This window comes from Macrosteles quadrilineatus, unplaced genomic scaffold (assembly GCF_028750875.1).
Source record: "Macrosteles quadrilineatus isolate MER2022 unplaced genomic scaffold, UCM_ALF_1.0 Scaffold_8__2_contigs__length_117827958, whole genome shotgun sequence".
Taxonomy (NCBI): domain Eukaryota; kingdom Metazoa; phylum Arthropoda; class Insecta; order Hemiptera; family Cicadellidae; genus Macrosteles; species Macrosteles quadrilineatus.
Genome location: NW_026542601.1, coordinates 61,157,553 through 61,211,264, shown reverse-complemented (window position 1 = coordinate 61,211,264; position 53,712 = coordinate 61,157,553). Strand labels below are relative to the sequence as shown.

The 53,712-nt window shown below is 33.0% G+C and overlaps 3 protein-coding genes and 1 long non-coding RNA gene across 4 annotated transcripts; all 4 read right to left on the bottom strand.

Annotated features, from left to right (window-relative positions):
• Positions 1-5,377: 5,377 nt before the first annotated feature.
• On the bottom strand, positions 5,378-15,289 carry LOC129000427 (uncharacterized). The gene is made up of 5 exons (XM_054427390.1): positions 15,239-15,289; positions 14,849-14,996; positions 13,895-14,156; positions 8,583-11,895; positions 5,378-7,009 (listed from the first exon to the last, which is right to left on the bottom strand). Exons 1-5 carry the CDS (start codon positions 15,287-15,289, stop codon positions 5,378-5,380), a joined length of 5,406 nt encoding a protein of 1,801 aa, XP_054283365.1.
• A 1,558-nt stretch (positions 15,290-16,847) lies between these two features.
• LOC129001422 (uncharacterized) lies at positions 16,848-34,652 on the bottom strand. Its single transcript, XM_054428684.1, has 9 exons — positions 34,554-34,652; positions 34,382-34,423; positions 33,335-33,412; positions 32,205-32,315; positions 29,520-29,657; positions 19,273-19,368; positions 18,915-19,034; positions 18,314-18,558; positions 16,848-17,155 (listed from the first exon to the last, which is right to left on the bottom strand). The coding sequence occupies exons 1-8, from the start codon at positions 34,632-34,634 to the stop codon at positions 18,343-18,345; spliced, it is 882 nt and encodes a 293-aa protein (XP_054284659.1). The 5' UTR covers positions 34,635-34,652; the 3' UTR covers positions 16,848-17,155; positions 18,314-18,342.
• Positions 34,653-37,564: 2,912 nt separating this feature from the next.
• LOC129000426 (uncharacterized) lies at positions 37,565-50,472 on the bottom strand. The gene is made up of 8 exons (XM_054427389.1): positions 50,443-50,472; positions 48,127-48,177; positions 47,140-47,187; positions 44,645-44,698; positions 40,208-40,279; positions 38,533-38,571; positions 38,029-38,078; positions 37,565-37,583 (listed from the first exon to the last, which is right to left on the bottom strand). Exons 1-8 carry the CDS (start codon positions 50,470-50,472, stop codon positions 37,565-37,567), a joined length of 363 nt encoding a protein of 120 aa, XP_054283364.1.
• A 1,394-nt stretch (positions 50,473-51,866) lies between these two features.
• On the bottom strand, positions 51,867-53,214 carry LOC129001425 (uncharacterized). The gene is made up of 3 exons (XR_008491455.1): positions 53,164-53,214; positions 52,294-52,344; positions 51,867-51,901 (listed from the first exon to the last, which is right to left on the bottom strand). It is a non-coding gene; the product is annotated as an uncharacterized LOC129001425 (long non-coding RNA).
• Between the last annotated feature and the right edge of the window lie 498 nt (positions 53,215-53,712).

The window sequence follows — 53,712 nt, the reverse complement described above, 5'->3', positions numbered from 1 at the left end:
AACCCTTTCATCAATATTTTTCATCATTTAAATATGTGTACACCCTTATAATATTATTTCCTGATGATGTTGTTAAATTAAATTCACGGAAATAGCCACAAACCTCTGTTCCTCTACAGTCCAGCCTTGCCTCAATTCTTGACTGATGCAAAAGGAACGTAGCGTGAAGCTCAATGTCCAAATGTTCAATAACGACCTTTCACAAACTGGAAACCCATGCCCCCCCCCCATCTTATTGTAGACCCACAACTGACCTTCAGCCTTGAGAGGGTTACAACAAAGGTGGATCCTGGATGTGACTTTCTCTACACCAACATTTCCATTGACGATCACACTGATAAGCTGTTGAAGAGCCATTACAATGCTGGGATTTATAACAAGCACAACTCGAGGATTCAGTAACTCTACAACTCTGATAACACTAATTGTTATAGTGAAATTTGTTTTAGAAATTTTTCTTCAGCTCTTTGGGGGTATGCCCTAGAGCCACCCTCAGCCCCTGGAACTCCGTGCTCGTGCAACAAGTTGTCTTGCTGATGCCATCCTGATCTGTATAGACTCCTCAATGGACTCGTAGACTATCTGATCTCCTGGGTTAAGTGGGTATCCCAATATCATTAATAATTCACTCTCAGGATATTATACACCATACAAGACTCTATTCTTTTACAATCCGCTGGCACATATTCCTTCGGCTTATGGGGGATAATGTTTGCAAACAAATAGATTTCTTTCACAGCAGTCTTCAGCTTATTAGGAAAAGCTCTGAAACACGTGTTCTTTGTTCTCTTGAAAATAAGTTGTTTCTCCATCCAGCTTAATTTTTTGTTATAAAATATTTATTGTATTAATTAAAATTGGAAGAGTACGGTAGACCTACCCATAGGTTTGCTGCTGCAGAGGGAAGGCAATAGTGTACCTATGTTTTTTCAAACATTAGGTTATAATGAAATAAATAAATTTGCCAAATTTGATCAATATATAAATCATAAACAAGCAAACTACAATTTATTTTCTCTCCATATAAGAATAAAATGGGAATTTAAAATTTACAGTTTTTTTCAGTAATTATAGACGTAGAAAAATGCATAAGCATACTAAATCTTAGTTATTTAAGCTAATCAAAATGGATTATAGAAGAATTGGAAAATTTTATTTTTTAAAGGTAAAAAATTAGAAAAAACATATTCTTGCCCCTTGAACTCCCATTCTATTAGTCCGATCATGCTACTTCGCAAGCGATGGAATAAATATAGGTTTACACGTTCGTACCAAATTTCATCAAATGAGTGGCATTTGCAGAGGAGAGAAGATGAGAGTTATCCAAACACTTTATAGGAAAGTGGTCCAAACCATCAAACCCATATGTTTTGTGGATGTGCCAGGGATCGATGAATCCATCCCAACCTCCACCAAAGTTTGAGACGCTATTCTACTGTATAATGGTTACCAAACCTGGGGAAAATAAACTAAGAACTATTAAAAATTCATGTATTGAAAAAATTCTTTCACATATTATGTTTTATGAGTACAGTAAACCCTCACTAATCAGGACCTAATCTAATATCTAGGCAGACACTTAATCCAGGCACCCTTTTTGACAGAGCTTAGTTTAAAAACACAACTGACGTTAATGATTACCAGTACTGTACGCCATTTGTGAACTATACAGTTATGGTTACTGTCAACATTACCAAAATGTGCATTTAAATGTCAAATTGTAATTGAGTTTATTGTCCTGCGTACATAACAAGTAGTCCAGGTTTTCATTATTTTCCACAACTAGTGTACAACTCAGATGACTCCAGATTATATAGGGCTTACTTAGTATTTACAATCAATGTTATGATCTCATAGAGAGATCCTTTCCTTCCATGGAATCATTGGCATGTTCTTCAATCTTTTTCCGTAGAAAGTGATAAGCCTTTGCCACATAGCTCAGTACCCACAACGCTGCATCTTCCATGGCTTTCTGGTTTACATGTTCCTTAAAATTGTGAACAAGCTGTTTCTTTTTTAGGATAACACAATCTTTGATCCTGTACAAATATCGCATTAAGGCAGCTGGCTTTTTGTGAACTAGAGAACTGTTTGGTTTTTTAATTACTTCACTAGTTTCATTAGATCTTGGGCTAGCCTCAGTGCTGGTTTGTTGAATATTTTGTTTCCTTGTGAATTTATTTTCTTTTTCTAGATTACTTTGTTCAGTTTCAACAAAATCATCATCACTTCTCTTTACATCTCGTTTACCTCTTTCCACAAGTTGTTCCTAAAAAATAATATTCAATAAAACAGGGACAATGCATATAATTCCAAATTAACATTGTGTGTACCAAGTCAATTATACAGCTTTTGATCTTTAGAAGTGTATACCAGGTTTATTTACTCCTACTTGTTATATTGAACAAAAGATTATTTATTAGCTACCTGGCTCAGCTTCTAGTGTGATTGTTAAGGTATAAGTTCATATTGTGGTGAAAAAATATACTGATACAAAAGGTAATGGATGAGGTACCGGTACGCCATTTTAGAGACAGTCTACCCCATTTTACTTAAGCACTACTTAAGCATTTTACTGACGACTGACTGGTAAACAAATAATATTAATGAAACACTAATGGCAGTGGTTTATAAAATTTCTTCATGTTTCATACCTTTTTCCAGCCTATATCCAGAACAACATAATAAATGTCCTGATGGGTTAGCCCCTGGATCAAGATGTTGCATGATTTTGCATCAATTGATCCTTATGTTATAAATAAAATAAAAGTTGTTTCAAGCTGTTATCCTCTATTGTTTTAATCCCAAATTAATTTTCTTATGAACTGTAGTTAGTAATGATGAATTTTTGAGTGGTGGTAATTTTTTAAATAAGTCAATATTAAAAGTATTTAAGTATTTAAGTTTTATAAAATAATGCAAATAATTATTCCTAAGAATCTTTGTGTATTTTTTTTTATTTTAGGTGCTTTTTATGATATATTATGATTATGTTGACAATGTAACCTGTTTTTTTTTGCTCTTGCTATCGCTATGTAATCTGTAAAACGTTTATGTGAGGATAAAAGATATACAGCGTGTTTTTAAAAGAATGCTGGTATTTTAAACGGTCAATGCTCGGGCACTATTCAAGATAATTAAACGATTTACGTCAAATTGAAGGGAAAAGAACAAAGTTTTTTCCTCATTCTTTCATACGATTCAGAATGATTTAATAGAATTCAGATTTTCATCAATCTTATATGAGCGCAAAACTGGCAATGTCTGTACGCTTAAGGCAATTGGCGGGTTTATCTGATGTCTTAACTGAATCTTTTTAAGCACAAAAGACTCTTTCTTTTACAGATAACATCATAAAGTGACCAATTTAGGTTTGTTCAGCTGAAGACTTTGTTGGGCGATCAAATTTTTCGGGCTTCTGATGCAGAATTGTCGGATTTCTTCGACTAACTGATCGCTTGTTTTTAGCCGGCCAGGTGAATGTCTCTTCAAAACACTATGGTGCCACAAAACTCATTGAACCAGCTTCAAGTTTCTTTATCATCAAGTAGATTTATTAAATTTAGTTTAATTTAGCAATGGAGATAAACTCTGTGAACCACAGATTACAATCTGTGACTTCTGTGTTGTGCCGTAAACGTCGTACTGGCGACTGGCGTCAAAGCGTGTGAGTCACAATAGCGACCTAGCACCGCGCACCTGTTTTGCGCATGCCAAAGTCAAAGTTTCCTCCCTTGCTACTCGGGAAACAAAACTTAGTTATTTAAGCTTCAATTTGTTGTATAAAACGTTTAGTTACCTTTAATAGTACCCAAGCAATTATCATTTAAAATCCCGGCATTCTTTTAAAAACACCCTGTATTTATTTAGTTTGTAATTTTTGCTCTGTTAAACTACGACAGTTGGAGTGGATTGCTAGTTATAAACATATGTTATAATTCTTTGGTTTATATTTGCACTAGCAGAGCACCCGTCATTCGTACGGGGTTGGCATATAAGTATTATATGCTTATTGCAGTTATACTGTACTCAAGCTTTGCGTTTTCAATGGGGGGAGGACACAGTTTGATAAAATTTGGTTCATAAATTTACGGTATGATATAGTATAACACATCTACTATTGCCATAATGTTCTACCACTGCACCTAAACAATAGAAAAAATAAATTATCAAATATTCGCACAATATCACAAATTATTCATTAAATTAAAAACTCAAACCTAACTGTAAACAATCCTACTTTGACAGTTCTAATTGTGTATCACAGCTTTTTGTTGCTATTTCATTCAAATTAGCTGTTATGAAAACACAAAATAATAATAGTGCTGCACCCTGTTGGGAAACCTTATAACTTTTTATAATGCTATTGCATATTATAGAATCAACTTGTAAAGTTGAAACAGCTGACTAAATTCTTTAATTCCCTTTAAATATGAATACTCATAAGGTTAACATGGGGAACTGGGCGGAGCCCAAAAGGATTTTTGAGATAAGAATATGCCTTAATGTTAATCGGGAATGTGAGCTATCATCATGCCAAAATTCAGCCCAATGCGTCCAGTAGTTTATGCCTGATTGAGCAACACACACACAAACTTTCGGATTTATAATATTAGTAAGATTATTATGACACAAAACCTTAAAGTGACCAATCAACCCATAAGAACCCTGAAGTCCGATTTGTACCATTTTAGATTTTATATAACTACAGAGCCACTGGGGCGGAGCCCAAAAGGATTTTTGAGATAAGAATATGCCTTAATGTTAATCGGGAATGTGAGCTATCATCATGCCAAAATTCAGCCCAATGCGTCCAGTAGTTTATGCCTGATTGAGCAACACACACACAAACTTTCGGATTTATAATATTAGTAAGATTATTATGACACAAAACCTTAAAGTGACCAATCAACCCATAAGAACCCTGAAGTCCGATTTGTACCATTTTAGATTTTATATCTTCCCATAGTTAGTGATAAATATACTTGCGGATTGCTTCAGCCATTCAGGAGTTTTGTAAATCAAAAATAAGAATATAGAATCTGAGCTTCGCTCGCTCCACTCAATTAATGAATATACAAAAATGACATTGCAAGAAAAAATTTACTATAGGTTAATTTTTTTACATCTGATAAATATTAGGTCATTAGGATTGTAAAGGATAAGCAGAAGGAACCAGTTTCAAAAGTAAAAAAAACTTTATTTCAATCTTTATCATATGGGAAGTTTTTAACTTATTAAGTAGGTATGCTTTAAATCTAATTGGCCAATATTCAATATTTTTAGATAGTGTATATGATTTTTTAATACATTTGACTGACATACACTAAAGTCGTTCTTTCATGACAAAAATCTGTACATTTATTGTTGGTAAATTTTAATCATTTTCATCTTTTTCGTTTGACTCTTGCTTGCCAAATAAGCTCCTCAGAAATCCAAATCCTCTTTTCTTTACAGCTTGGAAGAATGAGGCTTTGGTAGTAGGGACTTTGGTAGCTACGGTTGGGAACCTTCTTCTCCACCGGTATGTAGTAAATAAACTAGTTCCTGGAACTGGTGTTGACTTGAAAGGAAATCCAGAAGAGAAAACCTCAATGATCCGCTTCTTTTTCCTATTTTCCCTGTACTCTTCTTCATCTGGACTCCTAGTTCGATTGGATTCCTCTAAATTCGCTTCAGTCGCAACCTGCATCCATCTGAACAAGTCAAACTCTCCAACACTTATATTTGCATGGACTTCATTCATCTCATCCTTAAAGTAGTTGAATTCTTTTCCACGTTTATATCTATTCCGTATATAAAACATATCAGGCCGAAATTTCGGTACAAATGTTTTGTTATACCATCGATTTACCACATTGCTCATCCTTCCGTAGCCCAAATCTCTTGTTTTGTTCCCACACCGAAACTTATGGAAAACAAAGTATGAAAAGGCGATGTCTATTGTTTTGTTGTAGAACCTCTTTCGAGATCTTATGTATATCTTATAAGTCTCAATGTCTGTGTTGTTATCCCACGGAACACGCTTTGATCGAGTCATTACATATGTTTCATTTTGATTTCCCGTTGTATTTTTTTCATGTATTGAACTGGTAGTTTGGTCTTCCAAAACATCTAACCGTTCTATTTCAGGAGTACAATTTTGTAAATCAATTGTGTTTGGAGTAGATTGGTTCAAAAACAAATCTATTCGTTGAAGCCATTCAAATTTCGGTTTAGTCCTTGTCTTTCCTGGTACAGGAACGAACTGGGTGAAAACATAGTTCGGGTCAAAAGTGCGATTGTTCCAGGTAGATTTCCGATGGGTACTTATTCGGAAGTCTGGGTCGTACGTTTTATTAACAAGTCGAACAAGATCACTCTCTTCAAAAATCTTCTCTCTCGAATCCTCCAATTGATAATGTTTCTTCCCGTGATACAATCTTCCAAATGCAGTATGTCCATCCTTTTCCATCTTTCCAAATGGTGGATACACCATGTTTACTTTCTCTTCTGCATTTTCACTTGAAATATAATGCTTGTCAAAACTTTTTGTCCTGCCTTTTTTCATTGCAGATCTATACATGCTGTCCAACAGATTACTTGGTTTCTCTGAGCTATCCAAGAATATCGGAGTTGTTGCCTGAGTCAAAGGAGTTGCAATCCGCTCATTCTTCTTCAATAGTTTTCCAAATATAGTTGGTCTCATACTGGGTTTATGTTGTTGCAAAGCTGCAATCTGATGCATTTTTCTTTGCATCTGTTCCCAATCAATATCAAAATTGTTGACAGGCACTCCTCTTCTTCTGATTCCAAACCACTTCCGATGTTCTTGTTGGTATGTTTCAAAGCTATCTGTCCTGTTCTCACTATATCTTCTCCTATCCTTTGGCTGTTTCACTCCATATGACCAATTATGCAACTGAATTCTGTCCTCAAGTGACTTTCCAGAAATGTTTTTCTTAGATCCTCTAAACTTCTCTTTGCTTATCACCAGTGGAGGGATAGTTACATCATTGAAATCTTCTGTCTATAACAAAAATAATTGCATTACAATTAGACATTGAATGTTTATAATTTGAATGATATAAATAAGCCTAATATAAAATATTTCGCATCATCGATTTTCTGAATCATATTTTTTAACAACCTCATTCCAGTGGCAGAAAAAGCCAGGTTTGGCAGGTTTTAAGCTTTTTATTTTCATATTATTGTTTTTCATTGAAACTGTACTTTTTGTTTTTGGACAAAGGCCTTAGCCACTGTGATAAGTCAAGAAAAAAACAAGAACCTAAAACAAATAGTGCATAGAAGGTTAAACAAATTATACACTGCAATGGACAACATTTACTAAAAAAAAAAATAAAATAAAAAAAATTGCAAAATTAAACAATACTTTGTGTTTTGCACTATTTCAAGAAAGTAAAAACTAAAAAGTAGTCTGTACACATTACTTACTTTAAATAGTACAATCATAATAGTAAGAAAATACATTATTTATTAAAAAGAAAAATAATAGAAAACCAAATAATAACAAAAATAAAAATAGTAAGTAGTAACAGAGAAAACTTGCCTCTTATAAGCTGAACGATGAACTTGACTTCATCTTCATATCTTCTCAAGAAAAAATTGTAAACTCAAAAACTTCACCATCCTAAACAGATCAAATTAATTTGATGTATTCAATACAGCATACAAGAGGCAAGTTTTTTCTACTTAAAATTATCAAGAAATTCGACGGAACACAGGTATGAAAGTTTTAACCCGAGACTCATTCATCCTGCTATAAATGTTTGTGAGAATTTAAATGGTGAATACCCAAGGCTGTTTTTCCTGTATCATTTAGTTTATATAATGTAAGATAATATAAAAAAGAATTTCATTGCAATTTAAGATTATGAAGTGTTGTGAAATTTCTAATGTGCTAAATAAGTTTGTTAAATATAGGGTGTCCCACGAAGGGGTTTAAACGTTTGATTTTATATTACGCGCCCATTCATGCACCGAACTTTTTGAAACTTTACACAGTTTACAAGGTAGGTTTTAAAAATATTCTGGAAAAATTTCAACTCCCTAACCTTAGAAGAAACAAAATGGCGGCATATTGAAAAAGTTACTTTAAAACATTAAAAAAGGTATTTTTGGTTTTATAAAATATTTTTATTGTTACTTTCCAGGGCAATATGACTTTAAAAAAAGAAAAAATTAGAACATAGCCAAATGGAAAACTAAAAATTAATCAAATAACTAATAAATAATAATAATAAATAAATAACTAATAATAAATCATGAAAGTAGTTTTTATAGAAAGCACATTGGTAAATTTGTCAATAAGCCGCCATTTTGTTTCTACTAAGGTTAGGGAGTTGAAATTTTTCCAGAATATTTTTTGAACCTACTTTGTAAACTGTGTAAAGTTTAAAAAGGTTTGGTGCATGAATGGGCACGTAATATAAAATCAAACGTTTAAACCCCTTCGTGGGACACCCGGTATAAATTGTTAAAAATGATATAAAAACGCGACCTATACAACCTCATTACTGTCAAATACAGATAGGTCTTGGCTTATTTAAATACAGATGGAAATACAATTTAAAACAAACCTTTAGAGTAGTGAAAGGTTGTGTGAAAGTCAAATCTCTTTTTCTGCGCAGTGGGTTTGTACTGTCACTTTTGTTTCCGATGCCATTAGTCAGATTGGTTCCTGCTACTGAATAAGCTTGTGTAGGTGCTCTCAATCGTGTTCTGTTTTGATGCAAAGCTGTTTTCCTCCTTGGTGTTTTTTTCATCACAACCCTTGATGACATTGGTGTAAGAGGTTCAGTTGAAGAAGCTGTTTTTTCAAACGAGGGTTTATCCAGAGTATTTGTTGGGTCAGATGTACTAAGTACAGAAGGGAAGGTTACTTCCTCCGCTCCAAACGAGAACTCTTCTTCCTCAGAGTCTGAGAGATTCCTCGTATCAGGTAATTTTTCGCCATCATCTTTTGATGGTCTATTAAACATATCTTCTACCTTTTGTTTCTTGAATTTATTTCTTCTTTTCAGAAATTCTTGAATAGAGATAACGGGTTGTTGAGTTTTTTGGATGAATTTCATTGTTTTAAATGTTCTTAACGTAGGAAGTGTTTGGGCTGGTTTCAAAGTCCTCCTAACAAACTTATCAGTAGATCTCGGTATTTTGTTGCTAGTGGGAGAAGTAGTGAAGTCAAACCAAAATCGATCTTTTGATTCAGTAGATTTTTTAGTAGGGAAATGGAGTGACTTGGTTGGTGCAACTACTTTTTTGGGAGGAGGTTTCTTTGTTCTTGATCTTCTAGAAGGAGTTTTTGTTACCACCATAATAAGCGTTTGTTCTTCGGTTGTTGTTAAAGGAACAAACGGTCTTCCTCTATTCAATCGAATTTTCATCGGATAGGTTATGACTTTGGTGGTAGGCTTCTTTGTTCTAACATTCCACCTTATTCGTTGTTTGAATCTTTGAGGGCTTGGAGTCACTTCCTCGTCGTAAAAATTCTCTGTTCTCATTAGCTCTTCCTCAAAATTATCAGGAAACACAATATCCTTGGGATTTTCAGTCTGGTCCAGAAGACCCTTTAACCTTTTTTTGAGCACTTTAATTTTTTCACGTTTTGGCATTGAGCTTTTCTTTAGTTCTGCAAGCTCTTTGTCGAGGTCTTCATCATTAAGATCAAAATCGTCAATATTTAAACCTGGTGTTTTTGAAATTTCATTATCATTTATATCTCTCTTCACTCGTAAAATATTTAAGAAAAAATTCTCCACCCCATCATTTTTTGTTTGTTTACTATCAATGGGTATATGAGATTTACTTGATGAAATAATATTTTGTTCAATATAAATTTTGTGATTTGTTCTCTCCAATCCAATTTCATCATCTTCATGTGCATCTAATAAATCTCTTCTATATCTAATCAGAGACTGATTCTTTGTAAGTTGATATTCCCAAAGCTGAACTTCTTTATTCAACATTTTCCTCAACAACGTCTTATAGCCCTTGAACTCATCTAATACCAATCTCTTCTGATAACGTGTGATATTGATTCCATCTTTTTCCATACCATTCATCAATTCTTCTATAGAGATTTGATTAGATATTGTTTCCAATACTGAATCCACCGAATACCCCTCTTCAAACAATTTTATTATTAGATCCTTCATCCAAGAATTCTTCCTCAAAGTATTTAGGACTTCATTAACCATTTTCATGATAACCTTTCTAACAGAGTCTTCAGTTGCATTCCTGAATTTAGCTTCATCTACAGATTCAATTTTTGCCATTTCTCTTAACACATTCTTATTTATATTAGTTTTTCCTAGCCTTTTCAACTGATTTTCATGCATTGCTGTCAACACATCAGTTTTGACTTCCTCGTTGATTTCATCGACTGGAATTTCATCAACGATTTCATCAACAATTTCACCAACAACTCTTTCAACAGATTGTGCTGATAAATTAAAAGGACATTCAGTAATATCAGTTATATCCTCTCTTTTTCTTCTAAAAATATTCTTCATAACACTATGTTTAATGTTTGAATTGTGTTTGTGGTTTAATACTTCTCCCTTGTTACTTGACATATATGTATTAGTGTAGTTACTGTTCAAAAAGCCAATATTTATATTTAACACATTCTTTAAAATATTGTTAATTTTTTCACTGCTGTCACGATTCAGAAAATTATGATTGTATAGTAATTTATAAATACTAATTAACTTGGATTGTTCCACATACCTTTTGTAGACATCTTTCTCAATCCTGTGGCCTTTTTTCCTTCCTAACAATCTATCCAACTGTTGTCTCACAATGTTTGTATGATTCAACAAACTCTTTACCATATCACTTCCTATTTCGTTGATTATTACATTAAAAAGTAAACTACAACCTTTCTTGTGGTGGTAGTTATTTACAGCAATCAAAAATATATTGCGTAAATCAGCAATATGGTTTTCAATCCCTAAATGTGTTTGACCTTGTAATGTGCTCAGTAAGTTATTACGAGGTTTATTTTCTTCAGTTACAAGCGTTTTCAGTTCGTCTAATGATTTCATCAATACTTTTTCAATGTATACCTTTGATGAGTGGGTCTCATTATTAATTTTAGGCCAAGTGAAACTATAATTTGACAAAACATGCTGAATAGATGGACTTTCACATCCTTCAGTAACATTAGCAGATTTTGTTTTATTCAAATCTAAGGTATGAGATGAATTTTTGGTTTCTCTAAACTTTTTCCATTTTCTCCTAAATGCATTTTGCCTAACTAGTTTAGGTGATCGTTTGATTCTCTTATTCCCTTGGTCTTTAGGGGTTTTGGCAGTAAAATGTTCCACAACAGTTAAATGCCACCAAGGACCCTTGTGGTGAATTTTTCTTTGCTGCTGAATATTTTCACTGATTTTTTCTGGTTCGTCTTTTTCCTGTGCATCACCTGATGCTTTCACCTTGCTACTCTTTGTCATATATGTTGAACTGTCTTCATCTAGTTTTCTGTTGATACCTGACACATCTGCTTTCAAACCTGTTGTTTCTGGCAACAATGTTGTTTCTTCAGCCTCTTTTCCCACCATTCCTACAGATGTCTCTGCATCTTTTGATTCAGGAAATTCTGATATACCGTTACCTTTATGTTTGTTGTTTACAGATTTGTTTGTTGTACTATTTTTCACTGTGGTTTTCCGTGTGTAAGGTCTAGGAGTAGTTCCATTGACAGTCTCAGTCTCTTTCTTCTGCAACCACCACGGAGGGTAGGTCCACCATGGCAGGGGGGAGGTGGGGGGAAACTCAGTCTCCCCACTCTCCAGTATGCGAGGCAGAGTTCGCTCCTCGAGGTAGTCATACGCCTCACTGGACCACAGTGGAGATTCCAGCGGCCAGTCTGGTCTTTGGGTCCACCTGGAAAAAAGTTGATAGTTAAAATCAAAATTAAAATAAGTATAATTTTAAGAAATCAAATTAATCTATATATATAAAAGGCAAAGCCCTCACTGACTCACTCACTCACTCATCACTAATTCACCCACTTCCCATTTACCTAGGAGGCTGAAATTCGGTACTCTGATTCTTTGGGCATTAAATAGGAAAACTAAGTAGTTTTTATTTTGATCGGGCTTTCGGGCTCCGCCCCAGTGGCTCTGGAGTTTCCCATGTTAACCTTATGATTTTTCATATTTAAAAGGAAATAATGAATCTTAACAGCTGTTTCAATTAAACAAGTTGGTTCTGTTCTATGATGTTCAATAGCATTAAAGTTACAAGGATTACCAACAGGGTGCAGCACTATTATTTTTTTTATTATTTATGACAACAGCTAATTTGCAACCAAAAGGTGAGTGAGCGTAGTGAACGAACTTCAACCTGGAGGCGAGTTAGCGTAGCGAACGAGCTAACCTGAAGGCAAGTGAGCGCAGCGAACGACCTCCAACCTAAAGGTGAGTGAGCGTAGCGAACGAACTTCAACCAGAACATGATTGAGCCATGAGAACGAGCTCACTTATGAAGTTAAACGGGGCAAAGCCCGCGGGTACAGCTAGTCAATTATATTTGTACAGTATATTTAAGTTTAGTAAACATCATTGTGATATTAGCCTCCGGATTGCCATATAACAATATTAAAAAGGTTTAAATACCTGATATTAGGCAATCCATTCAATTGCAGTCACAACTAGTTTCGGATCATGAGTTATTTCCAACATCAATCCATGTCCATCAATCTATCCTCGGATGAATATATGATCAGAAACTAGTTGCGACTCCAAATGAATGGATTGCCTAATAGCAGATATTTAAACCTTTTTATTTAGCAAACGTTCTTAATACTTTATTATTCACATTGCTGTATTTTACAAGAACCATATTATTGTGACAATAATCATACAATCAGTTGATAATGTAATGGAAGAAAATACCACCAATATTTTTATGATACTAATGAACAGAATTTCAACAGTTCCTAGCCTCAAGAATTAAAAACCATCTTGTGTTTAAAAAATCTCTTGAGATTTATCTTGCCCTCATTCATCTAAGGGGGTTTCTTACAGCCTTCTATATATAGCCCTGCACACACCAGAGCAATACTCCGTGCGATACTAGAGCGGGCGCGATACTAGAGCAGGCGCGATACTTTTTCTTGGAAATTCTCTTGCGATACCAGTGACCCGTGCGATACCATGGCGGCTTATGGAGCCGCACACAACAGAGCGAACTGTGATACGCGATACCGAGACAAATGCGATACCGTAGCGATAGTATCTCAGTAACGCTGCATGCACTGTTTGCAGCTCTTTATCGCGGCGCTACCATGTGACCAAACTATGAACTACTCAGTTTTTACTGTTCCGTGCACGTGAAAAAACAACAACAACATGTCGTGTATCGCCGAACACTTACTTAAAGTTGTTTATACATACCCGGTGCTCTATGATTTGAATCACAAGGATTATAAGAACATACGAAAGAAGGACAAGATCTGGGAGGACATCGGAAAAACACTGAATACTTCTGGATACACATTTTCCTTGCTCTTTTATCTTCTAGCACGATAACAGCAAAGCTTCTTCTTCATCAGTCAATGTCATGGTATTAAGTTGACACACAGTACAAACACTAACCATAACACAACACTTACATTTAGAGAGTCTCAAAACCACCGCAACCTACTACTTGAGGTGTACTGGCTTTCCCACGTGTCAATTTTCCCGCTCTGGTGTGGAAGCACCTGTTTCCTCTGCGATATTATCGCACAAGTATCGCAGATAAAATTCTAGGAATAGTATCGTGCCACTCCAGCGTTTTAAGTATCGCTCCGGTGTGCACAGGGCTTACATTACACTTAGGATACATGATAACAAAGATAGAGAGTGTCTAGGTAACCAACCATGATCTGACAACTTACTTATCCTTCCGCAGATGCCGAGGAAAGTTCCAGTCGAAGGTGACAGGGTAGTTAACGACCTCAGGAGGGTAGGTCATTCTTGTTGCGCTTGTCCTCACCCTCACATTGGTCAAGTCTGCTTCCCACCGTCCTATCTCGGGATAGATGATACCGATGGGGATCCGACTGATAGGTGGAGGGCCGTGGGACACTCCAGGTGGCCACCACTCGGTTGTAGACTCTGGGCGAGGGGTGGTGGGGGGCTGGAGGTGCGGTGGGGACCCTGGAAGAAGTCATAAAAAAAGTTGTTAGGTAGTTGAATGGTTGTAGTGTTCACATTACATTTTACAATCATTAAAGAAACATCTGGTCTTAATAATAAAGCGGCCCAATAATAATAATAGCTCTAACTCTAAAACCGATAATAATGGTCTTAATAAAAAAACTCAATTAAAAATCATCCAATTACTTTTTTGACCCTCAAAACATTAATTTTTGCTATTTCTTTCCATACCATTTTGTAGAGCTTATCAAAACATTATGATTGTAAATTGAACGCTTGAAGGTTAAGTTAGAAATATTTGTTTAACTGTGTGAATTTAAAATTTTAATATTATTTTATGGAGAATAATTAACAGGTGTAGTTTGCTTATTTATGGATATATTTTGATCAAATTTGGAAAATGTATTCCCTTCATACTAAACTAGTAGCAGAAAACCCGAGTATTCTTTAAACTTAGTGTTATTTAAATAGATAATGAATCTGAAATTTTTTAGGATATATTTAAGTGAAAATCCAATAAGTCAAAAGAATCTGCTTAGTCTGCAGGTTTTCTGTGGCAGGTTTATTCTATCCATTCTAATGATTAAGATTTAAATAGAGTTTACTTGTAAAAAAACCTTTATTCCCATATGAAAACAATATTTTCTGTAACTATAGCAAATTAAAATTTTAAGTAAATTGGCATGACGTACTTGTTGAGTGGCGAGATTGATGATTTCGTTGCTGTGGTGGCATGACTGGGTTAGGTTCATTCCTTCGATAATCTCTCGGTTGAAACCTCCGTGGACGTTGAGTGAAGACGAACCCTGTGTAAGGTTCCTTCCTTGTAGGTCTTGTTGTCTAAAAGTTATTGACATGTAATAACTATCAAAATAGAACAAGATTATTAAACATTTAACTACCTACCTATATATATATATATATATATATATATATATATATATATATATATACTAGAGAGCTAAACACTCCATTATCATGTTAAAAGTTCTGACCAGTTTCATACCAGAAGAAAACTGTTCAGTTCAACCGCCATCAGAGTGTGCTTCTATTAAATACTGTTTCATTTATCATACACTAACTTTGTAACTGCGCAAAACTGAAATGACAATTCCTTGTAACTTCATCTGCATCTTTTAGGTATCCATCAACAAAAAACAATGTAAACATTTAAAAGAAAAGTATAACAATAATAGGTTTTTTACATACCTCCGTCAAATAGTCCAACAATTAATATTGCTCATCAGCTTACATGTTTCGTTGGGAAGACAACATTTTCAATGCTTGCAACTCGCCAAAAACACATTTAAAACACGGACGACACAAACACAAAAAATATCTTAAGTCTAAATCTAAATCTGAGTCTGCTACCAACCCCGCGCCGCGCCGGACCAAATCAGTATCATGATAGCGCTATCTAAATATTTACTGTGTATTAATTCCATTTTAATGTTTTTTGTGTTTGTGTCGTTGGTGTTTTAAATGTGTTTTTGACAAGTTGCAAGCTTTGAAAATGTTGTCTTCGCAACGAAACATGTAAGCTGATGAGCAATATTAATCGTTGTACTACTTGACGGAGGTATGTATAAAACCTATTATTGTCTTAAAAATACAGTATAGTACAGGGGCCAGAAACATGAATTTTGATTAGTATAACTTCAATTGTAGCATGTGGGAAGGTCGTTGAAACTACTTGGGTGTTCTAAAAAAACTAGTAAACTGCTACAGCTTGTTTAAAAAGAAGGGGTTATTTTACTTGAATATTCAAAGTCAATGGTAAAAATTAATTGCATACTGGAAATAGCTGAAGAATGAATTTTATTTACCAGGCTATTTAAAAAAATTAGAAGTAAAAGATGAAGGAGAGCAAATCGTCCAGTACAATGGTCATTGGTCAGGTCACATTTTGTGTTAGAAGTGTCTGTGTCTGATAGAGAATTTACCCGGGGAAGGAGAAAGTTTGTTTTTACCATTTATCTTATGTTTGCTTGATCAGTTTAGTTTACAATCAAACTTTTTATTTGGCACAACTTTTAGCTTCCTCTTAAACATATTTTTGTTGCCTGTTTAACATAATTCTGAGAATAGTTATTAAACAACTATAATAGGTATACACTTAGAGCAAAACTCTAAATTATGCTATGAGGGTTTTCAAAATATTTTTAAAATTTATCTATAACATTTTCAAAACAGTAGATTTGAATAGTTTAGTTTCAATGCAATAGTGAATACTACATAAACCTAATGTAATTTGACTGGAAAAGCATTATGTTAAAAAGTAGTTTTAAATATATTTATTTGTTAAAAATATAAAGAAAAAAACTTACCTTAGAGATGGCTAAAGTTATTTTTTAAACTGAGACATTAACCCCCTAGTTGTGTTATTTATACATTTTTTTCTACATCAACATACACCTGTTACTTTTATATCTTCATAAGCTACCAATATTGTGTATCAATATTTTTATCCATGGCAAAAGTAAAAACTAAAAGTAATCAAAATAAATCATTTTTAAGGGGCATAAATTGCACAAACTGATTAAAATTTTAACAACTTAAATACTATATCGAATTTTATTAATTTTATTAGATTCACTAAAAAACAATAAGAACTCTTACAGCAAAAATGAAACTCATCTTTACTGGCTAAATAAATAATAATTTACTTAAAATATATACAAAACATATTTCATATTTTTTTATAATTGTTCCAATATCAAGAGAGACTTTTACAATAGCTCTGGAAACTTAGTACAGAAAATAATTCAGTCTCATGACACTTATAATTGCAAAAATAAAAAAAATAAACACAAAACCGTCACTGAAAAAAACTTGTCGTATCAAACGTCTAAATAATATCAATAACAAAAGGGTACACAAAGTATAAAACAAGTGAAAGTCATAAAACGACTCGAATCTCATAAAGATCTCATGGAGAAATCAGTCTCTAAAGGAAGTTTTCCCATATATTAGTCCACGCCATCAGCAGTTTAAGTTATCTGAAAAATATAAATAGTTTTAAGATGTATAACAGTAGAGGGTATTCCTGAGCAGTGGCGGCTGGTCCATTAGGACTTTGGGACGGAGTCCTCCCATTTTCTAGACAACAGTTAAATTAATAATAATAAATAATCATAAATATGATTTTTATTCCAGCATTTGAATGTACATAAAAACGATAGCAGGGTCTAAGTTTTTTGGAATAAATAAATAAATAAACGGGTGATAATGGACGCAACATGTTTTTGCAACAGGTAGTACACGGGGACTCAGTAAATATGAGTCTGTAGTTAATTAATGTACTATATTATTTCTCTAGAAGTGTTGTTCAGGGATGCTAATGATTTCTATAAATAAATTCTGTTAAAAATATTTCTGCAAAGTATGCCTGACTGATGAGGACAACTACAATCAAAGAGAAAATGAAAACAATTACAGTATGAATAAAACAGTATATCCATAACGTGCTTTAAACTGACGTTAAAGTGACTCAATTTTGTTTACTTTTAACCTTCTCTCGGTATCAGTAACCTCCCAAAACAATCTATGCATCTTCTCACAACTTAAACCCACCAGCCACCACTGCAAAGGTATAAAAAACATGAACATCAATAACAAAACAAAGCAAATAATACATCTGTTGATGTGAAATATTTAAAAACAATCTGTAATTAAAACCCTAGGACTTTATCGACAAAATGGGCTCCACCTGTAGTATAAATGTTTGCCAACCAAATGTTCCTGACTAGGCTTGTTGCAAGCCTTGACAACGTTGGAGGCCTACCTACACTAGTTGACTGTCACAGCCAGGCTCAGTACGGTAGAACTATCTTTATCTTTTTTAGTTTCGTATTACATATTTTGTGTCTTGGATCGTGTTGCATGTAATTTTTTGTATGTTGCATTGCAAGTTTGGACAATGATGCACTTGTAAGAAAACTAGTCAGGGAAAATTTGTTGAGAAAATGTTGACTACAGATGAAAGTAAGGGAGCCTATTTACTAAATTTAATTTTTAACCTTTATGAATTGTAGCTCATTTCATATTTATTTGCTTAATTCACAGATGTTAGGGCTTATGTGTACAGGATAACGCAATATTAAAGAAGCCTTCAATCTTTAAAAATTCAGATTTACAGAGTTGTATTTCCTTTTTACCTTTCCAATGAGAAGTAATATTGCAAGTATCAGCTGACTGCAGTGTTGCGTTCCAGCACGGAGTCCAACACAGAGATGGACGTTGTAGAGTCTATGTGGTGGACAGTGCCGTTGCCACTTACTGTGCTGTTGAGCCCCACTGACAAAGATGCTCGCAGAACCTTTCTTTTCATTAACCGCTCTTTCAACTCTTTTTGGAATTCTTTCTCCTCCTCAACCAGTTTGTTCCAATGCTTTTCTAACTCCTAAAAATGTAATCCGAACAACACTGTAGTTTGATCATATCAAAATCATAGCTATACAACAATATCAAGAAAAATTGAAAATCTGCTTTAGTGTATAGGGAAATAATTGTAATTAATTACGGCACAATCATAATATCTTTTCTGGGAGAGGTATCCCGAATCTACCCTGAGAGGACAACCAGGCCCCCCTTTTCTCAATTTTGGTTTTACCACAGGCTTACCGAAAAAGTCTCAAAAGTAAATGCAATTCCACTTTTACAAGACTGGAGAATTTAAAAATACTTTTTGTTTGCACATTATAAAAATATCTGGAATTAATTTTATAATACAGATTATATTTTTTAAATTTAGCCTACCTTTTTCTTCTTTCTATCCTCGAGTATTCCCAGTTTTCTCCATCCGTCCCACATTGTCTGCTGGGTGTGTTTATGTAAAAAATGATTTTCTGGCCTGTTCCGCCAACGTCGAGCATTTTGCTAAGGCAACAACAATTAATTTGATGACAATAAAGTGATTCATAATCAATTTACATAATATATGTTACACATGTAGACAAATTATAAATTAGTGTTTTCTGTAGGCCTAAATGTGTAAGTAACATGTGCAAGTATAGTTTGTCGCTGCTGTTATATTATAAAAATTTGTGAATAAATGTGTAATACTAAGATGGGAATTAGATAAAAAAGCATGTAATGAGGTGAGAAATATACTCACACTCCACGGTGTGGAACCAAGATTTTCAGGTGGATAAGTGATGAAAAATCTCGGACGTCTGGAAACTAGCAATAACGGTTCTTCATCGTCATCATCCTAAAAAAGTAAAAAAATAGTTTTATACAAGTTAGTAAACCATTAGATACAATCTCAGAGTTTTAGACCAGGAGATGAAACACAATTTCTGCCAAAAATCCTCACTTTGGGATGGAAAAAACTTAGGACAATCATCATCAGATTTAAAATTAAAAGATTAAAAATGAGCCATGGAAAATCTTTAATTAAAATTACTTACTGTACTCATTTATTCAGCAAAATATTAGCACCAGCCAACTGCTTGATTAGTAATATTTCATATAGTATTAGAAGAACCAATGTACGAATCTTATATATTCAATTTTACAAAGATTTTATTATAAAAGAATAGTATTAGGTTGATCAGTTTTGTGAATAACTTTAACAAATATTATTTTAATACGTTTTTGAAAATATAACTAAAGTAAAGAGCCTGAATAAATTAGTTCATAATTTAGCCTGAGTAAATTATTTTTTGTCAAAAATATCTAATTATGCAGGTTAAAAGCTGATATCTTATCTTACTAATATTATAAACTAGCAGAATACCCGTCCTTTATACGGGGTTAGCATATAAGTATAAAATGGTTATTGCAGTTACACTTAAGCTTTGTGTTTGCAATGGGGGAGGATACAGTTTGATAAAATTTGCTTCTTTAAATTTACGGTATACTATAGTATTACACATCTTGACAGTTCTCATTGCGTATCACAATTTTTTGTTGCTGCTTGGTTCAAATAAGCTGTTTTCGTAAATGCAAAATAAAAACAATAGTGCTGCACCCTATTGGTAAATCTTATAACTTTTTAATGCTTTTGCATATCATAGAACCAACTTTTTTATTTGAAACATCTGACTAAATTCTTGAATTCCCTTAAATATGAATACTCATAAGGTTAACACGGGGAACTACAGAGCCACTGGGGTGGAGCCCGAAAGGATTTTTGAGATAAGAATATGCCTATATGTTAATCGGGAACGTGAGCTATCATTATGCTAAATTTCAGCCAAATCCGTCCAGTAGTTAATGCGTGATTGAACTTCAAACAAACAAACAAAAAAACACAGAAACTTTCACATTTATAATATTAGTAAGATGTGAAAGTTTGTGTGTGTGTTTGTTTGAAGTTCAATCACGCATTAACTACTGGACGGATTTGGCTGAAATTTAGCATAATGATAGCTCACATTCCCGATTAACATATAGGCATATTCTTATCTCAAAAATCCTTTCGGGCTCCGCCCCAGTGACTCTTTAGTTCACCATGTTAACCTTATGAATATTCATATTTAAAGGGAACGAGGTGTTAGCCCGTCCTACGTACGGGAGTATTCAGTTAAAACGGTCTAGGCCTATAATTCAGAACAGCTAGTTTACACGTATAAAGACAAATTTTATTGCAGCCTACAGTAGAAAGAGTATTAATTATCAATTGAGAAGTGTATAGGCCTAGTCAATGATATCACCTTCCATCGCATACCTACCTCTTCCATAATCAATATCACCACAATACAATTACTTATACTATACACAAATTTCCAGTAGGTCTGAATAGAAACTCCCTAAAATAAAACGAAAACATCCAATAAAATTCACAGTACACATAATTATAACGTTGGTGTCCTGATATCACTAAACGAATCGTCCACACACATCCTTTATGTCAATTTCACTGCATCAATTGCTAAATAAATAAGTGTAAACAAAGAAAAGTAAACACAACATATTAGTTTGTTTTGTAAACAGCTGAGTCAAAAATAATATTCATTTGAACAAAAGAACTGGGCACATGTTGAAGGAATTTAAAAAGTAAAAACGCTAGTAAAGCTAGTGACGTAATTAATTGTCTATGTTTATTATCCATTCCGTTATCAGTTCCAATATCCTTGATAATTGAACCACCCTCATTGAATCAATGTACATCGTAATTCCCCATATTCATTTATTTAAACTATAAAATATTCAGCGCCTCCAAACGTAACAACAACTAAACACACGCCAAACAACTTTTTTAGATTTCATAAAAGGATGGTTAGTCTAATTGCAGTATCCTAGGTCAATGATGACGTTGTGTTCAATCTATGTCATTCATCTGTATATCTTTGGATAATACCCGTCTGAGGTTGTGGTGGTAATTTAAAATCGTATTCCTGAGGATTCTTGATCTCCATCTTTATGACATCAATATTTCCGGGCCTAATCCAAGCAAAGTTCAGGCATTCAAAAACATTGTTTGTAAACAAAAAGCTGCCAAGATAAATTAAAACATGTAAAACTTGTAATTTTCCTACCCTTTCCAAAAAAGTTGAGCCGTAAAATAATTTGCATTTCTTTTTTTATTTAACTCGTGTACAGAGCCTCAACTTGTATACATCGATGGTGTTACTTATCTCGGTGGTCTACTAATCTTACTTATTTCCCATAATCAATGACAAAATCTGAGTAAATAACCTCATAGTTCTATAGGGCATTTTAACCAGCTGTTAGTTAAAACAAATTATATTGCTCTAAAACAAATCGAAGATTACAAAGATTGCTTTTTTAAAATAATTTGAACATCCTAGTATTTTACTATGTATATTAAATTAATCTGTCATCCTCTTACAGAAGAATTGAACGTATCAATGATTAGCATTACACATAGTATAAATAAGTCAACCCTAAGTATGTCTTTAAATTTTTATCCAAATGCTGAATTTGTGACACAAAAGCTGAATGTTTACAGCTGTTATGTTAAGCAAATTATTTTATGCCAAAAGCTAGTTTAGAATCTTAGCGTCGGCTGCTAGACTTAAAACTTAATTTCTAAAAAACTGGGACCCTAAACTAAAATTATGGCTTCGACATTCCCTAGTTCTCAAAATTATCTTTCTTTCAACACAAAAATCATGAAAATCCGTTCTGTGGTTGATTCAGAATCGTGAAATAAAAAAACACAGTTTCGTTTTAATATTATAGATTAAAAAATTTAGTCAGCTGATTCAACTAAAAAGTTGGTTCTATGATATGCAAATGCGTTAAAAGTTATAAAATTTACCAACAGGGTGCAGTACTATTATATTTCTTATTTGTGAAAACAGCTAATTTGAACTAATCAGTATCTGAGGACTGTCAAAGTAGGATTGTTTACAGTTATGTTAATTGTTTTAATTTCATGAATAATTTGTGAAAATTTGCGAAACTTTAATAATTTATTTTTCTCTATTGTTTGGGTGAAGTGGTAGAACATTATGGCTATGGTAGATGTATACTATAGTACACCGTCAATTTTAAGAAGCAACTTTTATCAAACTGTGTCCTCCCCCATTGCAAGCGCAAAGCTTGAGTATAATGCCAATCCCGTACGAAAGACGGGTTCTCTGCTAGTTGTATTATATCTTTACTTATATTAAAGTAAGTAAAATATTTAGTGGACTGTAAATTTCAAAATTTATTTTGGTAATGCTCACACTTATAAAATTTAAGAGACTCTCAAATCAAACATAAAATGAAAATTAAGAAACATTTAAAATCCCAAAATGAGATAAAATTATCCCCAAATAAGTGTTGATTGTTCATAATAAAGCCATGCATTGATGTAGATAGCAAATGAAGACAATATAAAATAGGTTTATGTAACTTAGGACAACAATCCTAGTTTAGTCTCGGGGGTCAAACCAGTTTTTCATTTTCATGCCTATTGCCGTCTTACATAAAATGATTTGAACACAATGTCGTGTCAATACATGATACAATCTCGTCATTGAATTATTAAATTAATTTTATATAAGACAATAAGAGGCTTGAAAAATAAACAATTGTTGCAAAACTAGTCGCCCAAGACTAAACTAGGATTGAAGATGTAAACCTATTTTGAATTGGCATAAATCAATCTAGAGGCAATCCTGAAAAAAGCAAATCAAGCATGGAGTCAAGATTAAATATATTTTGTTATATAAAAAAATTGAAAGATGAAATAATTGTATCCTTTATCACTACAATAGTTATTTGTGTAACTAGTGAGCAAAGTGGCACTTTGCTTCACACGAGAGCAACGTTTGTGCACGATCCGAAGGCGAGTGCGGAATGATCTCGAGTGCAGCAAAGGCCTTTTGCACTCGTGTTACACATTATATTTTTCCTACAGTCACTATAAAGCATATAAATAATTAGTCTTTCAAACACTATACAACACGTTTTAAGGTTCAGCTGGCAACACAAATAGGTGCCCTAGAGAAAGTAGTCCCTGGTCCGTATCACTCCGCTATTTTTTCCTCGGCAAGCAATGTGCTCCACGACTTGAGAAAATAGTTCTGTATATTTTTGTAATTTGCAGTGGTTTTCGCGCCAAAAAAATGCTTTAAAGGTATTTTCTTATTTATTAAGATCGTAGGAATGTTTTAAAGAAAAGTCCTGAAAGTTCAGAAATACGAAAAAGAGAACATAAACTATAAACACGAAATGACAGGTTAAATCGTAGTTATAATAGTCAATCAGCTGTTCATAGTATTATTTTTCTTTAAGTGTTGCCAACTTATTTCCAAGCGTACACGGATTACGTGCATAATAGAACCACGCTGTTTTGTGTTGTTTCGTTGGAATCCTGATGTGCGCCAAAGTATAAACCGTACGACAAAGTATAAACCGTACGACAAAGTATAAACCGTACGACAAAGTATAAATATGCAGCAATTAGCAGCTTTCTGTACTATAAACAGTACAAGGAAGCCAACTTTGTCGGGTGACTGTAGGAAAACCATTTTTTATACATTTTTTATATAAACAAAAGTTCACAGAATTAATGTATATTATATTTTAGGGTAAGAGATTGAATGTATAGCTCGGAGTTTGAGTATAACAATTTTGCTCCATAACTATTCAAGTCAAAAAGCTGAAAGAGAACTTAAATGAACTCAGTTTTATAAACTAATGCTAAATAACAGTACATAAAAAGGATTTGACAAGATTGCTCAATTTGCAAAATGTGATTCAAACGCATTTCATGAGATGTTTTATTTTCATAGTATTTTTAAAATGAACAAGTCAATATGAAGTTTAGAGTGTAGTTAATACAATTTATGGGTTAACACTTTTAAAATTAATGGATTAATTAGAGGGAAAAATGGAGTTCAGCTCGTGAATTTGAAGATGGAGCCAGGCATTCAAAATCTATATTGAAACAATCCAAATTTTTAGTAACATTTGTACGGTATATCTAGATTTATCAATAATTGAAATAAAACATAGTTTATCCTTTGAAAATGATTTATCATCATAAGTAACAAAAAGAGTTGTTTCAGGAAGGACAATTGGGTATATTTCGGCAGTCTGACTTTGAAACCTGAAAATGTTCGAAAATAGTTGTGCATAGAGCATTTTTGTTTTTACACATTCAGCATTTAGTCGTAATTTATAATTGTTAAGTATTTTGGTATTAGTTCAATCCAAACATTGTTATTTAAGACAAACATTTACATGATAAATCATGGCTATGATAAGCACAAATTGAATAAGTTAGATTTCACAAATGTAAATATTTTTCCTACAGTTATCTGACAAAGCGGGCTTTGTTGTAGTTATAGCACGGAAGTAGCTAGTTGCTGCATTTACTTACTTTTGCCGCACTAATTGTTTTTCCACACTCCAGTATTTCCACAACCAAACAACACAAAAATACTAAGCTGATGCAGTGTTTCCCATTTCGTTAAACACTTGGATTTAACCTAACCTAAAAACGTGTTGTATAATATTGTTTGAAAGACTAATTATTTCTGCTTTATAGTAACTGTAGAAAAATATATAATGTGTAACACGAGAAACTTTCGACACTTGCCTGCGGCTCGTGCGTAAACATTTCTCTCATGTGCAGCAAAGTGCCAAGTTGCACACTAGTTACACAAATAACTATTGCCATCTGTGTGTGATAACCTGAATTGAATAGAATATTGAACAGTCTGTCATAATGAAACATAGATCTTAACACGTTCGCTACTGCAATAGTACAACATTTTTAATTTATTTGGTCCAGCGGTGCACATATGTGACGGCTGGTTTCTACCCATAGACTGCTGTCGCATATATGCGACGGCAAGTCACATTAAAATAGACTGACGTCGCATATTTGCGTCGGTGTTCTAATGTTATCTAAACGATTATATCTTTATAACGTTTAACGTCTATTTGAAGGCACTGAATTCTCTGCAGTGGTCTACAGGGATGTCTGTCGCACAACTGCGTCACTTGGTATGTGGATATGATGGTTGTTACGTCATATGATAGTTGGAAAAACTGTTCTTTACTTTGCTGCATCACTGTATGTATGTATGCTGCATTATCCCACGTAGCTTTTATTTTTGTTCAATTATAAACTGTTCTTGAAAAATCTGTTTTTTTTTACTTTCTTTCACCTAAAAACAAACAAAAATGAACTGTTGCATATATGTGGAGTTTGGGCTATTTCAATAAAAATATAATAATTTTCACTATTGTCTTCGCTATAGACCGGGTATCACAAATATGCGACATTAGAAAAGGGTATCAACATATAAAAAAAAACAAGAATATATTATTTACAAACAAAATTGCAGAGTATTACAAAGTAAATTATCACTGCTTAACAGGTTTTTGCCCATGGTCTGCGTGTACTGTTAACCAAGTGACAGCCAGTATATTTGTAAGATTAAATTCTATACCTCGGTCCGTGGCAATGGTCACGGATATGTGCGACGCTTGGTAGCGAACGTATTAAGAGATAATTAGCCAATTGCATTAGTCTTTCCTTGCTTACTTATAAATCCAGCCTCAAGTAATACCATTGACTATTGAATAATGAAGTCAAATAGTCAAACAGTTGTATAAATCAAAGAGAATACACACAAACAAATGTTCAAGCAATCAATTCATTCCCTTAAAAAAGTCAATATAAAATTACTTACCAACAGTTTTTTCTTCAAATGTATATCTGACAATAACTAATAAATATCAAACCACAGATAGACAATAATAGAATGGGATACAAAACAATAATTTATATTTTAACACTAATATAACAATCAACAACAAATTCAATATTAAATATTAACAAATAAAGTAGAGTAGAGCTTAAATAATGACAACAAATTTAACAGCAGACATGATACAGCAATAATGTGAAGCCATTTGAAGATCCCAACAAGTCCCTGCAAAGAGAAACAAAAACATTTTACATCAGACAGTAACAGAACTGTACATGTTAATAACAGAAAATTTTTAACACGTTGAGTGCTGATGACGGGAATTCCCGTTATTGCTTAACATTGTAATAAATTTGACTTTTAATGTTATAACATGTCGACCGCACTAATAATGTTAAGGTTAAAAAAAACCCTTAAGACAAAGTATTACAGTCTATTGATACATACAGAGATTCCCTATATTTTTCCTGAATATGCTTCGACAATAAAGCTGCATATAGAAAAATAAAGTGTCTGAATATTAGTTGGATCATAACTAGTTTGTTTATCTTTAACTATAGTGTTGTATACAAAAATGGTTTAAAATGGTCACCAAACAATTTGTCTATTGCTTTTGTTATATTTTATTTATCATTTAATTGTTTTAAAATAATAGGTGAAATACTTACATGGATACAATGTTCCTATTCCATATTTTCTCCTTTAACTTCTTCACTTTCAATATCTCCGAATCCCAAGAAGTTCATCAACGTTGTAAAACCCCTCTTGACATGATGTTTGATAACATGTAAATGGCTACGTTTTGTTGTGGAAGGAAGCGGTGTTGTTGTAGTAATCTGTCTTCGAGTCATCCGTAAAAACCAGGGAACTGTGGTAGTTTCAACCTTCTCTACCGATAGTACAGTTTCCTCCGTAGTTATCGGATTAAAAAACTTTTTATCTTCATCATCAATTTTTGGCAACTTTTTAGGTTTCTCAGTAAACATATTCTCCACTGATTCCCAGACCTTATCCAGCCTCTCTGGAGTAATTTTTGGCAAATCTTCTCTGGAAACTCCTACACCCAACAAATCGTACATTTCTTTCCACCCAAGTTTGCCAACTGTAGTCTCTTGTCTTGTTACTGGTACGGCTGTAGAAGGATAAACAGTCTCAATCCGTTGGAAGTCACTGAAGAAAAATGGCTGTTTCAGTCTTGGCCCACTGTATTTAGGTCTCATAGTAAGGAATGTAGCAAAAGTAGTTTCCGGTAAGACTGTTACAGACGGTGATTCAGTTACAGATGGTGATTCAGTAACAGAAGCTTCTGGTCTTGATCTAAATGTTGGCCATCTCCTAACAAAAGGGGGTAATGTCGGATGGTACGGGCGAGATGGTTTGGAACCTTTTATCCTCTGATGTAATTTCCAACTACCTTGGTGAACTTTCTCTTCATGTTTCCCCGAACTCTCTTCTGTTTTTTTATTTGTCATGGATTCAATTTCATTCATGAGGATCGATGAAATATTTCTGCTTTCTGAGATTGTTTCTCTAAGTTTTGTTAACAGCTCTGTGGATGATTTTACAAATCCTTTATTTTCTATGTGGCTTGTTTCACTTAGAGAAATAGATTTATCTTTAAGAAGAGATTTTTCAACATCTTTTGAAGTAATTGAAGTTTGTTCTTTCCAAATCGGCTTAGTCTCACTTCTAGGAAGTGGTAGGGATTCTTCTTTCAAAATTGGTTCTCTTTGCATTGGTACACTTTTCTCTTTTATGATCGGTTTCATTTCACCCCTCGATACCGGTATGGTTGTTTCTTCTAGGATTGGTATAGTTTTAACTTTTGCTATCGAAGCAGATTCTCCTCTATAACTTTCAAGCTTTTCACCGCCTGAAGTTCTAGGGAAAATCACGTTTAAAATCTCATCCGCCTTAGAGTGTGACAAATAATGTGGTTTTATTGTCAGTATTTTCTTGAGTATTTTGTTACTCGCATGTTTATGAGTCAAGTCTATCTTTAGGTCTGTCATGCTGATAGTGCCATTCAGAGTCCTCATATCCTCAGGATCATCCTGCGGCCAATACTGCAAGTGGTACTTACCAAGTTGATCAATGTGATGTACTTCAAACACTCCTTTTATCAAAGGATCTCTTACAGGTTTTGTTCCATGTATAATATTTCCTATTGATCTATTTTCTCTCTTTCTCTTGTCAATCATCGAGAACAGTTCCTTGGTCAACTCCTCCATTGTCTCATCACTAGGGGGGCCTGACAAAAGCTTTTGCTCAATAGCTTGATTCATCTCTTCCTCCATCGAGCCTGTGAACTCCACAGTCGTATTGTCAGGACTCAAGTTGTACCTTTCAAGCTCTCTCCGCCAAAACGGTCGGAGCTTCTTGGTAAGCTGATGAAGAATCTTTGCGTTATCTAGAATGATTCTCCTCTTTCTTGCCATTGTTTTCTGCAAATATTAAATAATGGGTTTTAAATATTTTATATTTTTTTAAACACTGAGTTGTTTGAGCTATTAATTTAACTATGAATTGTTTTTAAATTTCTGAATGTAATGAAAAAAATATTCATAAGATTAAGAATTATGATTGAATGATGATGCATTTACAGCTCAATTCACTTAATGTCAAACTTTTTGCAAAAATGTTCCTAAGTGGAATATGATTCAATTAAAAATATAACTTACCAGTTTATCACTTTTAAGGCTGTCAGTGACATTATCTCCCTAAAAATAAAATACCACAGATAATTTGTACTCTGTAACTCAATTGAAACACAATATTTTTTAGATAAAAATTTATTTACCAAGCCTTTCACTTAAAATAAAATATATAAAAATGTAAACCCATTGTTTCAGAGGAGGTTTCCTTTTGTAAAGTTGTAAATATTAATGTAAAAAGCAATTTCACCAATGAATGATAACTAAACCGAAACTTCAAAACTTACCTTAGCCATCTGCCTGGCAAAAATAACTCATTTAGTAGATAGCTGTTGCATAGTCCTTGGAATAGATACTGAAAGGATTTAGATTTAATCACTGACACAAACGTAAAAAATAAAATCCACCAATAACACATTTGCTCTAAATCAACTCATGCAAAAGACGAAAAAGCAAGGAAAAAACATGATATGTAAAATGAAATCAAATTGACGATTAAAGTAAATGGCACAAAAATACATGTAGAACTTCATGCATGTTTGTTAAACTAAGAATTATGAAATGGTCCAATCAACTGATCTTACATTGTCAACCAGAAACACTGATTCTGAAGCCTCCAAAGACTGCAGTTTGACGACTTCCGACCCCGAGTCAGGGGGTGCTCTGGTAAACACCCTCGGATATTGCTCATCTGAGGACCATCTATGCCACCTGTCAATGTTCTGGCAAACAACACCACAAGCAATACCAGCTGGTCATAGATGAGCTTTCAATGAGACAAGATTTCATAAAAAAGCTTTGCAACAGGAAGAAACTTGTTTACAATTAATTGAAAACCAAATATTTGTAATTTCACTATATTACAAACAAATTGTAAATTCCCAAATACAAATAACTTTACAAGTTCAGATGAGAGAGAAGAGTGTTAAATTTATTTAAAAAGGGTCCATGTTGACTTATGGACTACTTATCATGTCAACTTATTGTTGCCATAAGTATATTACTGTTTGGTAAACCATGGCTAATTAGGGTAATTATTTCATACACAGATTTGAACAAACTGATGCTCTATTTCAACTTGATCTCTTTTGGGACTTAACTAAATGTTTATTTTTTTTTTTAATATGAATATCACAGGCTTTCCAATACATTTTAAGAGTACTTAAAATCTTTCATTCTCTTCAGGGAAATCAACCAAGAGATCAGCCATGGGAAACAATTCACAACTAACAAACTTTTTTAAACATGTTTTCTCTATTTACCCTTAGACCCTGGAAATATCGTTTGTTACAATGTAAATTATCTTAAAAATACCACACTGAGTGGCTAAATAAAAATCAGATATCATCATTCAGTGTCTACAGGAACTTACTGCAATTAAAGTTAAATAACAAAAAAATATGTTATAAGAGGCATGTTTTTAAAGTAAGTACAGTTTTTAAATTTCTCAGTTCCAGCGCTGCTATTGCCATTTTGGACATTTGTACAGAGTGTATGTGCATCTATTGGCAAGTCTGTGCCAGAAATTTGGCAACAATCAGCCGTGTTTACATCCGGTTTTGAGCGTTCAAAATGGTGCCACCAATTGAGACTGCCGCCGACTGTGAAGTGTGAGATGTAATTCGATTTTTAAGTGCTAAAGCTGTGAAAGCCATCGAAATTCATCGACGGATTAGTGAAGTGTATGACAAGAACATTATGAGTGACGGAATTTTAGGCAAGTGGGTGAGGGCATTTAAAGACGGCCACATCAAGGTTCATGAAGTGCAACGCACTGGGCGGCCATCCGTCATTACTGATGAATTGGTGCATAAAGTCCATGAAAAAGTGAAAGAGAACAGACGGTTTACGATCTCATAATTATCTGATGAGTTTCCTTTAGTTTTGAGAAGTGTTCTTTATGATATTGTGACTGAAAAATTGAGTACCGAAAATTGTGCTCACGCTGGGTGCTGAAAATGTTGACTGAAGTGTGTCTAGGCAGTGCACTGACTTTTCTTGAGCGCTACGAGGAGAAACGAGATGATTTGTTCAAATTGTCAAGGTAAAATTGCTACAGGCAACATGGGTGTCTTATGTTACGCCAGAGTCAACATCTTGGTGGTCAGCACCTAGACAACGATGATGAGGTCAAAACGGCAGTGACACAGTGGTTATCCAGTCAGGCGGCAGAATTCTTTGAGAAAGGAATGCAAAAGCTCGTGGAACGATATGATAAATGCCCTAATATTGATGGAAAAGAAACTATGTCAAAAAGTAGATTAAGATACTGGGTTCCAAATAAAAATATAATTATTACAATAAGTATACTTGTTTTTGTTTTATTTTAAAACGGTACTTACTTAAAAAAACATGCCTTGTAAGTTCGCGAAACTAGAAATTTTGTTACATTCAATATTAAAAACTGTTAGTTAGTAAATCATCATCGTGCTCAGATATGAAAAGCTGGGTGATATGAACATTAGACTTGCTGCACAGAAAGTGTAATTCAATGATTCTGTATTTATGGAAACTTCTCAATGCTCAAAAAAATTGTTGTTTAGTGTGTTTTTTCTGACTATCCTACAACATTCTTTCATTTCAATACATGTTTTCAAATAGTTGTGAGTGAAGCTGATAAAATAACATTCCTTTATTTACAGAACCATTGATTTCACTTAGTACAACAACATCCTTAGTTTATCAATAAGAAGTATCTGCTAACATATACAGTATATACTGGAGACGAGGTAAAAAGTGTTCCAAATAAAAATATAGGGTTCTAGATCTAATTTAAGACATTAACTAATTTTGTAAAAAAATGTAGGCCCCTAACTGACTTGAGATACTTTTTTTGATCAGTACTCTATGATTAGTACAAAAGACTTTGAGCAAGTATTTTTCCAGAAAAATTCTAGTTTAATTAGTTTATTGTAAAAAAACCTAGTTCCCTCAAGAAATAAAAAATTCCAAGTTACTTTTTGAGTTTTTGACAACAAGGTTTATTGTTCCAAAACCGTCAACTAACCATAAGATTTGTTCAATTTTTTTCACAACACTACTGTTCTTAACTTAAACTTGCAATTGTGTGAAAACCAATACAAACAATTTAAAAACCCTGTTGAACTTTTCATCAACATTTTAGATGCAAAAATAATCAAAACACGAAATAACCAAAGAGATTTTAATGTAATTGAAAAGGATTGCCATAAAAATGGAAACAATGAAAGAATGTTGTATTTATGTAGGAGGTATATAGTGTATAATGAGAAGTGTCCATAAACACTTACATTAGGTGAGTCAGTGGTGGGACTGTGTCGAGCCCCGCGGTTATAAGTCCGGTTGCCACTAGCTCTCCGAGTAGTCATGAACTCAAATGGATCTACTTCGAAGAGAGCCATCTGCAAGTTACAAACACACTTCTGAAATCTGTATTGAGTAAATATAATAAAAGTTGAGCATGACATTCGTACGAGAGATTCAAAACTACATAAAATGTTATTAAGTGGATTTAAAATGAAATAATATTTTAACCATTGCATTGGCTGCCTGCTATTTACAAGGGATTTTTTTTGTCCTAGGACGCTAGGCACGAGCACGGAATTGTTTTTCACATTACTTCAGGCTAGACCTAGGGGTTGCGGTATTATCACTTAGATCAAATCCATTGGTGATTTGGCAGGATTTCAACCCGGGACCCTTGGAACCGGAGTCCCGCGCTCTAACCACTAGACCAGCTCGCTCCCCATTTTTATAAGGATTTAAAAGGGATTAGAGAGCTATAAAATACAATACTCCAGTGATAAACCTGTGTAGTTGATGCAGATTTAAGTGAGAACTTTGTGAAACTTCCCTAATAATTTTTGTATTTACCTAAAGTATCCTTCAAAGATTTTGCATCTAAATCACATAGGCTAATTAATCTTTTTTTGATTATTGCAAGGAATAGTAAGAAAAATCAAGTCACACTCAGTAATGTTTATTACTAATTTTGATTTTTAGAATCCGGTGGCTACAGGCACGCGTTGTCCAATTCTATAATCATGGCCACACTCTTTTTGAAATGTTTTAAAATATTTGTATGGGTTTGTGTTACGTATTTCGTAAGACAAATCTTCACACTCTTTAGGTCAAAGAGGATTGGCCATGCTTGGTATCCATGTAAAATTGAAAACAAATCCATCAAGGCCTTCATTAATATTACCTACTATTGTAATAATCATAGTGATTCAGAGGCTACGCCACAATGTATGCGATGATAAAAATTACACAAAAAACATGCAAATTTCCACAAGGAAAAATTATTTGTAACAGGAAACCTCCTCTTTTAAAGGGTAAAAAATTAAATAGATCAATCTACCAAGATGTCAGTAACATCTACTAGCTGAGCCTAACTAGTAAAATATCATGAGACACTCACTGTGGTTCTCTCGGGAGACGGAGTCGAGTCGTCTTCCTCTACAATATTGTGGTCAACACCATCAAAGTAGGAGGCAAACTGCAACCAAGTAGAAATATAACAGTTAATCCATCACTGGAAATTTAAAATAAAATAACATAATTCATTTATATCTTGCTTTATGACCAATTGGTCCAATAATCTTGAACCTTGGAACAAGGAAATACTTTACTTAAGTTTTGAAGGATTTTAAGACATATTGCAGGCCGGTATGGAGCAAAAGTAGGGAATGTATGGGGAAAATGAGGCAGAATACCAACTGTAGAATTTTTAAAGAGTATTGTGAATATCAATAATTATTATTAATGATCAATTATCAATTGAGAAGGGGACGCCACAAAGGTATGTATTTTATTCCAAATACGAGTGCTCGCCCCGTGGTTGAAAACTCAACCAAAAATATATAGTAATAATAATAGGCTAGTAAGGAAGTGATTGGAATTTATTCACAGAGTGGCGGGTGATAGAGGGAAGAAGACCTGAAAGAAGGTTATGGATGAGGTGAAGAGGAATATGGAGAAAGGACAAATTTGAAATGGAGATGTATTTGAAAGAATAAAAAGATGATTCAGGTTAAAAAAAGTTAAACCAGGTTTTCCCAGGCGCGAAACGTGGAAAGCGGAGTGCCGAGAAGTGATTCCAATGGCGGTCCGCTTTGCTTTTAGTAAAACAGTACCATTAAATTCCCGCAGACAAGAGGAGAGCGGACTCCGCCTTCATCTTCATCGCTTATGAAAACCCGATTTACTTTAATTTTTGTTTACAAACCTGTATCATTTATTTGCCCTCTTGTAAAACTATCATGTATTTTACAAGCTATATAATAAGCATAAAAGCTAAAAAGGGACAGATTCAATTTTGGGATGCACAAATGAATATGTCTTTAAGTTATCATTAACTCTTGTCCCTTAGGAATCCTAGAGTTGAGGCTTACACACATGTATCTAATCCTCTACATGTATTTAATATATGATCTTGTTTACATATTAAGTTATGAGAATAACTTACACTGTCCTCGCTGTCTTTAGTTTTTCTCTTGAGACTTTTTGGCTGAAACACACAATTTAACATTAGTTGAAAGGCAGATGAAATAATTTGCAACCAAAGACAGTGACACTAAAAATATAAAAGCTATTAAGAATTAAAAAATTAATTTGCCAAATCAAATGTCAAAACTCACCCTCCCTGCTCCTGGAGTACCCAGCCCAATTGAACGTTCATTCTTTGACTTGAAGTTGTGTTCTTTAGCCATCTGAAACATTTTAAATAATTTATTCTGAAATCGTCAATTGTTAGTTCTTAAATAATGCTATTGCCATAAGTACAACATGTTGGATGCAAGTCATACTTTAGAACATAAACCAGGTAAAGAACATCTATTGTACATACCTGTAAACTGTTATACATACATCCCTAAACTAAAATCGTCAATGGTCATACATCACTGCTTTCTTTTTTTTTAATCTGAACAAAATTAATCTATGATTTAGTTATGACTACCATCAGGTTTTCAGTTTCCACTAAATTTTCAGTTAAATAAAAACTTAAATATCCACGGAACAGTGTATGGATATTGAGCTGCAGTTTTGAAATGAGTAAATATTTTGTAATTATTATACAAAAAGGTTATAACCTAATCCATTATAAAATATATATATATATATATATATATAAATAACACAAATGATTGAATCAGTTAAATTTAGAAATGAATACTGTTCTTATGTGTACCTAAAAATAAGGGAACAAAACTATAGGGTTGTGCCCAAAGCGTAAGAGCTATTACGATAGTAGCTGTCTTTATACATGGCTTATTACATGTGGGACCAGCTGTTGTTTCATAATTATTGTATTTAACTTTATTTCATAATATGTGATGTGGATTGGAAAGAGACCTCTTGTCGGGTATGAGTTTTATATATATATATATATATATATATATATATATATGAATTCTTTATTAAATTCCAAATCACTTGGTGCAAGTCCCATACATCTACGATTTATTTAAGAAACGATTTTGGTATCAAAAGAAAGCTTGTAATGTCCTCTTTGGAGGCAATGCCAATTTTTGTCTTAACTCACGGTAGCTTTAATTTAAATAATTCTTTTATCGAAGCATGTTAATCTTGGTTTGTTGGCTACTCATCACATAAATAAAATTATACACAATTTACTAAAATATGTGGAGGTTTATTTCGAGTTTACATCAAAACTCATCTTCAGCCTTTGGTAACAACATATCAAGTAAATAAACTATGATTTATAATGTTTGTTTTTAAATTAACATATGTTTGAATTATTTTAAAATTAAGTTAGTAGGAAAAATGTTGTTATATATGTATATATTATGTAGATGTCACAGTTAATTTATTATTGTTTTTCCAATTTTAATTTTGTTCTCAACCTCTTCTCGAATCAAAGGTACAAACATGGGGCTGATTGTAGCACTAGGTTGGGATATTCTTCTTTTATCAACCGCATGCAAGCAGCTTCTTTAAGATTTCTTAGTTTCCAGTCTGCTTCCTGGTAGATCATAGTCGATTCAGTCCAATGTATTCTATGTTCTTCAGAGAAGACATGTTCTTTAAGAAATCTTAAAGAAGCTGCTTGCATGGCGGTTGATAAAAGAAGAATACCCCAACCTAGTGCTACAATCAGCCCCATGTTTATACCTTTTGATTCGAGAAGAGGTTGAGAACAAAATTAAAATTGGAAAACAATAACAAATTAACTGTGACATCTACATAATATATACATATATAACAACATTTTTTCCTACTAACTTAATTTTAAAACAATTCAAACATATGTTAATTTATAATATAAACAAACGTTATAAATCATAGTTTATTTACTTATGTTGTTACCAGAGGCTGAAGATGAGTTTTGATGTAAAATCGAAATATACCTCCACATTTTTTAGTAAATTGTGTATAATTTTATTTATGTGATGAGTAGAAAACAAACCAAGATTAACATTGATAATGCCATCACGAAAAAAAAAATACCAGAATGAATTATTGAAGCATGTTGTATAAATCACATTTCAGAAAAGGGACCTCTTGTCGGTCCTATGTTATTTCTCCATAGCATAAGAATGGTACCTCTTGTCGGGACTGCAAAATTTGTGAGATATTTTGTTCTCCGTAAACTGAACTATGTTCCAGTTCTCTAAAAGACCGTGCAGAGAAAAGGTTTGGCATCACATATGTTTGTATACGGAAAATAAGTATCAGAAACTGGCTCTCATATTTTCATACCCTCAGCCATGAAACCACAAAGACTACAAATTCAGGACATAAACTAACATTTTCTTATTACATTTCCTTTATATATCCGTACCAATTGTTACATTAATAATTAAAACTTCATTCAGCTCTTTTGCGATTGTTTTCTTATTCAAAGTACAATAAATTCCAAACTGTCATTTTTTACAGAAACGTGGGTGGTGTCATTTTGTTTGTATTTAGAATGCCTAAAAAACTATCAAATTTGTGAGAACCGTACGGGGGAAATTCATGATTTGGTGATATTTCATGACTTTTATTGGGACAAACTTAAGAATAAATACAATGAACATTACTAATGTTAAGATAAGATTATTAACTAAATAATAATTTCAAAACCATTTTCAATTTTTCGCATTGATATATGAATAATAAAATATATTTCCAATTTGAAAAGTTAACTACACAGATAAGGTAATGAAATTAACAATTCTTAATAACAACTTATTTATTTTAATAATATGACTATAAAGAACAATCTTGTTTAGTGTGTATGTAAGAGTTAAGAAAATATATTTTCTATCAATTGATTCCGAATAAAACAACAAAAGCATCTATTTAAGTTCAAATATAATCTAAACTCTTATTTACTATCACTAAGTACAGAATTATGCACTTTTTCTTATAATAATATCACATTATCTTCATTGGCACAGTTAGATGATTATTTTGTAGGAATCTGTAACAATGTTAAAATAAATTTCAATTGAAACATTCTTCTTATTATGGAATATAAATATATCATACTATATAAAAAAGTTACTTACAATGTATAAAGATGAACCAAACATTCCAAAAACTAATTAATTGGGACTACAAACTAGTAGCTTGTTTTTTTTACTCAAATTTGTATACTTACTTGAACAACTTATTGTTTTGGTGCTATTTTAAACAGTGACTATCAAGAAGTATAATTGGGGCTGTAACACAATGTCTGTCATGAAACAAACTCAAAACTAAATTACTTTCCTGTTGCTTAAGATTTTTGGTAAGGAATGCCCTTGGACTCAATTCCTACCTTAGCAGGGTTTTACAATTATAAATAGTACATTTATAAATTTGTTTACAAAGATTGAGCAATTTATACTGATAAATAATGATAGGGCATAGACAAATATCATTAAGACTTCACAAAAAACTAAAATTAAATATTCAATTATTAAGAAGGAAATGCATATGGAAAAATCAAAACCATTTCATGTCAAGTAACTTTACAAGCATCCATATAAAATTTCAACAACAATAAAAACTCTGGTTAAAATTAAATTTTAGCAAAAATTTTATTTTGTACGCATATTAATTACACATTAACAGTATAACCTAAGATTAAGAAAAAGTCTAAATGTAAAACTATGACTCACTGACCTGGGTGGAATGGAAAATATGAAGTCTTCTTTAACTTCATGAAATTTCTTCTGGAAACAAAGCTTAACAAACAGCGAAACTCAAACCTAGAACTATATTATTTATAATGTAAATAGTAGAGTCATTTTTTAAACTCTTCAGGCGATTCTCCATCCAATAGATAAAGCCATAATCTTTAAAAATATGTCATATATGTGATCTTTAGATAGAAAATATACAAAAATTTGTTTATACTAAAATGATTTATTATGAAACAGGTCAGTGAATCATAATTCATGAATCTTAACATAAATTTTTCACAATATGCTGATTCTGTTTGCTGTCAAATAGTGCATTCCAAGATATTACTATACAGTTAAAATGCCTATAAATAAATTTTAGTCTTGAAGATTAGTTCATAAATATTTGAATGCTATGTAGTATGTTTGTAAAAATTATGATAATTCCATAAGTGAATTTAAAGATTTTTTGCAAAGCACAATTAAAAAAAAAATATTTACATACCTTATTTCTAGCAATGTCTCTGAGATTATTTTTTTCTGTCTGTAAATAAACAAAATAGATAAATATTAATTAATTGATAGTTACACTGATATTCTATTACAATGTTACACAATTTTTTCCCATATTGTATTACAAACCCTTAAAAAATTCACTAAATAAAAACATGTATTTTGTAAACCAATCTACTGTTGATTTTTGGCGCCAGTATTGTAGTACCAACTAGCTGTGTGCCCGTTCTACGCACAGGGATCTTATTGTAGTCAGTTGAAACCTTCTTATTAAGAACAGAAGTTGGTTTGCATATTTCATTTACGGTTACACTATTACACTATATTATTGCACTTTCGATTAATTAAATCCGTTATGTAAGAAAAACGTTTTTAATCTCACTTGGTTGGGATTTGCATTCAAAACGTGATTGAAAAAGGTTGCGGTATTTGTAAACAACATTTGTAAACATATCAGTGACAGCTAGGAAAAATAATCTTGATCCGAACAGCTGTTCGTTATTTCATAGATGATTATGCAATAAAAATTGGACGAAAACTTGACATAAATTGCACAAAACTACATTTTTGAACGTTCGTAATATTATTTACAAATTTATATTTAAATTTATTAATTTATTTTAATACTTAGTGAGGCCATATTTTAATGGCTAAAGACAATCTCGCCAATCCAGTGAATACATTAAGATTACTAGGTACCGTACTCTCATTTTCCAGGAGAAGATAGCGTAAAATGCCATCTTGAGTGTTACAGACAGAGGGAAAGACAGATAGACAGACAGACAGACAGAAATTGAGATAAGACTCGTTTCTGCTTATTTAATGTATAAGACATAAAAATAACCTAAAAATATATAATTCTGAGCAATGTACAGACAAAACTCTAATTTTATTTATATTGATAAACAATTATTGTTAAATATGTGTGTTATATGTTTTATGATATTGGCTAAAGTTTGAATCCCTAACCAAAATTAAAGATGTACAGGATAACAGAGCCGGTCTTTGGTGGTGTGGAGCCCAGTGAAATCATCCCTTACAATATTTTTGAACAAGGAGAAAACTAACAAAATGGTTTTTCAACAGCACAGAACAAAGAAAAACCTACCATAAGTATAACCAACCATTAATAATATAGAAATAAATAGTATAAATGTCACAAAATTTTTTGGGATAGAAGTTGATAATAATTTGAGTTGGGATGGTCATGTTCAAAAAGTAATTAGCAAAATTTCTACAGGACTACACATTTTAATAATAGGATGTCATTTTTATAAATAACTTCTTGAGCAGCATTGTACGTGTTATTAAATCTATGGAAAATAAATAAAAGAAACATCTTATAACACTTAAAACATATATTTACGCTTGTACTAACAAGACGGTAAATATAAAAAAATTTCTAAAAACTCCTAAAATTCCTAAAATTATCAGACTTTTAATTTTAACAACTTTTATTATTTTGCAACAAGCCCAAGGTCACCCAACTGGGTATACGCACGTGCATAAGGTCAGCTCTGCGTAATTAACTATTATCTGTGTTTTTTAAAAGGGCCATCTACATCCCATTTCTATGTGTAACTTAAAAGGATCCAATAAACTGATAATAATTGACCTGTTTATACATTTTCAAACAACCCAACACTTTGCTGAAGTTGTATTCTTACCTCTTTGATGTCTCTTTTCACTCTAGCAATGAGGGACATGCGATCTTTGTCTGGGGCCCCATCCAAGCTCTTCTGCAAGGAAAACAAAATATGTATATATAAAAAAATAATTAATTAGAAAACTGTATCAAGACTCAAGACTATGACTTTTGTTTGCATTTTAGGTAGATGCATCTACAGAAAAACGTGGGCTCCAATCCAAGAGGTCATGGTATTATCACAAAGCTTTTCCATTGGTTATATGACTTCTGTCCCATGAACCCTTGTGGGTTGTATATTTGTATGATTATGTAATAACTAGCTATGTGTGCCCGTTCTACGGACGGGGATCTTGTAGTCAGTTTAAACCTTCTTATATTCAGAACAGCAGTTGGTTTGCCCACCAGTTGGTATTAAGTGTGCATTTTTCTAGATACCTATGCTGGCAAAACTATTATAGGAATAAATATAAACCTTCGCAAATACAATATCTGACCGTTTCAAGCCAAAACAAATGCTTTGCAAAAAAAAGCAGCTTTATAGATATATGAGGCATAGCCCTAAAGCAGGCCTATAATTGAAAGCTACTTTGCACACTGGTTAAAGGAAGTTATAATATTACCACAACCTCACCATCGCACACTTTAATCCGGTTAAAATTTGTATTAACAAAGGTGCTCTTGTCTTTTCTACGAAACACTGAGAAATAAGGACATTAATGCGTCACGAACAGACACACACAAATATACAGAATTGAATTAGGGCATTTGCTACGCTTTAACCAAAGCAAAGTACGTATAAAATTAGTATTTAAAATCTTTGTTAGTGTCGACAGATTTTATCATATCGTATGTACTTAACGTGCAGTGATAATGCTGTCTGTAATAACAATTTATATTTTTGCTTAATCCGAAGATAACCCGAAATGGTGTTGAAATGATATGGCATACTATATGAAATGAAGTATTAACGACGATTTAAATTGGTAATTTACACGAATTAGAACAGAAAGCGGTATGGGTCATAAACATGAACAAATGACGTAACTGGCCCGATGCTATTATTACTAATAGCATCGACTTATGGTTTAGAGTTTTTCATTTGAGCAATCAATGCTAAATAATGTTCACTTATGGGCCAGTAACATAATTTGTTTATGATTATGATCCATACCGGTCTGTTCTAGTATTCGTGGGTAATTTACAATTCACAGGCCACGAACTATTGATACGTAAACAACGTAAAGTGTAAACAATTCATGGTGGTTTGCTTAAAAGATTTTTTACTCAAATGTGTTAACATTTTTATAAGACATCAATTAAATTTAGTATGACTATAAGTAATAAGGTGCAACACCAACGATAACAAGTTGTATAATTTATAAATAAAAAACTTTTTTAAAACCAAACGTTTTTAAACGCACTAAAGAGTAGAAAATAATTTATAAATATTTAGAGAGTATAAATACTTGTAAGATTTAAAACGAAAAACGTGGGGTGCATGCGATAGATAATTTACAATTACCTTCTCCTATTGAAATAACGTGTATTATTATCAATTATGCACCCCATGTTTTTCGTTTTAAATCTTACAAGTATTTATACTCTCCAAATATTCATAAATTATTTTCTACTTTTTAGCGCGTTTAAAAACGTTTAGTTTTAAACAAGTTTTGTTTTTTATTTATAAAAGTTATATTTATATTATATATAAATATTATAATATAAATATAATATATTATATTTATAAAAATATTCATTTTGTACTTTTTAGTTTTTAATGTGTGTGGATGTTAAATCTATTTCAAGCATCTTTATCAGATTGAGACAGAGGCATGTGGGAATTCTAAGGTTTATTTGAGTTTCTTTTCATATAATTATGTATTAAGATTGAATGTATAGCCTGCCTACTAACTATAAATATATCAATCTATTTAATTTATTGTTTACTATATAGAATACTAAATAAATAACAATTGAAATTATTAACAAACACCTTTATATCTGCAATCAGATTGTTTATCTTTATTTTGAAATGTTTGTTTGTATAAAGAATCTAGTGGGAGCATAACCTGTACCTCTTAACCTCTGCTCTTCGAACTGTCAAATTTAAGTATTTACAGCTGACTTAAATTAATTGATATATTTACATTCTTTCAAAATGTAAACATGGACAATTTGGAAGCCCATGGGATGTATCCCAAGGGAAATATAAATTAAATGATATATTTTGCATTGTCATCCATTTGTGAGCTATGTTTCAAATTTCAAGTCTCTAGCTCATTTGGAACTTTGTTTAAAACTGATATCAAAATTTGTAGGAAAGCGAGCTAATAAAAACAAGCCCATGGGGCGTAGTCCAAGGGAAATCTAAAAATTAAATGACAAAATATTGCATTGTCATCCTTTTGTGAGCTATATTTTAAGTTTCAAGTTTCAAGTCTCTAGCTCATCGGGAAGTATCAAAATTTACAAGAAAGCAAATTAATAAAAATAAGCCCATGGGGCGTAGCCCAAGGGAAATATAAAAATTAAATGATATAATATTGTATTGTCATCCGTTTATGAGCTATGTTTCAAGTTTCAAGTATCTAGCTCATCGGGAAGTTAGTATAAAATTGATTGCAAAATTTGTACCGGACAAGAAAGCGAGCTAATAAAAACGTTTTAAAATAGTGATGTGTTGGTCATGAAAATGATTCTCGCAACCACCGGTTCTAAGGAAAAGTAGCAGTACCAAAAACAAAAACCAACGTTTACAATTAGTTAAGAACTATAGTACTTCCAACCAATAAAAAGCGTTAATCAAGTCACAAGGTTATTAATCTCCTGTGGTTTTTTTATTTTCTCACAAAATGTTATCAGAAATCAAAGTTATTTCCGATTAATTGCATATAAACAACTTTTAATGTAAACATATCGGTGAAAGTTTGAAGAAACAACCTTTATTCACATCCGGACAACGGTTCTTTATTTAATAGATAATAGATGACCTATTCTATAAAAAAAATTATTAGTACAGTTAACCTTTGATAGTTCGACACTCAATAGTTCGACACTCCTTGTAGTTCGACACGGGCTGAGCTATTTTGTCAAGTGATATTTATTTATGGTTACTATTGTGATGTGAGCTGTCTTGAACATTAATTTGTCATTTAACTTATTGTTGACTTGACACTTAACTAATGAACAGTGAAATTGTTAAGCTTTTTGTATTTAATAAATTAGGGTGATTTCTATATAAGACTTGTGTTTTAACTTTCCTGTGTATTAAACTCCATTTACTCCCTATAGTTCGACATTTCGATAGTTCGACATCCCTTAAGTCCACAAAGTGTCAAACTATCGAGGTTCCACTGTATATCTATTATCTAACAAGAGATGGGCTATGGCCTATTGGCGGTATGGTCCAGCGATTCCAGAACATAGCGGTGAGTAGAAACCGAAAGTGACACTTTGGAAAAGCAAGTTTAATAGCATCCGTAAACCTCTGTTACGAACACAACAACATTGAAAAGATCTTCCGAGATCGCAGCAACATCCATCATCACCCACTGCAGTTGTGATTATTTACTTAACAATTTACAAAACTGTCATTGAAGCGCCGTCAATGAGTGGAAACCTTGTTTATAAGCCATTGGTGACGATGATTAAAAAATGTAAGTTTCCCAGTCCTTATACAACACTGATTTACGGTATTTTTCTCAGTTATCAAAACTCAAGTAAAATTTGATTCACACAGAATCTCCAGTTCCCGACCTGGATGATGCCTAGTTATTTAATTTAATTTACAGTTACACACATTACTTCCCTCACATTCATTCATCAATTGTGAAAACTTTCTTCAGGAAAGGTCCATACTTTATACTTAAGACTAGTAAATTGATAAGTTTGGTTAAACAGTTGTAAATAATAAACATGATAACTCTATAACTATCACCCAGTGATGCGCAACATATTTTTTCTCGTGAAGTGGTATAAAAGGTAGGAAAACACTGATTTAGAGTAACTCTCCTTGTGTCACAACTCTCAAGTCTCCACTAGAAAATTGTACAGCTTTGAACATTATTACGTGCGTGTACTTTTAATGAGGATTTCATTGATTGATATGATTAAATAGTTGCACTATAGCTGCATTTGGCATTTGGTTGGATAAATTAAGCCGTCTTTGGAAGTTTCACCTAAATACTGTTATTGAATTCATTCTAAAACTAACCGAATTATTAAGATCACACCCAAAATTTGGAACTGTAGTTGTTCAGAGTGAGTTTGTCTGAAAACGATTTTGAAATATATTATGAAATAGAATAGAATGCAAACATGTCAAAACATGATTTTATGAAATTGCGATTTACGTTACATTTTAGTTAGGCCATTTTTTATTTGGTTCTACAGTATCTCAGTTTTTGTAACCACATTTTAAAGTGTCTTATTATAACAGACACATTATTTTACATACTTGTATATATTGTTTTCTATTTCTTCTTGCGATCTTGGCTGCACTGGCAAAGAGCTGAAAAATAATAAGAACTGAAATACACAATTTAGATAAACACAACCTAAGTGATTGTAAAAGTAATTTTTGAAATGTCTATAAAATGTAACCCCATCACTCAGACTAACACTTGTAAACCTCTCATCACATTGTAAAATCTGAAGCTTCTTTTTTTTAAACTGGTTTGTGTTGGTGTCACTGAGCGCTAGTGTCAACAAATGTTTGGGTTAATTTTTGTGCTTTACTTTTTGATAATAACATCAGAGGACAAGCTATAATTTATAATTACAGTCTTATCTGGACACCTTTTAACCGGACATCGGTTTAACCGGACTACACTCGGCGGAAATGACATCTCTTTAACCAGACAATGTTTATCAGCACATTGGTTTAACCGGACTAGATCGGCAGGAAGTGGGCAGTACTGAAACGACTGTTCTCGTGGGAAATATTTGAGACCAGTGAACTCGTGTCTAAATACAATGCTCTCCTAAATTTAAGTAGAATATCACAGTAACCATTCCGTTTTAACGAGTTTTTTGGGACGTCGGTTTAACTGGAAAACCCGTTATTCGGACTAGCCTCGGTCCCGAGGAGTCCGGATAAGAGGGAGTCTACTGTATTTTGTTGAACTAGTTTTGAAATAACGAGAAACAAATTGTAAACCAAAACACACCTCTAGAGGCACTGGACGGAACTAACATTGAAATAATCTTCAGCTGATCCATAAGGTTGACAAATCTATTACGAGAGTATGTTTAGTCTATGATTCTACTTTGATTCCATCACTTTAGTTATAGCGTCTCAGGTTCCTGGTCAGAAACCGATGAGAACCTCTTCTTCAAAGGAGTGGGGGGCGTGACGTCACTCTCTTCTCTTTAGGGAACACAATTACCGCAACGATACGAAGTTCAGCCATTGGTGTTCATGGCGCAGTGGATACCATGGTTCGGGCCAGATCGAGTCCCACCGGTGACATAACCTTTTTGTCAATGTGATTACTACTTCTACACTGTACATCTTTTTTTAGAATTTGAGGCATTTATAATTTTATTTTATGATCAATATTTTTTTTTATTAGTAAACCTTTATTCGATTTTTATCTACAGTAGACTCCCTTTTATCCGGACACCTTTTAACCGGATTATACTCGGCGGAAATTACATCTCTTTAACCGGACAATTGTTATCAGCACATAAGTTTAACCGGACTCGATCGGTAGGAAGTGGGCGGTACTGAAACGATTGTTCTCATGGGAAAGATTTGAGACCAGTGATCACGTGTCTAAATACAATGCTCTCATCAATTTAAGTCATGCATTTAAACGGTCCATTTTAACAAGTTTTTGGGGACATCAGTTAAACCGGTAAAACCTTTATCCGGACTGGCCTTGGTCCCAAGGAGTCCGGATAAGAGGGAATCTACTGTAATATATGTTTTCTATTATCAGAAAGTTTGGTTGGTTAGGTTAGGTTATGGGGTGGGGGTTTTATAATTGAAAATTATAAAGTTGATTTTATAATTTTTCTTAAATCAACAAGAGGGGCTCTCCCACAATCCCCCACTCCTTCGCAGAAGAGGTTCTCATCGGTTTCTGGCCAGGACCCTGAGACGCTAGTTCACTTAGTAACCAGTAAAAAATCAAATTTTCATCAATACAATCCCTTAAGTAAATTCTCTTACCATTCCAGCACTGCAGATAAGCTCTTTTAGCGAATTTCCCTATAGGTAAGTAGCTATTACCGTAGGTGGCATGGTAAGACCTGGAGCCGGGAGGGATATACTTTTTCATTTTGATGTCCCTAGAGGCTAAAAACACTATTCGTTGAAATTTTTATATACGGTATGTATATATATTTATTTATACATACATCCGTGACCACGATAACCTGAGTAATTTTTCTCCAATTTTGATAAAATTTGGTTTGAAGATGTAAGGTGGGTTAAAGTTAAATGAGTTTGCGAACCAGCATGATCAGACCATGGGAACAGGGTTTTACAGGGGGGAAAAAATGGGTTTTCTCATTTTTTACCCTCAAATTACAAAATTTCCCAATTTATCTCTAGACCATTTAAGAATCTTAAAAAAACAAATAATTTAGTATACCAAAGTGTTTTTGTACGGTTATTAGTTACGGAGAAAATAAAAAAAAATGCAAATTTTAAATTCAAATGATATTCTTATGGAAAATATTGTAAAATGTTGTAGTTTGCTTGATCAAACTTGGCTAATTTATTTATTTTATAGTAAGCTACTAAAATTTTACTAAAAACCATACTTTATTAGCCTCCCTGAAGCAGCAAACCTAGGTAATTGTTGAACCTAGTTATTTAAATAGATTTAATTTGAAATCAATTCAGGCAAATGGGAATTCGCTTAGTATGCAGGTTTGCTTTGACGGGGGTATTTGAATTATTATGACAGTACAGTTACCTCATACTAATGGCATTACACTTACATTTTTATACCTTGATAAAACAGCTTTTTTTTCTCCTTCAGTGTATCCCTGCAAAAAATAAAGTTAAATTTCAAATGAAAATAATGTTAGTGGTAAGTGCCACTGAGTCAACATGTATGACTAAAAGGTTTGTGGCAGGCAGATAAAACTGACTATAAAATCTGTAAAAAATGTTAAATTAGAATTACAGAACCTATTGCGCAGAGGGTACCAACGTGCTATTTCAAAACTAATTTAAGCCCCTTTATTTAGATGTTAAAGAATAAAATAATATACATAGTGTAAAAGAATAGGTGCAAAATTGTGAATATGAAATTAATATATTATATTAATTTTGAAATTGAAACAACTGTTACTGGTACTCTTGATATCCCTAATAATTCACTTAAGTAATCTACTAAATAAATAAGATTAATCAGTTTTTCAGTTTCATAGCAAAGGTTTTCAGTTTTCATTATGTCATAAGCAATGTAATTGCCATTCAACAATACAAAATATTGTTATCTTCAATCTATAAACTGAACTAACTGACACAATAAAATTTTGGTTTTGTTTTTCAACTGCACTTGTAACAAAACGTCTTGAATTAAATTAGAACTGGTTTATGGTCGGGCGGATGCTTTAAAGGAAATCCAAACCACCCTCAACCGTCAAACGGTCGAAATGCCAACACCCTTGGTCTAAGATAAGAAAGGGAGGAAGAAAGACCTCCTGTCGTGACTCAACGCATGTCCCGTCTAGTTGTCCAATCCACCTGACCGCGATACTAGTGACCACGCTTGTTTAAATATAGACTATAACGTTAGTGATAAAAAAGAAAACTTAAGAAGGGTCCTAAGGATGCCACTCAAGCTGTTGAAATACACACGGTGACATAAACATCTTTCCTAATCAAAACACTGGCAACAAAAACAAAGGTACCTAATCTAATATAATTTTAGTTCTTTGAAAAATCTTAATATTCTCAATTGAGGGCGGTACAAGTACCTTTTGACTGTTGATGAACACAGGGTTGATTTCCCCTTTCTCCAATGGAACCTGAGAACAGAAAATTAAACTTAATAAGAAATCATTTTCTAATAAAAAATTCAGGCCTACATGGAGCCAAATTCCTAGGATTTCAGACCCCATGGGGCTTAAATGTAGTGCAGGAATTTTTGGAAAAACAATTCCTGATAGATTACAGTTTTTGAAATTTCTTTTTCCCTTCTTTGTGTGTAAAACATTGGTTAATGGCTGGTACTTGTTAGTAGCAAGACTAGCAAGCTCCAAACATTGTTTTATGGAAGATAGTTTTTAAGTTTATTTTAACAATTGACATTTTTGCTACCATCTTAGCTTTCCCATAATGCATTACACTTACTCAAACGTGGGTACAGTTTTCATTCAAACAGTAACTGTTTGTATAAAAATTGTACTCTTATATTTTTTTTTTATCTGTAACTGTTTTGTTGTAAAACATTATGCTAAATGTGATTTTATCAAGGTTAGCCAAGGTCTTAACCAAGGTTAAGTTGATACAATTATATACAATCATATTAGCTCTGTTAAAACCCATACAATAATACTCGTAAAAACATCTATAAAAATAATTTTAAATTTTAGTGGGTGCACCACATCTATATATTGATTACGTAAGCAGATTCTTTGCGTCAATATTGTGGGCGACTGGGATGTCGTAGAGTGACGGTAGAGGGCTCAAATTAAAGGTTTCAATCCCATGACGGCGGGAAAAATAGTGAAATTCCCTAAATTTTAACACAAAATTAGATATATAGTGTAAAATGTTCTCCATAAGAACAGCATTAGAAGCCATTACTGCTGATTTTTGTTTACTTCAACACAGCTGATCGTGATTTACCATGAAACCAGTAAGCAATATTACATTTGGATCATTTATTTGCCAGTCAATTCTGGAGTTTACTGTATACTATATAAAACCAGGGATAACGTTACCTATAATAATTAAGACTTTTTAGATAAGTCTTAGAATGTTGAAATCAATTATTTTACTGTGCAATTGGCAAACTTGTGTATCTTATCTTACTAATATTATAAATAATGTGAAAGTGTGTGTGTTTGTTTGTTTGAAGTTCAATTACGCATTAACGACTGGACGGATTGGGCTGAAATTTGGCATGTTGATAGCTCACATTTCCGATTAACATATAGGCATATTCTTTTCTCAAAAATCCTTTCGAGCTCCACCCCAATGGCTCTGCAGTCCCCATGTTAACCTTATGAGCCTTATGAACCTTATGTTAGCCTTATGACCTTATGTTGTATATTTAAAGGGAACTAAAGAATTTAGTCAGCTGTTTCAACTAAAAAAGGTGGTTCTATGATATACAAAAGCATTAAAAAATTATAAGATTTACCAACAGGGTGCAGCACTATTGTTTTTTATTTTGCGTTTATGAAAACAGCTAATTTGAACCAAGCAGCAACAAAAACTTGGATACGCAGTGAGAACTGTCAAAGTAGGATTGTTTACAGTTATGTTTGTTTTTAATTTCATGAATAATTTGTGATGTTTTGCAAACTTTTAATAAGTTATTTTTCTCTATTGTTTAGATGAAGTGGTAGAAGATTATGGCTATGGTAGATGTGTAATACTGTGGTATACCGTAAATTTTACCGTATAAGCAAATTTTATCGAACTTTGTCCTCTCCCATTGCAAATGCAAAGCTGGAGTATAACTGCAATAAGCGTTTTATACTTATATGCCGACCCCGTACGAAGGACGGGTACTCTGCTTGTTTTTAAATAAATTAGTTAAGCATATGATAAGTAGTAGAATCATAGGAGATGGCTCAAATCAAAGAAATTTAACTTAGAATGGCTGAAAAAATAATGAAGTTTTTTCTTCAAATTTGAAGGTTGTTGTTGTTTAAAAAAAAAGTTTAACATGAAACTAGGATTGCTTTCAGATCAGTGAAAGCCAGTTGAGCAGAGCAATCATGTTTCACGGTTTTTAAAGTAATAAATGAAAAAAAATATAGATGATATAAATAATACAAAATACACATGTTCCCACACTCTGCACTGCTAACCTATACTACTTCTTTCACCACTTCTTATGTCGTGGACCTGTTTCCCTCCCTTCCCATAGCATTTTAGGATTGCCGATACGGATACATTAATCTAACTGCCACAAAGAGTTTCCACACTCAGCACCTTTAGCCTTTACTACTTCCTTCACCACTATTTACGTCGTGGACCTGTTTCCCTCCCTTCCTAGAGCATTTTAAGATTGCAGATACGTTAATCTAACTGCCACAGACGGTTCCCACATACGGTACCGCACTGCTGGCCTGTCTTACTTCCTTCATCACTTCCTAAGTCATGTACCTGTTTCCCTTCTTTCCCATAGGATTTTAGTATTTTAGATACGTCAATCTAACTGCCCCAAAGCGTTCCCACACTCCACACTGCTAGCCTTAACTATTTCCTTCACCACCTCCTACGCCATGGACCTTTTTCCCTTCCTTCCCATAGCTATTTAATAGTTTAGATACATTAATCTAAATTCACTTAAAGCGTCCCACACTCTGCACTGCTAGCCTTTATTACTTGCTTCACCACTTCCTACGTCGTGGACCTGGTTTCCTTCCTTCCCAATAGCATTTTAGTATTTTAGATACATTAATCTAAATTCCCTTAAAGCGTCCCACACTCTGCAATGCTAGCCTTTACTACTTGCTTCACCACTATTTTGTAAGAAATGGAATACCTCAATGGTTACTCTTAGAAACCAACCTGGGAATAAAGATGAAATAGGTTTGTACAGGGAATATATTTGTTAATTAAGTAAGTACCATGACAAGTTCCAATGGGTGAAAAAAACAATATTGTTTGGAGGATATTTTAACCAGGTAGCAAAAAAGGTTAAAAAAATATAGCCTAGCATGCACGGTGGCAAAAGGATCATCCATATCAGTAAAACCTAGAAGTAATTTCCGTTTCTTAAAACTAACCAAAAATATGCATGTCGAAGATGCTGATGAAAAGTAATTTCGTGATTGGTTTCGATAACTGGGTAATGGAACACTAACCAGTCGCTAAATAGTTAGGAATCAGTCGTTAATTTAGCCCTTTTTTGATAGAATATGTCAAATCAATCGCATCTTTAGGAGGAATACCACCCCATAATCTTACACCAGGGTAATAGTAGTTTTTTTTTATGTTGAACAGAAACAAATCTAGCGATAAATTTATCCAATGGGATGCCTTTACTATACACTAATTTTATTAAACCTTTACAAAAGGAGCATAAACTTAGAAATAATAACTGGGTCGGAGTCGTCGGAGTGCTAATTTAGCGGTTTTGACCGATAACTAAGCTTATCTTAACCCACCTTTATTTGCCTTTTCATATGTGACGAAGACGATTCCTGATATTTCAATCAGAGAAGCCTTTTTATCATCATTAACCAAAAGACCAAACAATATTTATTCACAAACAGTTTGCTAGCCGAGTTAAACCTCTGGATTGGTTCAAATTATTTATTGAAAATAACAGCAACAAAATCAAACAATAACAACAAACAACAAACTGTTTCACACAAAAGATATGTTGTACTCGGATATCTATCCTGACACATAGATAATTTGATTCTGAGTTTGTTTAAATATTACAATAATTTGTTATACATTTGAGCCATTTAGGGACTTATGTTCCTACAAGCCACAAGTATAATTTAATTTCCAAAGACAAAAAATACTTACCTTGTGAATCTGATTGTTGTTAGCTCCAAAGACCTGAAAAAAACTTTGAATTAAATTAATTGAAATTTTTTATGAAAATCTAGTATTTCTGTAAAACAATGTCAAGCCCTCTACCAAATTTTACTTCTTTTTAAAGGCTAAGAGAATTATTAAATATTTTGTTTGACACTTTTTTTTGTAAAAAAAAATAATGTTCGTTTCTTGAAATTGTTGAGCAACCACTTCTTCAGCAACGGTACTGGATATGGTGTCCAGATGATTAACACCACAACTATGGTAAAAAAAAACATTTAAGAAAAAAGGCTGCTTTTGGCTTAAACCAGACAATTAATTTTCTTGACTAGATAGAGAATTTGACGATCCATTATCATACACTACTAATTATTCAACACTGTAACGAAACATAGCCTACTATTTAAACTTACATTAGTCAACTGAAGAAGATGTGGATTTAATGCTTCTGAATCTTTTCCCATCTGTAAAGGAAAGAATTATTTCAATAAAAACTGACTATGTAAATAAAGATATATTGACTAATACATGACTTTTTATGATTATTACTGTAATTCGCCGTAAACATCTGTAACAATAAAAAGTATTAAAATATTGTGCTACTACATTACCTAACAGCTCAACTAAATATGCGTGTCAAACTACATATTTGGATGGTAAAATTATCCATCAGCTTCGCTTCAATGTCTTGGATATCACCGATTTTTCAACTTTATGACTTTCTAAACACTGACACACCAAGGTAAGGATGAATGAGACAGTTTGTTACTAACCAAGACTAAGACAGAGAACAACAAAGAGAGTTTGATATGTTTTGCACTGCCAAGTACAAATACAAAATAAGCTAGTAACAAATAATACTTATGAATAAATATGATTGAAATCTAAATTTGAAATTGAGGGAAACTATTAATGGATACTAAGTTGGTGTTCATTCTGTTGGAGGAAATTGCAAACAAGTTGTCCATATCAGCACAATTAATTGCAAACTAAGTCAATGTAAACGTAAACTGACATTAATATTTACTGAAATAAAATTGTTAAATCTGAGGAAAGAGGTAAGAATTGCTTGGGCATATTAGAGTAGTGAATTTGATTTTAGTGGCCAAGTAAACAGCGTATTTTTGTTATCTATTGTTGTCAAGTCACAGTGTTTCTCACATTGTTTTAGGTACATTGACTCTTAAATTTACTACTTGCACACCCCTAAAATTAATCCTTTGATCAAATTTAATGAGGATTTTTCAGGAAGTAGCTTACTGAAAACTTTAATCATTACTCACATTTTGATGCTGTGACAAGAGAGGATCCAGGTTTTCTTTCTGCCTCTCTACCTTTAGAACAGTGATAACATTATTGTGTATTGTTATTGCATTTAGTATGTATGGAATAGATTTTAGTGTCAACAGAACATTGAATGAATATAGTGCTTTGGTTTAATGGTATTAATATTGGCTAAACCTGTAGTCATTTTCATTAATTATAACCACATTGATAAATTACAGCTAGGACCGAGGTAAAAAAAATAAATTAACTTTAAACATTCTAAGCAAAAAAATTCAAATACTACAATATGCTTTACATGAAAACGTTATGCCTCTCAGGGAATTAATTATTCTGAACAGAAAAAATGTTAAGTTTGTTATCCTCGTAGGCACTTGAATCTTTAAGAGCACATCTCTGGCTTTGAGTTTAATATCACAAGACCTATTGGTAGGAGGGTCATCCACGAAGTAACTGTCGCCTGGGCTGTGTGGTGCGCTAAGTAGGAATTATGGAGTTAGCACCAGTCTCACATCGGCAAGCGCAGCTGTTCAGTACGCTTCTAGCTG

Bases quoted from the DNA above. Each gene is read 5' to 3' on its own strand.
- LOC129000427 (XM_054427390.1), bottom strand. From the start codon at position 15,289: ATGCAGATGAAGTTACAAGGAATTGTCATTTCAGTTTTGCGCAGTTAC. The intron at 14,157-14,848 runs GTACGTCATGCC...GACTTCTTCCAG, and splicing joins TCAATCTCGCCACTCAACAA to GGTCCCCACCGCACCTCCAG. The intron at 11,896-13,894 runs GTAAGTTGTCAG...ACTTTTTTCCAG, and splicing joins CGGCATCTGCGGAAGGATAA to GTGGACCCAAAGACCAGACT.
- LOC129001422 (XM_054428684.1), bottom strand. From the start codon at position 34,634: ATGTTTCAGATGGCTAAAGAACACAACTTCAAGTCAAAGAATGAACGT. The intron at 34,424-34,553 runs GTGAGTTTTGAC...TGTGTGTTTCAG, and splicing joins GTACTCCAGGAGCAGGGAGG to CCAAAAAGTCTCAAGAGAAA. The intron at 18,559-18,914 runs GTAGGCTAAATT...TTACATTTTTAG, and splicing joins AGGATAGAAAGAAGAAAAAG to GAGTTAGAAAAGCATTGGAA.
- LOC129000426 (XM_054427389.1), bottom strand. From the start codon at position 50,472: ATGAAGGAAGTAAGACAGGCCAGCAGTGCG. The intron at 44,699-47,139 runs GTAAGTGTAATG...ATTATTTTTCAG, and splicing joins TTTTATCAAGGTATAAAAAT to CTCTTTGCCAGTGCAGCCAA. The intron at 38,079-38,532 runs GTATGTAAATAT...CTTTGTTTCCAG, and splicing joins GAGACATTGCTAGAAATAAG to AAGAAATTTCATGAAGTTAA.